Source organism: Macrobrachium rosenbergii, chromosome 48 (genome assembly GCF_040412425.1).
Source record: "Macrobrachium rosenbergii isolate ZJJX-2024 chromosome 48, ASM4041242v1, whole genome shotgun sequence".
Lineage (NCBI taxonomy): Eukaryota > Metazoa > Arthropoda > Malacostraca > Decapoda > Palaemonidae > Macrobrachium > Macrobrachium rosenbergii.
This window is the reverse complement of record NC_089788.1, coordinates 73933595-74005683: the sequence shown is the minus strand read 5'-3', so window position 1 is coordinate 74005683 and position 72089 is coordinate 73933595. Positions and strand designations below refer to the sequence as shown.

At 36.4% G+C, this 72089-nt stretch overlaps 1 protein-coding gene and 2 long non-coding RNA genes across 7 annotated transcripts in view; 2 read left to right on the top strand and 1 right to left on the bottom strand.

The window, feature by feature from the left end:
- LOC136831560 (pro-resilin-like) overlaps positions 1–12997 on the top strand; it is a 367651-nt gene extending 354654 nt beyond the window's left edge. For 3 of the 4 annotated variants that reach the window (XM_067092149.1, XM_067092151.1, XM_067092150.1), the window contains exons 2-3: positions 12009–12083; positions 12574–12997. In XM_067092149.1, coding sequence (XP_066948250.1) covers positions 12009–12083; positions 12574–12912 — 414 coding nt within the window. In that variant the 3' untranslated portion in view covers positions 12913–12997. Of the gene's footprint in view, positions 1–11284; positions 11339–12008; positions 12084–12573 lie in introns of those variants that run through there. The other variant, XM_067092148.1, reaches the window with a different exon arrangement.
- Positions 12998–21270: 8273 nt separating this feature from the next.
- On the top strand, positions 21271–52839 carry LOC136831557 (uncharacterized). 2 transcript variants are annotated; one of them, XR_010850926.1, is made up of 5 exons: positions 21271–21339; positions 36196–36372; positions 41526–41633; positions 42082–42189; positions 42957–52839. It is a non-coding gene; the product is annotated as an uncharacterized lncRNA (long non-coding RNA). The 2 variants fall into 2 exon arrangements; XR_010850925.1 differs by lacking the exon at positions 21271–21339 and adding an exon at positions 32610–32860.
- A 4637-nt stretch (positions 52840–57476) lies between these two features.
- LOC136831556 (uncharacterized) lies at positions 57477–65749 on the bottom strand. Its single transcript, XR_010850924.1, has 5 exons — positions 65597–65749; positions 62205–62292; positions 60991–61190; positions 60319–60390; positions 57477–58898 (listed from the first exon to the last, which is right to left on the bottom strand). It is a non-coding gene; the product is annotated as an uncharacterized lncRNA (long non-coding RNA).
- Positions 65750–72089: the final 6340 nt, after the last annotated feature.

The window sequence follows — 72089 nt, the reverse complement described above, 5'->3', positions numbered from 1 at the left end:
ATATTATATATATATATATATATATATATATATATATATATATATATATATATATATATATATATATATATATTTCCTGGAGTTTTTATACGGATGTATCTTCGTTGTTCAAAATGATTTATTACATTCAGCATTTTATTAAATCAAATATCTCTTTAAAAGGTCAGCTGAGTTGCCGAGTCAAAATCTCTCAATACACTAAGTTGCGTCACGAGAATATTATGCAAGTTTCTCTCATAATAAAATATCTCACGAACTTTTGACTTTTCCGCAAGAATTTGAGAGTAATATGAAAATTCGACGTCAAACGAATAACAAAAATAATTTTTAAAATACTGGAAATTCGTCGTGTTCCAGGAGACAATATGTAGACTATGAATATTTATAAAAACAAGTGAAAAATGCACCGAAGTTCTTCGGCGCAATTGAGTTTTCTGTACATCGTATAATCAAGGCCACTGAAAATATATCTATCTTTCGGTGGTCTCGGCATAATGCTGCATGAGCCGCGGCCCATGAAACTTTAACCAAGGCCCGGTGGTGGCCTGGCCTATATCGTTGCCAGACGCACGATGATGGCTAAATTTAACCTTAAATAAAATAAAAACTATTGAGCCTAGAGGGTTGCAATTTGGTATGTTTGATGATTGGAGGGTGGATGATCAACATTCCAATTTGCAGCCCTCTAGCCTCAGTGGTATTTAAGATCTGAGGGCGACCAGAAAAATTGCGGACGGGCAGACGAAAAACGTCACAATTATTTCTTTTCAGAAAACTAAAAACGAATGACAAGAAATTCTGAAGTATCAAAAAATATTTTTCCCAGGCTGGTTCATATGCTAAAGTGACTCTTTCAGTTACTTTTACCAGATTCTTCCATTACATAATTCGCTCCTGGGAAATCATGATCGCCTTATGGCGCGCAAATAAAAAATGAAAACCTAAAAGAATGATCTCTTTCCACGTTCCTTTAGATTACCGACATCACGCGCGTATCGATACGCATCAGAACTGATGCTTCGGAACCCTTTAATGCTGTTATCAGTTACGTTCTCACCTCGAATTCTCATCTTTCTCTCTCGTCATTCTCTCTCATTTTTCTCTCTTGCATGACTTACCTGCGCAGATCTTTCGTGCGCAGGTCGTTGTTATTTTCTTTTTTATTACCATTCCCACTGGCGCAGAGACGCTTTACAATCTCCCCCCCGGTCATCAAAAAAGTCTAAATTCAAAGGGGGTTTTTTTTGGTTGTAAAGGAACGGAAGGAGATACAAGTTTCTAATTTCATTCCCGAATTACTCATTTTAGTTAAAGTGAAAAAGGCGTCAAGATGGAATAAAGTGTCTTGCATTTTGATGTATGCTGCAATAAACTTCGGTGGAACTGAGGTATTTTAATGTTAAAATCGCATTGAATTTCATTCGACTTACGCGGAGCAGGACATCATAGAATTAGAATGCAACGCAATGTGAGATAGATAGATGGTCAGACAGATAGATAGATAATTAAGGTCAGACAGATAGAGAGATAAGAGAGAGAGAGAGAGAGAGAGAGAGAGAAGAGAGAGAGAGAGAGAGAGAAAGAGAGAGAGAGAGAGAGAGAGAGAGAGAGAGAGAGAGAGAGAGAGAGAGAGAGAGAGAGAGAGAGAAAGAGAGAAAGAGAGAGAGAGAGAGAGAGATAAACAGAGAGACAACGAGAGAGAAAGAGAAAGAGAGAGAGAGAGAGAGAGAGAGAGAGAGAGAGAGAGAGACTGCAAACCACGTATGTTGCAAACCAACCTTGTCCGTTCAAGTCGATAATTGGAAACAATTATTCAGGGCAGGAACTGTCTTAGTAAAAAACAAAAAAAAAAAACTAAAGCGAAGGAAACGCATCCATCACAAACCAATTTCTGAGAGTAGCGAACGAGCCCGGGGTCAAGGATAAAAACAGAAATAAAAAATTGCCAAAAAAAAAAAAAAACAAGATAAAGAGAGTTGACGAATTCGATCGAAAAATGATATCAAGACTCAAAAAAAAGATTCATGTTGTAAAAAGTTGTTTTTCTTTCGTATTGAGAGCAGCGTCGGGTTTATCTTAGAATTGTTTAAGATAATGGTTTAAGTTAAAGGTTTAAGATATATACGAGTCGTCCCGATGGCGCTCGGCTTCGACCAGAAAGCGTCACTTATAGAATAATATACATTTTTTGTATTATTTTTTAACTTAGTCTTCCCTAACGTCAACGTCTTTGGCCCTACTGTGGTCAAGAATTCCTAGGGCGTTGCAGAGGAAGTTTAAATCCTTAGACTTTAAATCCTACTCTATAACACGTAATGAAGGCTTCAAATCCTACTCTATAACACACAGTGAGGCCTCAAATCCTTGTCTATTGCACGTAATGAAAGGTTCATATCCTATTCTATTACACGTGATGAAAGCTTCAAATCCTTCTCTATAACACGTATTGAAGGCTTCAGATCCTACGCTATAATATTTAATGAAGGCTTCAAATCCTACTCTGTAACACGTAATGAAGGCTTTAACTACTCTGTTACACTTACTGAAGGCTTCAAATCCTACTCTATAACACGTATTGAAGGCTTCAACCACTCTATTACACTTACTGAAGGCTTCAAATCCTACTCTATAACACGTGATGAAAGCTTCAACCACTCTATTACACTTATTGAAGGCTTCAGATCCTACTCTATAACACGTGATGAAGGCTTCAACTACTCTATTCCAATTATTGAAAGCTTCAAATCCTACTCTATAACACGTGATGAAGGCTTCAACTACTCTATTCCAATTACCGAATGCTTCAAATCCTACTCTATAACACATGATGAAGGCTTCAACCACTCTATTACACTTATTGAAGGCTTCAAATCCTACTCTCTAACACGTGATGAAGGCTTCAACTACTCTATTCCAATTATTGACTGCTTCAGATCCTACTTTATAACACGCGTTGAAGGCATCCATTATCGTTTTCACAATGGCGCCCACGTTCGTAGGGTCTGACTTGACAAAAGATTGGGGTCAGGCAGCCGGGTGACTGAGGAGCATGAGCTGACACTATCCAGCCACTGACAAATGCTCTTTGCTGACAAAGGGACTATCTTGGACTGACAGAACATCACATTTGAAGATTTCATCAGAACTGATTCTTTCCCCAAGTGGTCCATCCCAATTGACTCCAGAGTTGAAAACACAGTGTCCAATCACCTTGCTTGCATGTGCCTTTTGCTTGCACTTTTGGTAGGGTTAGAACAGTGGCCAATCACCTTGCCTGCATATGCCTTTTGCTTGAATTTTTGGTAGGGTTAGAAAACCGGAGATAGTGTGTGATCAAAGTTACGGCTCAGTAGAAATTGCCCAGATCAGCCTGGGAAAAAAGTTAGAATTTACTGAAGTTTGTCTGAATTTACTGAGTTTCCACTCTGATCAGCCGCTGTTCTGACATAGCAGTGAGATTGCAGACCACCAGCAGTGCGAATAGCAATTTATACCCAAAAATCTGTGACTCAGAACCACAACAGGTTTCTGTACAGCCGCTACAGCGTATAATCAAGGCCACCGAAAATAGATCTATCTTTCGGTGTTCTCGGTATCATGAACCGCGGCCCATAAAACTTTAGCCAAGGCCCGGTGGTGGGCTATCCTATCTCGTTGCCAGAAGCATGATTATGGCTAACTTTAACCTTAAATAAAATAAAAACTACTGAGACTAGAGGGCTGCAGATTGGTATGTTTAATGATTGGAGGGTGAATGATCAACATACCAATTTGCAGCTCTCTAGCCTCAGACAGAAAAAAGTGCGGACAGAATAAAGTGCAGACGGACAGATAAAGCCGGCACAATAGTTTCCTTTTACAGAAAACTAAAAACGAAGCAATTGTTCCCAAGGAACGCTGAGAGCTTTTTCAAAAAATCTTTTCGCGTAGCTTCCTCTGCTGAGTAACGACAATAGTGTTACCTCTGTGGAGGGGGGTGGTGCGTCCAGCCCAGGAAATATCATGGTGTACTACCAAGGGGCTTGCTGCTGCGCAAGAAATATTATTGCATCAATCTGGGAGTATCACGCAATGTGGAATCTCTGCGTTCTTCTTCTCTGGATGTAGTCAGAGGAATTGAGGTGATCTAAGCGTATCTCCATTCAAATAAAAGAAGCACGTTCATAAGAATATAATATAATGATTATACGAATAATTCATTATTTTTTCCCATATAGATAAACAGAAATATGTTGATGATAATGAGATATAATGATCATGCGAATAATCATTATTTTTCCCAAATAGACAAACAGAAAAGGTAAATTAAAGTCATTTTTTGACACTATTAGCTCCTGTAAGAGAAAGACTATTGGAACTATTTATGCCCACTTTATCTGTGTAGTTCCTCGAAATGGTTCGTTGACAAGTGAACCTTTTAAAAGATTAATATTTTTCCTAGAACTAAACGTGAAAGTATAATTACTCGAAACATATGGAGGGTCGACGAGTGACCTAAAAATTCATCTTAATAACCTTTGAATATTATAAATGATCTTCAAGTTAATTCATATTCTCTCACGTTGTAGATTGTAAAAAAAATACATATTTAGATTTATTTTAATCTTACTAAACTTTGAATATTATAAATTATCTTCAGCCTAATTCATAATTTCTCATGTTGTATATCGTAAGTAAAAATACATATTTAGATTTATTTTAATCTTAATAACCTTTGAATATTATAAATTATCTTCAACTTAATTTTTAATGTCTCATGTTGTAGACTGTAAGAAAAATAAGAATATTATAAATGATCTTAAAGTATTTTCATAATCTCTCACATTGTAGATTGTAAAAAAAAAATACATATATACATATTAAATTTATTTTAATCTTAATAACCTTTGAATATTATAAATTATCTTCAACCTAATTCATAATGTCACATGTTGTAGATCGTAAGAAAAAGACATATTTAGATTTATTTTAATCTTAATAACCTTTGAATATTATAAATTATCTTCAACTTAAGTTTTAATGTCTCATGTTGTAGACTGTAAGAAAAATAAGAATATTATAAATGATCTTAAAGTATTTTCATAATCTCTCACATTGTAGATTGTAAAAAAAATACATATATACATATTAAATTTATTTTAATCTTAATAACCTTTGAATATTATAAATTATCTTCAACCTAATTCATAATGTCACATGTTGTAGATCGTAAGAAAAAATACATATTTAGATTTATTTGAATCTTAATAACCTTTGAATATTATAAATTATCTTCAACTTAATTCATAATGTCTCATGTTGTAGACTGTAAGAAAAATACATATTTAGACTTATTTCTACCTGAACATATTCCCTGCTTCGAACACAAAATTCTCTTACAAAGAGACAGAGAGAGAGAGAGAGAGAGAGAGAGAGAGCTCAAGAAATTTCCTAACCAAACGACCACATCCAAGATCTTGTCCTTGCTAGCCTAGAAGGGTAATTTGAAACGAAAGAAAAAAAAACAAGGAAGAAGAAGAAGAAGAAGAAGAAGAAGAAGAAGAAGAAGAAGAAGAAGAAGAAGAAGAAGATATGAGGTAGGCAACGAAGAAAACAAACAGCCATGACCCTTCGTAGACTGAGCAGACTGACGGAGGGCGTGGCTCTGCCCGATAAACATGACCTTACAAACACCACCGGAGTAAAAACTTGAGTAGGTAAGATTCAGCTGGGTATAAATCGCACTTTCCTCTGTCCGATGAAACTCAGATAGTTTTATTATTATTATTATTATTATTATTATTATTATTATTATTATTATTATTATTATTATTATTATTATAAAATTAGAGCATAAACTGAGTTACGTAAGCCCATATATTTATTTGGTTTTATCATCGAAATTATTGAAGAAATTGTTTTAATTGATATATATATATGTATGTGTATATATATATATATATATATATATATATATATATATATATATATATATATATATATATATCGAAATGAATCGGTGCATATGTAAGAGATACCTGAATAGACGTGAAAAATAAATATTTTTATGGCATATATAAAGGAACTAGAAAATTCATAAAGAAGAATGCATATATATATAAATGTATGTATGCATACATACACACACACATATATACTATATATATATATATATATATATATATATATATATATATATATATATATATATATATATATATATATTAAGATAATAATCATAATTCAAACAAGGAGAAAAGAATCGAACGTCAAAATGTCAAGAATAAAAGAGAAACATTATTACTGCCCACAGGCAGACCCATGTCATTACCACACTTTCATTTAAGGGTTAAAGTCCCCAACTATTGTGTTGTTTCTCTTTTGTATCAGTGTCACGTAGAACTATAAATTCAGGACTGAATACCTTTTTTTACTCCTAATTTCAAGCTCCCTTTTTCAGTCACCAATAATTCTCGTAAACTGTTCAAATTTTGTTAATATTAAGAGGAAACACGTAAGAAATGCAACGAAGTTTATTCGAGTTTTCTGTACAGCGTATAATCAAGGCCACCGAACATAGATCTATCTTTCGGTGGTCTCCGTATAATGCTGTATGAGCCGCGGCCCATGAAATTTTAACCACGGCCCGGTTGTGGCCTGCCCTATATCGTTGACAGACGCACGATTATGGCTAACTTTAATCTTAAATAAAATTAAAACTACTGAGGCTAGAGGGCTGCAATTTGGTATGTTTGATGATTGAAGGGTGGATGATCAACATCCAATGTGCAGCCCTCTAGCCTCAGTAGTTTTTAAGATCTGAGGGCGGACAGAAAAAGTGAGGACAGAAGAAAGTGCGGACAGAAAAAGTAAGAAAAGGCAGAAAAGTAAGGGCAGAAAAAGTGCGGACAGGAAAAAGTGTGGACGGAAAGACAAACAAACAAAGCACAAATAGTTTTCTTTTACAGAAAACTAAAACCATCTTCCTACAGTCTTCCTCTGATAATAAGTGTATGAGAAGATATTCAATCTGACAGAAAATATATCTGAGATTATGTGTTTTATTTAAAAAAAAAAAAAAACTCCCTGTTCAGTAGATTACTATGGAACAATCAGATGTTCTTCCTTCAATAATCATATTTTCTTTGCTAAGTATTTAATTACATCTGTTTTTCTTATCTAATTTCTGATCTTTTCTTTCTGTATATCATACTATCTTCTGTAACTTCTTTCAAATAAACATCATATCCTTTGGAAGCTTAAATTTTAAGTCAATGGTCCCTGTGGGCTCGTTCTCTATGAATATGCGTTTATCTTCTGAGTAATAATAATAATAATAATAATAATAATAATAATAATAATAATAATAATAATAATAATTTAATTTTCATATTCAATTAGTCCTAAATCCGCCTTAAATTAGGACGAAGATGGTTTGACGAAATCACTAAATCAAACAAAAATAAAATTGAGAATTGACTTCTTCATTTAGACCCATTGTCCACCTAACCAAAGAAGGGATACATATCTACGTGACTGACCAATCACCGCTGGAGAATTTAGAAATCGAAGAAAATAAAAACTGGTTGTAAGTGGTTGACACCAGGGTACAAGACTCCGCCCACTTCTCTTTTGAGTCCCATCTGAGTCACAGGTACGGTCTTCAAGGCGTGGAAGCTTACCCGTTCGCTGTAGACGTTTGCTAGATTCTGAAAATAAATTCTCGATTTGTGTGGAAATTCTCTTCACAGGCGCCTTATTTCTGATGCAGACAGTTTAAATATGACTGGCAGTAACTGTTCCTTTGTTTTGTATGTTTTATATTTCCAGGATAAACTTAATAATGTCCCCAGGGCAGGAATTAAAAAATTGACTGAATTTTTGCTGGTCCTAAGTATGGCTGCCTTGACGTCTGCTGAAAACAGAACGAGATATTACTACGCTTCCCAAGAGTAAGTATTGAAGTGTCGCTCTTCACAGCATATTTTGGTGACTCCAGTTTTAGTAGCCATAAATCAATCAGTCAATCACAGCATATTTTGAACGAAGACAACACCAAATAGAGTTTAGACTTAATCAACCTTTAAGTCCAAGGATATGCAAGAAAGTCCTTATTTCCACAGGCCTCAACAGCTCCCAGAAGGACGCTTCCAGAGGATGTTCTTCCACGTCGATGGTGATGATGTTTAAGACTTGTATATTGATTAAGAATCGACTAACAATTATATCTTTAGTTCATACACTCATTTATTTTATCTGTTGAAGTCAGATGTTCTCCCTGGACTGAAATATACCCATCATCAGCTGGAAGAAGTAGGATCCTGGTGTCCGAATTCATTGCTGGTAGGACTCGAAGGACAGAAGGACTTTGGCTGAAACGTATAAAACTGAAATATCATAATCATCTCACGTACAAATATAGAATTAACTTACAATGAAAATGTAACTCGTCAAACACCCAGTATCTTATGGACTTTTTCCAGTGGATACCTCGAAAACTGATACAGACACACACACACACATCTACATATCCGGGTAATTAACGTTATTCGTTCTGATACACAGGAAGCGATTTCTCATCTCGGCCGGTCATCAGGATATCTTCATTTCTTTCTTCATTTGGGTCTAGGCTTAGTAGAGACAAGCGTCTCCGAAGTGCGGAGAAATCGAGAAGAAGGCAGTGTGGTGATCAGTAAATTATTACAGACGTATCTGGCTATAAGTGACCAGTAGATTCTAAATATATATACGTATATATATTTGTGTGTCTGTCAACGTCCTTGTCTGCGAGTTCTGTCAATCTTCACTACTGTCTGACGGCATAAGCAGCCAAAAGTTCAGATCTTCACACGCATACCTGTATCATAGCAATTCTCCAGCAACTAAATCAACTCTCTCGTGTTTAATAAACATAGATTCTATAATTTCCTTCACTTCCTTTTTCCTTCATTCCAAAATACCAGTCATAACATCTTCGTTCCTTCTTATAAGAATTTACAACACACCTGCTTCAAGCACATCTTCGCCCCCGTGTTGTAAGAAACTTACAACACTGATCATTTGCGCAAGTTAGTTTCGTTTTCCTCGACTTTTTTCCTTTTTTTTTTATTTTTACTCTTTTACGTAACTGATTTTCCTCATCCGTCTCCGTTATCTAAATATTGTGCAAAGTATCGGCTGTTGCTTCAGTTCCTGGCTTCGTAAGACCTCGAGGTAGCTTTTTTGCAGGTGTTCATCAGCTGTGCATGCATGCAATCTATAGAAAGAGAGAGAGAGAGAGAGAGAGAGAGAGAGAGAGAGAGAGAGAGAGAGAGAGAGAGAGAGAGAGAGATTACTTTAAGACATTTGTGTTTTCTAATATAGACATTTGGACTTCAAATTTGTGAGGGAGAGAGAGAAAAAGAAAGAGAGATAGAGAGATTTAGTTTATTTCAAAATATTTCAGTCTTATAATTCGCCTCTGTTTTTGAACATTTGGACCTCAAGTTTTAGAGAGAGAGAGAGAGAGATAACTTTAAGACATTTGTGTTTTTATCAATGACATTTCGAATCTAAATTTGTGAGGGAGAGAGAGATTCCTTCAAAACATTTGTACCTTTTGAGAGAGAGAGAGAGAGAGAGAGAGAGAGAGAGAGAGAGAGAGAGAGAGAGAGAGAGAGAGAGAGAGAGTTTACTTTAAGACATTTGTGTTTTCTATTATGTACGTTTGGACTCCAAATTTGTGAGGAAGAGAGAGAGAGAGAGAGAGAGAGAGAGAGAGAGAGAGAGAGAGAAAAAGAGAGAGAGAGAGAGATTTAGTTTGCTACAAAATATTTCAGTCTTATTAGTCGCCTCTGTTGTGAACATCTGGACCTTTTGAGAGAGAGAGAGAGAGAGAGAGAGAGAGAGAGAGAGAGAGAGAGAGAGAGAGAGAGTTTACTTTAAGACATTTAATATGGACATTTGGACTCAAATTTGTGAGGGAAAAAGAGAGAGAGAGAGAGAGAGAGAGAGAGAGAGATTTAGTTTACTTCAAAATATTTCAGTCTTATAATTCGCCTCTGTTGTGAACATTTGGACCTTCGAGTTTGAGAGAGAGAGAGAGAGAGAGAGAGAGAGAGAGAGAGAGAGAGAGAGGTTTACTTTAAGATATTTCCATCGTGAATCCTTACAACTTTAGTTAGGAGCATTTGACTCCGAGTCTAAACGATCTGTACATTCACTGGAATACTTTCGAATATTTGTATTTTCTTACCTTTCCTAAGCGCATGCGCAGACTCCGTCACTTCAGACTTATACTCGATAGTTTTCGCAAACAATAAAAGTTTCGTCAGTCCATCCCGAGTGATTTCGCAGGCGCCAGGGGTCTTCTGTACTGACCGAACGTAACGTACATGGAATGATCTCTCTCTCTCTCTCTCTCTCTCTCTCTCTCTCTCTCTCTCTCAGAATTAAAATCTCTTTTGTTACTATTCCAGTCACAAGCAAGATAATCAGGAGAGTGGATTAAATAAAATAAATAAATGTAAAAGTTTTCGAAAACTAATGTTAACAGACACTGATGAAAAGTGAATATGGTAGAAATCAATTAAATGCAGTTCAGTCTTTTGATAATACCATCACTTTCTAATGAACTTTAAAGACAGAACAGCTGAAGATAGATAAAATATTTAAATAAAAGAAAATATAACTAGATGGAATAGTTTGTTGTCCAGTCTTACTATATTTTCTTTTAATCAGATGGAATAACAAATTATCTGAGTGACAATATAATAATACATTCTTGATTTATACCGAATATGGAAGATAAGTCTTAGGTCACATTAAAAGCTTTTTTTGTGTGTGTGTGTTCCGATTTATATTCCTTACCAGAACCATCTATCCGACGTCTGACATAAACAAACAAATCATACCGAACATGGCAGCTCCTTCCTCGGTTACACTAAACGTTTTATTTTTTTAGGATCTCTATTTCCTACCAGCGCATTCTATCCGACATTTAACAAAAACAAACAAAAGACGTCAACAAAAAACAAAGAAAATCAGACTAGCAGCATCTACAGCTATTGATTCATTGCCGACCTTACCTTACCTTACCCAACGCAACCCTTCTCCTATGGAGGGAGAGCAGCTGTTCTTCTAAGACCCGCCCTTCTTAATGACCAACCGGAGGCTATCCTGATTTCGTAGGAGGGCCAGAGCGTCTTCCCCAAAAGAAATTCGGAGGTAGAAAAAAGAAGGGAGAAAAAAAAAAGGTTGATCTTGATGTTTGGGGGCGAAAGTTGCGTGATTCCGAGCCGTATAAAAGGGTGCCCAGCTATGGGTTTCATTAGTTAGTTCTCTGAGAGCAGCCCCTTAAACACTCAACATGAACGCCAAGGTTTGTAAATCGCTCAGTTATTGTTTGTGGCTGAGGTTCTTCGGCTGGTTGGTCTAAAATCTAAATGCTGTAAAGATTCTTACTGAGTACCTTTACATTAAACTTCTTTGACATGAGTTCTAAAGCATCGCAGTTTAAGAAAGTGAAGTTAAGGATAAAGATTACTTTACATGGAACAACAGAAACTTTATAAAGTAAAACAAATAATTCTATGTCTTTATTTATGTAAATCACATCTACATAGCTCTTTTTTTTATAATCTGGTATTGGCCAATTTTTCAATTCAGCGAGAAGCTAAATTATGCTTTTATTTCAATATACTATATAATTCTATATCTTTATAGTTTTACATGTTCTATATCCCAGTACCTCTGTCTTACTGTATTCACACATTTTATAGATTTTGTCTATCCCCACATTTCTTCATTTATCTATATTTGACATCCCTCAATCTGTATCTCTCCCTCACATGTATCCTATATTATCATATATGTCTATTATCTCTATTATTTCTATTTCTATTTCTATTTCTTCTGTATCCCTACATTTCTTCGTTTATTTATATCTGGCTTCTCTCAATCTGTGTCTCTCCTTCACTTGTTTTCTGTGCTATCATATATGTCTATTTCTATTATTTCTATTTACATTTCTATTTCTATTTCTATTTCAGGTCCTCCTTTTCCTCGGTCTCGTGGCTCTGGCCGCTGCTGACAAGCGCCCATCCTTCTCCTACGGCGTCCCAGACGTGAGTCCCTGTGTCTGTTAATCGAGATTTATTCTTAAATAATGAATATAAGGATTGGTATCACCCATATTCAGAATCCTTCATTCTCAAGTATATTATTATTATTATTTCATTTACTATTTTTCTTCCTCAATGATGAATCTTAGGATTGGTATCACCCATATTCAGAATCCTTCATCCTTAAGTATATTACTATTATTCTATTTACTATTTTTCTTCCTAAATGATGAATCTTAGGATTGGTATCACCCATATTCAGAATCCTTCATCCCTAAGTATATTATTATTATATTCTGGTTACTATTTTTCTTCCGATATAATGAATCTTAGGACTGGTATTACCCATATTCAGAATCCTTCATCCTTAAGTATATTATTGTTATTTCAGTTACTATTCTGCTTCCTAAATAATGAATATTAGGATTGGCATCACCCATATCCAGAATCCTTCATCCTCAAGAATATAACGATTCTATTTTCTCTATTTCAGTCATCCTCAGAGTCCGAGGAATCCTTCGAATCCGGCGAGGTCAAGTACAACTTCAACTGGGCCGTCGACCACGATCCTTCCAGCAACGAATTCGGACACCAGGAGGCCCGCGACGGAGACGACACCCAGGGATCCTACTACGTCCAGCTCCCCGACGGGCGCCTGCAGAAGGTGGCCTTCCACGTCGACGGAGATGACGGTTATATCGCCGAAGTCACCTACGAAGGAGAGGCTCAGTTCCCCGATTCCTCGGAGTCCGTTGAATCCGTCGAGGTCCCCAGATACGCCCCCCCTCCAAGGAGGTCCTACTTCGCTCCCGACTCCAACGAATCCAAGTAGACAAGTGGAGATGTTGAATCGATCGCTCTTTCGACACTGTGTTCTTTTCGAATATATTTAATTAAATTATTTATTTGCAAGATGATCACTGAGTTTTCTTTTTAACCCAGTATTTCAGTGAGGCTCTTAATGTACCCATGAAATCGTGACATGGATCTATAACTATAAAATTTTCACTAGAAAAATTTAAAAGGAATTTCTAAGGCACGGAATGGAAACACTACTTAATATTGCGAGTAATTTCTTTTTTATTTTTTGGCCAAATATAAAAACGTACACGTATCACACCCACTCAACCACATGATAAAAGTGTATTCATGTATTTATAAGTATAATTTGCTACCTGTACAAAGGAAAAATACCACAATTGGCTTTCAAACACCATTAAACGTATGAATGACTGGAAGTAACAATGTTATAAGACATCTCTCGAAATCCGTATAAAATCAATTTTTTTTATCATTAAAAGTTCATGTATGTTTCTCATCATAACATAAAATCAAGAAAATCATTTTAATGTAATATAGTTATTCACTGATTTAATATATGACTGGCTGCAAGTCTTGTAACGAACAGAAGGTAACAGTGAGTAGCATTTAAATCCAAGTGCTCAGTGACCTTTGGAAATACAGATGCTGTATATTTTTGTAACTCCATTTCCTCGCAGAGATAAAACAAAGTAATCATTGAATTCAAACCAGAATTTAATTTTTATTTTATTGAGGAAAATGCGAGTCAATTGTGACTTTCCTTCTTGTTTTAATTAATGTATCAGTTATTCATAATAACATCAGGAAAGGAATTATGTCTTGGTCATTCGAAAACCATAGAATATCCACTTAATACAAGCTTATGGACTGAATATGTAATAGGTTAAAAATTAATAGCATGAATTTTAGACCTAATCAATAATTAATCTGAGCAGGAGATGTTAATGTTAACATGCAGAAATTCTTTATAAAGAGTCTAAACTCCATGGAAATATTTAAAGCTGTTTCACGATTAAAAACAAATGAAAAGTAAAGACGTTTTTCTGGCCAGTCTTATGGCTCTGAAAAATATATTTGGGATGCTTTTAAACAGCAATATAAAATGCATATAGATAGTCATTTTGTTTAATGGTAAGTGAATAAGTCGAAACTCCATTTCAAGAGTCTAATATAGAAAATTTGACGAAGAAACTCGAGCAGGAAGGAAGATCTAGCGGCCAATTTGAGAACTATAAAAACGCCAGTTTCTGTGATCCCTTCGAACAGAATCCCTTTTGGCATAAGAGAAATCATTCGAGCTGAAACGAGTACTTTCTAGTTTTCTGTAAAAGAAAACTGTCGTGCCGACTTTGTCTGTCCGTCCGCCCTCAGATCTTAAAAACTACTGAGACTAGAGGGCTGCAAATTGGTATGTTAATCATCCATCCTCTAATCATCGAACATACCAAATTGCAGCCATCTAGCCTCAGTAGTTTTTATTTTATTTAAAGTTAAAGTTACCTATAATCGTGCATCTGGCAACGATATAGGACAGGCCGCCAACAGCCCGTGGTTGAAGTTTCATGGGCCGGGGCTCATACAGCATTATACCGAGACCACCAAAAGATAGATCTATTTTCGGTGGCCTTGATTATACGCTGTACAGAAAAATCGATTGCTCCGAAGAAACTTCGACGCATCTTTTACTTCTTTTATAGTCAGACCTTATAATCTCCAGGCTAATGCTGATACTACGTACTGACCACTAAGCAAGTAAGTCTGACATTTTCATTCAAATTTACGACCGAAATCATTCAGAGAGATCAAGGCCGCGGTCTACCGTATATAAACGGGCGTCCAGGGTTGCCGGTATACGCTGGAAACATATGGGCGTGTCTTCATACCCGAAGACCTTGGCTTTCATTGGCGGGTTCACCTCAGAAATGACCTCAGAGAAAGTGACATGGTCAGGTCGAACTGAACTAGAGCACTTTGCTGGTGTATATAGACGTTTTAAAGATTCACGGGCGTCCACGCAAATGTTATATGATTATGCGTATTGTGCGAAATTCTGGATATACCGTTGTATGTCAGAACATGATTCTAGGTTCACGAGGGTGGATGGGGTTACCAGAGAGAATCATGGAAGAAAGAGAGAGAACGGAGTAAAAATGAAGGAATAAGCGGTAAAAGAGACAGAGAATACGTAGAAAACCCATGGGATATAAGAAAACCTGAAGAAAGTCACGCAAAAACAAAAAACACAAGACTGGAATCAGTCGAGAACGGAAGAAATGAAAAGAGAGTAAAACTCCGAGATAAAACTTCAGAAGTAGAACGAATCGAATTGAAGTCTGCCTGGGGCAACGGCGGAGAATAAGCACTAATTTCCTTTTAATGTGAGGTCAGGTAGGCAGCGCTTAGATACAATCGCACCTTCCAAAGATCTCAGGTAATAAGTGGCATTAAATGTCAGCTGTTCGTATCACTGTTATTTCTGTGCTCGGTAATGTGATACTGCTTGGTTAGCGCGGATGATGTTTATGATGTTATTTTTAACAATTAGACAGCAAGATGATTTTTTAAAATATCGATTTTTTTCTTTAGATGTTGCAGAGTATTACCTTTCTTCTCTTCTTGTCCAAAACATTTTTATTCTGACTTTCTGAAAAGATGTTGCGAAAAATAAATCGATTTATTTCAAGTGGTTTCAAACTTGATATATTTGAAAAATTTATAGTAGTCTGACCATCTCAGATACGGTCGCGAAAAAGTTATTTATTTCAAGATATTCACAGCCAAATATAAATAAAAAAATATTTTTTCCAATGGGAATATTACTGACAAATAAAGTCTTCACAGACGTGCAGACCTGTGAAGGATAATTCTGTGCAAATTAGTTGCGGTCACAGCAAAAAGGTGTTAACAGACTTTCCTTCAAAGACATTTATGAAAGGCACAGAGAGAGAGAGGGAGAGAGAGAGAGAGAGAGAGAGAGAGAGAGAGAGAGAGAGAGAGAGAGAGAGAGAATATTTAGACTCTACTGGTCACTTATTACTATATATATATATATATATATATATATATATATATATATATATATATATATATATATATATATATATATATATATATATATATATATATATATATATACTTAGTAATAACCACACTGTCCTCTTAACTTCTCTGCTTTCTTATCACTTCTTGGATACGCTTGTCATACAAAGCCTATGATCCTAACGAATTTCTTCATTTCACACTTCACTTGGATCTTAAGCTTTGTAGTGACAAGCGTATCCAAAAAGTGTGAAAAAATCGAGGAGTTAAGATATCACTGTGGTCATTACAAAAGCAATTACTGTTTTAACCAGATATGAGTGAGTATTAATCTTGCTCAGTTATCTAGCATGTCTTGTGCATTTGCTGTCTGTTGAAAATTCATTTTGAGTATAATCTCATTTTTTGTTTTTTGTAAAAGAATCTATTTCGACGGCTTTGTCTGTCCGTCCACGCTTTATTCTGTCCTCATTTATTTCTGTCCGCCCTCAGATCTTAAAAACTACTGAGGCTAGAGGGCTGCAAATTGGTATGTTGATCATCCACCCTCCAATCACCAAACATACCAAATTGCAGCCCTCTAGCCTTAGTAATTTTTTTATTTTATTTAAGGTTAAATTTAACCATGATCGTGCTTCTGGCAAGGATATAGGATAGGCCACCTACGGGCCTTGGTTAAAGTTTCATGGGCCGCGGCTCATTCAGCACTATACCGAGACCACCGATTGATAATATGCTGTAGCGGCTGTAAAGAAAACCCGATTGCGCCGAAGAAACATTTTTTACTTTTTACAAATGTAACGAATTTTTGGATAATATTTAAAGCATTGACAGACAGACGGACAGAGAGAGAGAGAGAGAGAGAGAGAGAGAGAGAGAGAGAGAGAGAGAGAGAGAGAGAGAGACTGTCTACCAGATAAAAGGAATCTGACTGCAGATGAGAAGATTAAACAGGTTCAAGGATGACCTCTGCCTCGATTAAATCTTTGACGACGGTACTCCTCCTCGAGGCTCGGTAAACATACTAGGTGCGACATTGCAGGACAATATAATCCTACTCAAGATCCCTGTATCAAGGACTTGGCCTCTGTGTGAAGGATTCAGCTCCTACATCGTATCAACGCCCAAATGGGCGGCGTCTCTTCACCAACGGGATACCTCAGAGGCAAGGAAACCAGACGTAATTATTATCATCTTAAGGATTTCAACAAAAAGGAAATTTCAGCCGATTCTAGATTCTGTTTCCCGTTTTAAATCAAGTTTAAAATGCATAAATAATTCTATAAATAATCTTGTGAACGTCACTCGTAAAGATCTTACCTTGAATTTTAAAAATAACCACATTATAATTATCCATCTATAGTACAAGCTGCGTTTGTCATATCATATTTTTTAACATTATAGTTTACGAATATTTATTCATATTTGATCCTATACATCAAAGGCAAAACGCTCTGCATGCCAATCTCTCATTCGCTAGTTCAGAAACTAGTGCCAAGCCTAGTTTTAGATTCAAACTACCTCGTCGTTGTTATCCTCAAGTACCCAACTGGTCACCGGCAACCGGCAGGTGGTAAATTCGTTACTCAAAACTGGATTATTCCAGTTATATTGTCTGAAAATAGGACCAGTAGGGCCATCTATCGACACCCCGAAGAAACTATGGACGAGTCTGTTGTTCAAGCAGGGAACTATTGTGCTCTCCTTCGAAAACCAATAGGAAAAAATTGCATTAAGTTAATTTAATGGCTTAAATAAGATCGTATTAAGAATACCTAGATATCAGTGTTTAAATAATGCGAATTTGGAAGGAAACTACAAGGTTTAATAGGAATTGGCGACAGTGTCTCTGGTAATACGTAAAATGCTACGGGGACTTCATCTAAAAAGCATCCAGGATTACCAACAAGCTTTTCATGAAAGAATTACCTCAGGAAAATATGCGAACTGTTCTGTTGCTACGTAAGAGGCAGAGAAAATAATTACTTATACTGTTAACTTTAATCTTGATGAAAAAAGCATACGGTAACCTTTTACCTTCATTCAGACCATTTTTAAAGTTTGTAAAGGTTTGTATTCACGGCTGCAAGGACCAACGAGTGTGACTACTTAGATTCTTTTGAGTTTTCTTCTGTGCAAATGCTTGCAGAAAATAAACAGCCTGTGCTTGCTGTCAGTTCACTAGAGGCTGTAATTCACAAAAACTGATATTTGAACATATGATCATCTTTAATTGTTGGAGACTGTGGCCAAAACATGGATGTGTTTGGTAAATTGATAACCTAAAAGAACTGCGAATGAGAACCAGTGAATTACAAAGCCTACGGTTTTTGTAACTTTCCGGAAGGAATTGAACGTCGAATTTTCTTTCAAAGCTTTAATGAAATCATTGTATAGATTCATATCAATGCCTGATGGAATGAAAAACTAAGGAGCGTTAGTCAGTACGTAAAATGAAAACAGTGTTGCCAAAATGTAAGCCAGAATTAACAAGAGCATCTATACAAAACTTTTTCATTCCGAGGAAATTTTACATGTTTTTCGTTCGGAATGAAGGAAAATTACATGCCTTTGTAATCATAATACTTTATTGCATTTCACTTGTAAAAGAACCTTGGTGCTATTTTAGTTTTTCCATTAACTCAACGATTTCAAGATTGGCTGTTCTGACTGACAAAATCCCGCTGGGTTTAAACTTGGCGTTTCTTTTAAGTTTTGAATTTCTTGTGATTTTATCAAACTCAGCTTATGCTGTGAAAGAAATATTTTTTCCAATATATTATCTGAAGCTTTGTTTCCTCGTAGCAGTGCCTCCATATCTATAAGGCTTCGACCAAAATGAAATTTAAAAGAATTGCAATGTTTACATTCAGTGGACATTGGAAAGTTTGGGATGCCAACATTTGACTGAGATAAACAAGAGGAGCTTCAGCCAGTTTGGCCCATCCTGTAGTGTTTATCGAAAAATGCTAGACATTATAAATAAAGTCCTTTTTCTTAATTGATTTAGTTGTAAATAATCAATTATTTCATCTTTATTAACATGTTACAGCTTCGTCTCATGTTGGCCATTCTGCACCTACCTTGGACGAGAGACGAAGCATCTATCTTACCAGCACGATCTCATGAGTTTCCTGAAGAATTTTTAGTTTTTCCCATGTCCCCATGATAAGGCATCAATCTTTAGGAATGAAAATCAAACGTAATCTACCTTTATTTTTTAGTATATTGACAGGAACTCATAATTATGTCCTGCTAGAACCAAAAATAAAATAGATTCTTTTTTAACATGCTGTTGGACTCGAGTACACTTTTGTAAAAGGAGTTCTAGTTACGAGAACAGACGATATCTTTAAATCACGTTTTCATGCGCTGTATTTGAAGGCTTGTGTAATTGGCACTTATAAATTATTAAGGTAGTTCTACAAGAGAGCTCCGCAGATATCGTTTATTAATAATATATATTATTTTTACTGGGCAATATAGAAAAGTGTGGATATTATGCAGAGAAATTTATTGAGATCATATGAGAAATTTACCGTCTTTTGTTATACATTTGCGTTCATCCCTGAGGGGTTGGTACTAAACATTGGAGCCCCGTGGAGCTTGTTTATAGTTACCCATACTAATATTTCATTCCTACCTCACACAGATCTGTTGGATTCGTAAATCTCTAAAGAAAATTCTGCAAGGAAAGCAGTTTTTATGATCCACTGTTTCCTTGCAATTAGAGAATCGTTGGAAACACGAAACAATAATTTTTCAGTTCAGTATGCAGTGACCTGCCAGCAACATTGTTATGTAACATAGCAGCTGAAATTAAAAACAGGAAATGAAGAAAGCTCTCTTGGTCATTATGAAAAAAAAACCTCCAGTCGTGTTTATCGACTGCGTTATTTTTATATTGCTCTGAGACGAGTAAAATGTAAATAAATTGCGAAAAACTATTATTATTCTGGCTATTCAGCATTTACCCTCTTTTCAAGTCAGTGTTTGTCTTTAGGTTACTAAACGTAATGGCCTTGGTCCTCTACGTTGCTAATCAGTGGCAAAGCGACTTGATTCACATTTAAGTCGAGAAATTAGTGTGTTTTCCATCCTTAATACATGATAATGTGCCAGAAACGACCCACAACGCAAGAAACAGTGATTTTAACGCCAAGGTAGGAACGAATCTGACACCAAACACGAGGACATTGACAAGTGTTTAGGGGCCTTCCAATTTCTGTTCCTGTTTGTCTTCATTAACTAAACTCTTCGGGTAATTCATGATTGTTCTCACCTTGTGAAACTCGTACAAAATGTGCTACATTGTACTCTTCAGAAAATCTGCAGTGAAGTCGAGGTGTTGCCCTGAGATTATAAACCCACTTGAGATTCGTGTATACGTGCTAAATTGCCTCCTGGAAAATCTGAAGCAAAGTCGAGGTTTTGCTTTGAGACTCTAAGCCCTGGATTTAATCATTTACTACATAAAAAAAATATGATCAACGTAACCAACTAAGCAACATCAAGCCAGGCCATTACTTGAATATGGCACTAGCAAAATGCCAAGCACTACCAGTACTCTTAGATCTGTGCCAAAAACCACTGGCACTTTTCAAAGACAGCATTTTCAGGGTTGCACCCTTACAACTGCGCCTTTTTACCCTTTGAAGGAGATTGCTTCAGAAGGTTTTTTAACCTTCATGTTCTCAGCTAGGCTTTAACAAACGTACTCGAAGATTATTAAATTTTCGTTCAAATCTATCATTGCCAGTGCTGAATATTTGTGTAATGTTTATCCTTTGATATGATCTAAGGTCACTGCATTGTCGATGTGATTTTTTTTTTAATGTTTTGCCCTGTCAGCTGACCACAACGAAGTTTGTATGTTTGTTGGTTGGTTTACTTATCTGTCTCATCGCAATCTCCCTATGTTTGGTCAATTCTTTCGGCAGAACCTTGCTTTATAGGATAATTATAACTTTGTAAGCTAGGTACGTATGAAATTTGGGCATTCTGGATAATAAAATCATCTATTATTATTATTATTATTATTATTATTATTATTATTATTATTATTATTATTATTATTATTATTATTATTATTATTATTATTATTAAGAAGTCTCTTCAGGTCATTATAAAACCCTGTCATGACGAAGGTCAAAAGAAAAATCAGGGGTATCCTTTTGCCCTAAGGGTCAGATCTGGTTGGAGAGATGGGTAGGAAGTTAATCTTTCCACCCCACCCCTTGCCCCACTCCTCCCCTTCCCCAGAGGGACTCACACAGCCTCTCTGTCCCCTTCAGGCCTTGTCACTGTTTACAGTTTAGTCTGATTCTGGAGTGACTCGTGTACAGAGGGATAAATAATATCTTCCGGCCCGTCAGACAGGGAGATGAAGGCGCAGAAGGTAGGTCACTAACACACTACGTAAAATTGATTGATTGACTGTACACAGCAATAATAGTTAGATGCACTGGGGTACGAAGGAGAGAGTGAAGGTGACTTTTCCAGTTTTCAGGCAACCAGGTTTAGCAAGACGTGTTTAGATAAACGGATTAGTGTGGAGATTTTTTTTATATGGTTCAGATTTGTGAGGTGTAGAAAGAAGCGCTGTGGGAAAGAATGTATTTTGTGCGACTACTCATCTCTGATAGTTTGCATGAGAGAGAGAGAGAGAGAGAGAGAGAGAGAGAGAGAGAGAGAGAGAGAGAGAGAGAGAGAGAGAATGGTCCACCCATCTATGCTACCTTTGTCATGCATTATTTGAAACCTCTTTAAATTCTTCTTGAATCGTCCTTCTCCCTTACTTTATCACAAGTGCCTTTGTCCTTTCATTTAATTAATTAATAATAATAATAATGAAACCATTTATTTCAGTTCAGTCCCATATACAGAGATAAACAACGAACAAACAATACAATAAACAAAATTAAGATACAGGGGGTAAGAAGTTATAAAAATAACCGACTGCGACCAAACAGTTGCTCAGTAGTGGAACACTAATAATGATAATCATGATAGTAACAATACTTCATCCTCAAGTCTCTCAGTCGACTTGTTGTTGTTTCTGAACAGAAAACAGAAAGGGAAAGAAAAAAAGAGCCTCTGGCCATGACTATTGACAAACACTCCAACCCTTAGGACGTAGGATCCATCGACCCGTTTCTCAGATTAGCGTTCCATTCCAGAAATATTCGGACTTGTTTTCTCTCTCTCTCTCTCTCTCTCTCTCTCTCTCTCTCTCTCTCTCTCTCTCTCTCTCTCTCTGTGGGTCAATACACCGTTCTCTGCTTTTCGCTTTGCTTTCTGCTTTTGGCATTTCATATACTTATGTTCATCTTACTAATGAATATCTTTTTTGTTGTATTTTTTCAGCTCCCCTTTCGCGTATGATCGGGAAATGACGAAAGGACGAAAATAATTCATTGTAAAATGTAATTACTTCTGCTACAGTACGTGATAGTGAGAAATAGATAATAATAATAATTTATTAGAATTATTAGTATTATTGTAAAATGCTATTAACCCACAGAATCTCCTGTGGGCATTATAAATTATCTCGAGCATAGCACAATAATTTTGGCTGTTACAAAAGTTGAGACGGTGCTATTTGTATCACCTGGATTACCTGAAGGATAATGACAAGTACTTCAAGATTTAGGTGATCATAAAAATGTCATTTGAAAATATGGCTTTATGTGGTAGATTTTACTCCAGAGTGGCAGATTTTAAACATCATTTATTCCCATTCAGATGAAATCATTGTATGACAAACTTGAGTACAAAATGATCCCTGACTTTTTCTTGGCCAGAGAAGGAACTATAGAGCGTGTTCTTCAGTTGTATCTCTATAGTTTCTCAGTACTCTGAGTAAAAGAGCAAGTCTTGAGTTAACTATGAGCTCAAATGTCTAATTGCATAGACCAATTGAAACAATAATGACTTCTCATATTAACTTTTGAAGAAATGTTTTGCTTTCTGGGCAACTGAACTGTTTCATATTTGCCAGTGCTCCCTTTTCCAAGCAAACAAAAAATTCAGACTCTTGTCTTTAAAAATCACTTGGAATTAGATAGATCCACTGAATTAATTATCTTTTGAACTCTTTTTAAACTAGGAAGGTGCTACATGTATGTTATTAAGCAACATATTTAGACTTTGGCCACTTCACAATAAAAGTTGAGATTTAAGTTGACTATGGACTCAGACGTCTAATTAAGTAGACCAGTTAGCATTAATCAGTTACGTCCTCAAGTCGTCATTGATCGAAATTGTTCATTCTTAAACCTTCAAATGGTAATAAGTGCATCATCACCATTCACTGAAATATTAAATTCTACTTGGACTACAAAGTCAAAACAGTTTTTTGGGGTGGGGAGGATTTTACACAGCACCCAACCCCACTTCCACTTTCCATTCAATGCACCACCTTTAAAACTTCAGAACAACAGTTTTGAGGTCAGCAATACCATCTCCACGTCCCAATGCTTTTGGGCTCTATAGTCTGATTAAATGTCACCTGGCTCCCAGACTATTTAAGCAAAGACTCTCGAACAAATTTCGTGTGGATGAAGTCTGCAACATTATCAGTCATCAGCCAATCAATGTCATTCTTTATATTTTATGTTTTTATCTTTAGGTTACTGAATACAATTAGTTTATCCATTCTTTTTGCTGGTCAGTAGAAAGAGGCTATTCTCACATTTAAGCTTCCATGGTGGTTAAAAAATCTAAAAAAATTTTTATTCATTCTTACTAATACATAACAAAATATGAGAAATCCCACACACTGCTTGAAAAAAGTAATTTCTTACGTCAAGGTGATAGTCTCACAGTAAATGCAAAACAGTTGATTGACGGTGTGAGTTGTGTTTAAGTGCGTTTCAATTACCATTCGTGCTCGTCTCAATAACAAAATAATTTTCGTAGTATATGGCTTTATTGGTAACGTGTGAGACTCGTAAATTTGTGCTTCGTTCCAGAAATGTGTAATGTTTAGATTGAAAAAATTAGAACAATATTTAATAAAATAATTGTCTGCTTACGGTAATCTCGTCGATAAGCACCAACCCTTGAATTTTGATACTGTTAAACCCGTAATAAATAATATCTAATTCAATAATTAAGAATTTATAGCGGTTTATGGTGATAAAAACCTACCCAAAAATGGTCAGATTCGCCGTAAGAAACATCCATCTTAAATTATAGAGTTACTGCTAAAGATTGTATGATACCGTTTTCTTTAAATCATCAAATTTATTATTAAAGAAAACGGCTCCAATTCCTGCTGGGCTAAACAGCACTATCCCGTCGGACCTTGAATCAATGTCTTCAGTTACTATGACGAAGTGTTAGTGATAGAATGTTGACGGTCTCAACCTTATGCAGGGACAGAAGGCAAGTTATTCTTACCTGTGCTTTTTGGCATTCATTTTTTTTATGTAGAATCCAATGTTGTATTAAATACTATATGTATCTATTGTATGTACTAAACACCTACAGAAAAATTTTCTTTTAAGATTCATCCAAACCGTTAGCTTAAGTGTGGGTGTAACTTTGTCATGGTGCTGTTTGATTGTAACGCTGGATAACAAATATGTATATTGATTCTCTCAACCACATGATAGTGAAGATAAAGGGGTGAAATCATTTTAATGTATCTACAAAGTGGGTCAGCTGGTGTGTGTGCGTGAGTAACATGACATTGAATTTGCTCTGTAATTCATTTTGACGTGGCAATTAATTTTCTCTCTCTCTCTCTCTCTCTCTCTCTCTCTCTCTCTCTCTCTCTCTCTCTCTCTCTCTCTCTCTCTCTCTCTCTCTCTCTCTCTCAAATCATTATTATTATTATTATTATTATTATTATTATTATTATTATTATTATTATTATTATTATTATTAAGACGTCTCTTCAGGTCTTTATAAGACCTTGTCATGGCAAAGGTTGAAAGAAAAATCAAGGTATCCATTTGCCCTAAGGGGCGGTTAATCTTTCCTCCTTCCCACCCCACCCCATCCGCCACCCCTAAAGATAGGGACTGCATCCCCTGTCCCATTCATTCTTCTGTTGTATCTAGATTTTGGTGATTTAAGCAGATTAAATCTTAGGTCAACTATGTACTCAAATTTCCCATTGCATAGACTGATCAACAACAAAACAATAACTTTTTAATCAACATTTGAATTGTTATTTTGCTTCTTAAATTGCTGAAATGTTCCATTTCTGTGTAGTTTTCTAAATACACACAAACAATAGACTCTTGTCTTCGAAAATCATTTAAAATTGCAAAGATCTACTTAATCAATTGCCTTTTAAACTTTCCTTAAAAATTAATGAACCTCTTGCATGTTTTGAAGCAACATATTTAGACTTTAGCCATTTCTTATTAAAAGCTAATTTTAATTTGACCGTGGACTTAAAAGTCTGAGAAAGTAGACTTATTAGCATTTTTAATTATTCGTTGATCGTAATTTTTTTTAGCTCTAAACCATCAAATACTGATAAGTGCACCATCAATATTCATTGAAATATTAAATTCTACGTGGACTACAAAATCACAGCAAAACAATTTGGGTTGGGGAGGGGTTATAACCCAAGCCCCCACCCCAACCCTTTCACATCTAATTCACCACCTTGAAAACTTCAGAATGACAGTTGAGATCAGTAATAGACATTCAACCATCCCAACATCCTAAACCTTTTGTACTCTACAGTTTGAATAAATGTCACCTGCCTCACAGACAGCTATTGCAAAGGCTCTTGAACAATATGAGTGTGGATGAGTCATCAGCCAATCGCTGTCAGTCTTACATCTCACGTCTTTCTCGTCAGGTTACAATGATTCCTTTTGGATATTGAGAAGTGTTTAGGGGCGTTCCAATTTCCATTCCTGTTTGTCTTCATTAACTAAACTCTTTGATAACTTGTGATTGTTTTCATCTTGTGAGACTCGTACATATGTGCTAAATTGTTCTCTGGAAAATGTAGAGCAAAGTGTTTGCTTTGAGATTCTAAGCCCTGCATTTAACCATTTACTACATGCAAACATATGATTAACGTAATCAATTAAGCAGCGTCCAACCTAGCCATTACTTGGGTGTGGCACTACCAAGCAATGCCAAGCACTGTGCCAGAAACCACTGATGGTTTTCAAAGACAGCAATTTCAGGGGTGTACCCTTACAACTGCGCTGTTTTACCCTTTGAAGGAGACTGCTGCAGAAGGTTTTAGCCTTCAGGTTCTCAGCTAAGCCCTTGGAATGACGTTGCTAGCCCCACGGCCCCTTACCCCTCCTCAAATATTCTGATACCTCTTGTAAGCCTCCCATTCAGCTACCAACTAGACTCAGTGTAGTAGCTTAACTCTTTTGATCATGTTTGTGTACGTTTCTGCATATGAATTGTATATTAATTAAAAAAACAGCTTTGGTTCATTTAAAGCTCTCATCTCTTCTTTATCGTCTGTAAATCGTCTGCTTGGTTCAAGTTACCAAAATGTCTTTGGCAGAAATCCTCAAAGATTATTTATTTTTAAGTAAAATACGGTGTTATTGGCAATAAAATTACTAGATATAGTACTATTTAACTAACCATATTTCATTTATTCAAATTTATATTTTTTATTAAATTTTTGGGAGAGTAAAGACAAAAGTACTTTCGAGAAAATGACACCTAACAAGAAAGAGCAGACGAACTTTTTAGAGGGAAACAGACCTAAAATAAAAGTATGGAAATGAGGTAAAACGATTGAAATGGTATAAAAGTACCTTTTTCACTGAAATATCGATACCGTATGTATATTAGCTTTAACCCACCTTACCTTGAACGTTTTAAGCTAAACATTCTCTTAAATCAAAAGAGTTGAAGTTATGTAGTTTTCAAAGTTGCCAGTTTATTATTTTTATAATAAATCTCTAAGCAGTTTTCGTAACTTCTACCAGCTGGTTTTTATGGCTAATAAATTATTATTTATCTCGTGATCAATATTGCACATTGAACAGAGATATATTACTCATATATCATTAAAATCATAGACAATATATGAATTAAATGCAATGTCTTGCCCTTTTATGTTTATCATTATTTTACATGGAGGTCATAAATTATATGATTCACTTATATGCTTAAAAGATTAATGAAATATTTCTAAAGATATTACACCCTTCCTTCAATCTAAAGCTGCTTCATTTTTTATGTGATGGTTTTATTATTACTTTTTATTCTTTAGGTCCGTTTCCCCTCTCGGAATATGTCTCGATCTTGCTTTACAAGACGACTTTGACCAAAGCTCAGTAGAATGTCTAATTTCTTTTAGTTAAATCTAATTTTTTCAGAGTTTATGACTTATTAATATTTATTCTGACCCAATCTATTGTTATTGTGATGTATATTTAACGAATTTTTAAACGTTATGTTGTGTTTTACTTTATCTTTCTGTCGGTTTCTCAAATGAGCATGACTTTATGTTTTACCAGATAGCCTTAGCAAAACATCTTTAACATTCCGAATTTTTTAATAGATTATGTCTTTAATAATGCTTATTGGTACAAGAAATAGTAATGATATCTTTAATTATTATATCTTATTAAGTTAATTAACAAAAAATAATTATATATTTTATCATTCAAAAGTTTAGACAATAGCTATTTTTTGGTTTCAGCCTGAAATACAATAGTTGCTAATAAATATTTTTAATTTAGATTTATTTCAACCATTTTCGCAAAAAGAACGAATTACCTTTTGACTGCAAACGAATGAGAGTTTAATTCATAATTCTTCAATTATGTTTCTACAATAAAATCTGGTACACCTTATGTGAAATCGAAGCTACATCTTCAGTGTAAACAAAAAAGTTGTCAGTTACTCCCTTTCTGTTTTATTTATTTTTAGTTATTATAATTGCCAACAGATGTCTATAGCGTCAGTGTCCAGAATTTTTTAAAGGATAACAAGCCTAAAGGTAAATACCTAATCATGAAAATACAAAGTAGATTGGATAAATAATAGACCTATGTTATAGCTATAAATTTTTATTTTGATAATATATAAACTTAATAGTTTTAAAAAGTGAAACCTCCAAATGTAAAGAGTTTTCCATTTAGTGTTGTTTCCCCTCTAGAAATTCGTCTGTTTCAACAAACGCACTCTGAGAAGATTTTGAAGTTTTTTTTTTATGTCAAATCTAACATTGTTAGTGCTGAATATTGGTGTAATGTTTATTCTGATACGATCAACGGTCAAGGCATTTTCTGTTTAATGATTTTTGTTGTACTATGTTGACCTGTCAGCTGACCACAACGATGTTGTATGTTCGTTGGTTGGTGTACTTTTCTTTCTCATTGCATTCTCCCTATATATACAGTACAGTCAATTCTGTTAAGTAGAACCTTGCTTTATAGGATAATTATATCATTGTAAACTAGGTACATATGAAATTTGGCCATTCTGGATAAGAAAATCAGCTATTATTATTATTATTATTATTATTATTATTATTATTATTATTATTATTATTATTATTATTATTATTATTAAGAACATCTCTTCAGGTCTTTATAAAGCCCTTTTATGACAACGTTCGAAAGAGAGAACAATACTATGCTCTTAAGCAACAAATTTAGTCTTCAGCCACTCATTTAAAAATCAAGATTAATTTGGCCATGGACTCAAATGTCTGTTTAAGAAGATTTATTTGCATTTATTAAATACGTTCTTAAGTAGTTGTTGACCCAAATGTTTCATTCTTAAACCATTAAATGGTGATAAGTGTGTGAGAGTAATTTCTTACGAAAAGACATATATATCTCTCTCTAAATGCATAGCAATAGACAGGTGTGTGCTGTGTTTAGGCACGTTTCAATTACCATTCATATTATTCTTTAACAAAAGTATTCTTGTAATACGTAGCTTTGTTGGCAACTTGTCAGAACTGTAAATATGCGCCTCCTTTCAGATATGTGTAATATTCAGTTACAAAAAAAAAACAGCAGTATTTGATACAATAACTGTCTAATTACAGCAATCTCTACCAATAGGTACCAACAATATGAATTATGACACGTTTTATGCTGTACTGATAATATATAAGTAAGAAATTAGCAGTTTATAACGGTAACTGGTGATGAACACCTGCCCAAAAATGGTAATTTGCGCCGTAAGAAACATCAGTCTAAAATGTTAGAGTTACTGTTAAATAATTCGAAGTAACGTTTTCTTTAAATCATAAAATTTATGATTAAAGAAAACGTATTCTAATTCTTGCGAGGCCAACCTCATGCGCTCGAGTCAACGACTTCTCAGTTACTAAGTCGAAGTGTTAGTGAATTGACGTACTCGGTCTCGTCCTCAAACTGGGACAGAAGGCAAGTTATTCTCTTGCATTTTTTTGGCGTTCAAGTTTTTTGTTTTTTACGTAAAATTCCTTCTTGCATTGAGTATTGTATTTATCAACGTAATTAAGATTTACATTTTTTTTAAAGATTCGTCTAAACCGTTAGATTCAGTGTGGTGTGTCATTTTTCCATAATTCCGTTTTGATAAGTAATACAGAATAACAATTTTTATGTTGATTATATTATTCTCTCTCTCTCTCTCTCTCTCTCTCTCTCTCTCTCTCTCTCTCTCTCTCTCTCTCTCTCTCTCTCTCTCTCTCTCAGCTCAGGAATTCAAATTTAAACGTTCAAGGGCAAAACGAGTATACGAAAATTGTCTGTATACTAAAAGGTTCATGCTGCAGTAGTGTTGAAGATCACAAGGCCTAAGTTCAATCCCACGGGTGAGGAATAGGTGTATTATTTTTGGCCTTGTTTCCAAATATATATATATATATATATATATATATATATATATATATATATATATATATATATATATATATATATATATATATGTGTGTGTGTGTGTGTGTGTGTGTAAATATATACATATATACTAAAGGAGAAACACTTAAAACGTGACCAAACTTTCTGAATTAAACAGAAATAACAATACAATGACATATGCATTCAGTGGGAAAATAAAATTATTATTATTATGTATAAATAATGCAATATCTTATTTAAAGATAATAATCTGTAATTTTGCTCTGGTGGTCAAAATCTAGGAAATCAGTAGACAATGAACCAGTTATCATTATAACAAAACATTAAATTGAGCCAAGGTAGCATTATAATTCACATCATTTCGGTTATTACTTACAAATACGTGGAAATGATCAGTGTAGTCAGTAAAGTAATGCTGAAACTGGTCAGTACTTGGATGGAAACCTACCAAGAAATGTCAAGCAATGCCGGTATTTATTGGTACTTCCCAAGACAGCACTGTCCAGGTTGTACCCTTACTTCTATTCCTTTTTCCATCTGAAGGGGTGGCTCCAGAAAGTGTTATCCTTCCTGTGGGGATAAAGTTACTTGTCCTAAGCCCACCTCCAACTCCTCCCCCATAGGCCTTGAGAAACTTGAGGGGTATCCTGGGCTCTGATTGGGAGAATGAATTTAATAATAATGCAGTTGAATTACACGGCACTTTCCTGCTTAGAATCCCGGGCATTACACATAATGATTATTAACTCAGGGCTCACTGTGAATGGTATTGATACCGAGGGTAGAAAAAAAAATCATTTTACGATTGAAACAAAAAGAGGACACCCTACACACACACACGCACTTAGCCAAAGTAGTGTTTTAATTCATCTTTCGAGTATTGCTCATACATACATATGGTCATTCAAGCAGTGAGTATGGTCAGTACTTGGATGGGTAACTACCAAGTAAGGTCCGAATCTGTCTCGGACAGTTGGCACTTCCTAAGGCAGCAATGAAGGTGCCAGCTTCCCGGTTCTGAGGGCAAGGTTATCACCCCAACTCTATCCTAACCGTTGTTTGTGTATTTGTTGGCTCTTATTGGTAAAATCCAATCAACGCACTGACCAAGCCCAGTTTTTCTTGACTTTGCTTTATCATGTGTATGAACGTACGTATGCATACTTTAAGACACTGTTGCCGTTCACTTCAATGTTTTATTTAATGGCATCTCGTGTTCTGTCTAAGCGATTTTGTATCGTAAAATTTTAAATTTCCTCGGCCAATTCGTCTGCTTTGTTGTGTTACCAAAACGCTTTTAGCAAAACCCCTTTAGATTACTAGTTTTTTTCGTAAAATATTACGTTGTTAAGAAAATAATTATTGATATAAGAACATTTTATAATTATAAACATTTATTTAAGCAAATATGTTTAATATGGTAATCTATGAAATATAGACAATAGTGTTTTTCTGAATATGATCAGCTGATGAGAAAGCGTTCAAATAAAATAATTGCTAGAAGCTGCCACTCAAAATTTTACCTAGTAGTTCTAAAAGTGATTTCCATAAGTTCCACTCACTATACTTAAGTTAATTAGTCAATGTATATTTAATGATTTGTATTGTAGGTTAAACAAAGAAATATTGCACATATGCTGTTAAAATATTAGCTTTGCTGCGTTACAACGAGTTGCCAGATAGTATACTTATCGAAACTTATCGAAATGTACTGAAAGACTTCAGTTATTTAGTCCCAGGTCACTTTTATGCATGTAAAGTAAAGTAAGAACTATTTATAAATATTTATTCCAAGGTAACTATTTTCAAGTAACGATTTCAGTATTGTTGAATCTCCTCTGTAGTTTTGTTTACTATTTGGAAATATGTCTGCCTCTTCTTTTACAGTACGACTTCATAAGAGTTGCCCGTAGAAAAGTTCCCTTTATTTCCAACTGTGTTTTAAAGGCTAAGCTTTAGAGCTAATTATTATTTATAAATATTTCTGTTCCATATAATGCCAGTAAATTGTCTGTCCAACGCTTTTTGAGAAATGTGCTTTAGTGTTTTACTTTTAGCAATGCGTCAGTTTCTTACATTCGTCGGATTGCTTATTTTACCAAACAGTGATAGCAAAAAACCTTAAAGACGTCTTATGTTTAGGTAAATTTTACAAAGATTAAATATCATCAGTAATAATATATAATAAAATTATATTTAATTTTATATTTTACTGAATTTTATAGCTGAATAGTATATTTATATATAAAATTTAAAAATTTAGACAATAGTTAGATCTTGCGTAAGCCTTATAAACTTGAGTTGCAAGCTAATGTTTTTAATTATATTTATTTCATCCATTTTTTTAGCATAAAATAACTGTGTTTTGACGTATCGCAAATTTAGTATTATTTTATGATATATAAGTTATATAATTTTTTAATATTTTATACATCTTTGATGAAATCGCCATATCTTCAACGTAAACAAAAAAAGTTCCCAGTTACTATTTTTTAACTTCTTTTATTTCGTAGTTACTTTAATGCCAATAGATGTCGATAGCGGCGGTGCTCTTCCCCCCCCACCCCCACCTCTAACAAAAAAAAAATAAAGGAAAATGGGAGATCGTAGTAAGATTGGATGACTTATATTTAAGATATGAATATGAATTATCGTATAATCTAACTTGGTTAGTGCTGGAAACTTATGGATATTTATCGATTAATAAAATTTCACTGTATTGTCTATTTGGCCATTTCTGTTATGCTTTGCTGACTTCCAACTGTCCACAATGACAGGGATTTTAGTTAATATATCCGGCTAGGGGATTAATTATGCTAGGGAAGCCGTAGCATATAATTAAAATAGATGTGTAAAAAAATTTTATTCAACTGGATCTCTTAATGTTATATATAAAATGTACTAGAAGTGGTTTGAAATAATGTTCAAAATAGGTGGAACATTATGGGAACGTTGGTCGGGCCATGGTGTCTGAGTGCCTCCTGTTCCCCACTACAGCAATAAGCTTTCATTACGGTCGTATTTTAATGGTGCTGATTAAACGGACGGTCTTCTTCCTTAATACTGACGTCTTCACCAATGCTGAAATAAGACACGGCCACTAAAACCGTAAGTTATGTGTAGAAGGTTGACGCTTTATTTTAAGATTTAGACTGAGTCTTTGTGTCAAGTCCTGTCATATTTTAAGGCTAAATGCTTGACCTTTAACGATGTGGCTAAGTGAAAAATTATTTTAAAATGGTGTTTTGGTGGTTAGGCTATGTTGAAAGGTTAATCTTGTAAAATGGTCGCTGTGTTTAGTAGCGTACCAGTCTCTTTGGGGGGTGAACATGGTAATTCTAAGCAACAGTTCTGCATGGACTGTTACCTTAGAAATTGGGTTTTCCTATACTTTTAGTGTTGTTGGTGAAGGAGGTGGTGTTGTTTATTGTCGGTCAATTATTATTAACCTCATATCAACCCAACATGGTTGGGGACCCTTTGGGAACGCAGGGTTTTGGGTGTGTAAAATAGTTGGTTCCGCACATGCACAATTCATAGCGAGCCTTATGTTTAATAAGGGATTGGCCGAGGAAACCTGTTATCAAAGGAACTATCATATACTAACCTAATGTACCCTAACCTAGCAGCCCGTGTTACGTAGCCCCCCCCCCCATCCCCCCATGAAGGAAACTCTACTTTTTACCAAACGCTCCCTTGTAACAATGCTCATGCATGGTAGCATTCCAGGTTGGCCAGTAATGCAACTTCTTAATTACAGTTGACCAACAAAAAAAAAATGGTAAATTCTGGATAAGCAACCAAAATACTAAAGGAAAAATCAATTTCCAAAGCAATATTCCATGCAGAGCTATTGTTCAGTTCTACCAAAGTCCTATTTTCATAAACATTTGCGAAGGTTAAAGAAGAAATTTTTGTTTTGAGACATGAAAAATATAAATTATAAAGCAGAAGGCTGGAGTCTAAATAACAGGCAGAGCTAAATGCCCCAATCAGCAACTGGAGGAAACTGGGCTGCCTTAGTGTTCTTCAGTTTTACTAGTGCTGTAGGCTATGTGCAGTACATTAATTTTATGTATGAATTAGCCTAGGTCCTAGGATGTTAAAATTTATCATTTCTAGTAGAATATTTTGTAGCCTAATGTCATGGTACTTACCAAATATGTATATAGTACTTTTTACGACAACTTGTATTTTATGCATTTTAGATTATTATTGATATTGTACACCATACTTTTAATATTCTGTATTTTCCATCCTCAGATATAGTTAGTACTGGAATGTAGAGAAAACTGGTTTTTTTAGGATGACGGTAGGCTTAACCGTAAATATGAATTGTATAAAATGTGGGTCGTGTTTATAGGCCAAATTAGTATTAATCACATTTTAACCTGACTAGTTTAGGTGGAGCTTTCCTCTCTGAACTCCAATGACTTCTCCTGACCTAGAGTGCCTTAGCCTAAGTCTTTAAGTAAGATTTAAAGGGCTGCGTCGTAACCTTACGTTCTCTAACTGAAAATAAACCAGACGTCCAGGTCCTTACCTGGTATGGGACATCATCTGCCTTTGACCTGCCTATTCTAACCTAGCCTTGCATGCTGCTTCTAACTGGCAAAGAAGTGACCCAATCTCCCCCATAGCATCGTGCATAATATACAACATAAGATTGGTAGGCACCTTGTCTTAATCCCAGTAATTAAGATTGGTAGGTACCCTGTCTTAATCCCAGTAATTAAGAGCTGTACGTACCTTGTCTTAATCCCAGTAATTAAGATTGGTAGGTACCCTGCCTTAATCCCAGTAATTAGGATTGGTAGGCACTTTGTCTTAATCCCAGTAATTAGGATTGGTAGGTACCTTGTCTTAATCCCAGTAATTAAGATTGATAGGTATCTTTATCGTAATCCCAGTAATTAAGATTGGTAGGTACCTTGTCTTAATCCCAGTAATTAAGGTTGGTAGGTACCTTGCCTGAATCCCAGTAATTCAGTTTTGAGTTAGGAAAGGTATTTATCCTTACAGCTGGTTTACTGTTGAATTTACATATAAGGTTAAATCATTGCCATTGCAATTGGTGCTTTCTACACATAATGCAGCCATTGTTAAACTGAGTACAAGTATATTGGGTGTTGAGAACTGGGGGGAGTCAGAAAAAAGTCGAACTTAAGCTTTAGAATTTACAGTTATGCTTAGTTGTAAATGGCAGGTAATTATTTTGTTACAACACAAAAAGTTGATATTAAAGCTCATGAATAGGATAAGTGCCCACAAGAAATCATGCAAGCCATCTTATTTTTTATGGGTAAATACAAAACTCATTCACTTGCTGTTTTCATTACCTACAGGGAAATTTGCTAAAATAACTTGTTTGAAAATTTCTGATTTTAAATTTAGTGATGGTAATGAACTAAAGGACCACAGTGTTACTAAATTGCTGGATTGGTTAGTGGATTTGTACTTTTATATATTACATGCTAGATGATGAATACTTAGCAAGACAACTTTTTTTTTTTTCCTTTTCTTCAGTTATACACTGATGCTTAAAACTATTGTATTAATGTTCAGAACATTTTTTGTCGCATTGAAGTCTCTTGGTCTGTCGGATGTTTGAGAAAATATTGGAAAGGATTGTATGCTTTTGAACAATGAATTTAGTTTGATACATATTTGCCCTGAAATATTCTCCACAGTAATTATACACCTGGATGAAAAAGTTAACAGCTGAAGGGAAATTGTTTGGGATAAAATGCTCTTATATTACTAGTGCTGTTGGTGAAAAATGCAGATGCACATGAATGCCAGAAGGTTTGTGACTAAAAAATCATTAAAGTACTGTACTTGTTAAAGAGTTAAGATATTTTATAGTCAGTATTTGATGGGCTAAATATTACTTCAGACCAAGGCTTGAATTGTAATACCAAAAAGGTTATTGGTGTCAGAAACTGAAGTTGGGGCTGCTGAGAAACTAAAAGTTTTCCTTTGATATATGTCATTTTTATTTTCAAGGTTTGGTAATAGTGATAACTTTTTTTTAAATGGTTACGTAGCAGTGCAACTTTGCTTTTTATGAAAACAATCAAATCTCTAGGATTTCAAAAAATTACTTATCAGGATCATTGAAAACAGTTGATTTCCCAGATTTTATAAATGCAAAGGCTTGAGATAACCTTCTTCGTGCCTAGTGTTCCAAACTGATATATGGAATTTTCACACACCCACATCAGATAAAAGAAAAAAAGGCACCTTGTAGCTCACAATGAGATTTATAGTACAGTACCAGAAATCCCAGACTAATTGGCCCTTGTTGCAGGTGGGCTATACCCAAACCTGAATCTAGTTGCTCATATTCATATAATCACTACAGTATCTTTATTGTCACCTAAGACTACTAGCTGCTAAAGTAGCTGAGGTTTTCCTAATAATTTCCATTCTTTTTTTTCCAGTCATGGTTGATCTTCAGCTGTCATTTGAGGAACACAGTGTTTCTCATCGAAAGGGATTGGCAACTTAAAATTTTGAGGGTGGAGTGAGACTACTTGACCCTTCTTGAACCCCAATTTCAGGCAACTGGTCAAGAGCCCTTCCCAAGACCAATAGAAGAATCCTCTCCACAGTTTCAGGTATACAGGTCAGGTATTCTGTGTTCTATTTCTTGAGAAATTCTGAGACTTTTCTTCAGTTCAGCCATGAGAACCTATCTTGAGTCACCTATACAATAATAATGAAAATCGTGTAATGACACTAATTTTATTTTTCAGGTATACGTAAAGTATCTCGTATTTATGTGATGTAAATTAATTTCTGGGTCTTTAAATATATTCAGTAAAATTAGTAGCAAGCTTGGAAAGGTTCAGAAAAAAGCTCTATGAAATTTATATACAGTATCTTGATTTTGGCCGGTGAACCTATAGGTTTTGTCCGTTGAAAGATCATTTTAGCATTTTGGCCCTGATTCATTACACATGGTGAAAATAGGAATTTAGGATTAATACCCTCCATACACTTGTGATAGCTTGAGTGTTAAGTGTATACAAGATCATGAACCCAAAATTGTACGAAGATTTAGATATTTTTAAAGAATTGGTTTGCTGAATTAGGTTACTAGAAAGTTGATTGCTAACACAAGGTGTTTTAGAAAGGTAGATGTTATAGAAATATGGTACGTATTTTTATGAGTGATTTTGTAATGAAAGTTTGGTTCTGGATCAAGGATTTAACTCGACAACTAAAGGTTTCATTAAATTGAAGAGATGTGATATCAAATTGCCATATTTAGACCAAATCTTTGCCTATTTCTGAACAGTATCATGCAACTGGTACATTAATTCCTGTACCACTGCCCAAAATACTACGTGATCTGTAAAAATTAAAAACTTAGTGTGCTATGTACTTAATGAATATGAGATGAAGTTTCTTGAAGAAAATGTAAAAAGATAAGAACTTAGTGGAGGGAGCCAAAAGTAGAGTTGAGTAGTTTGATTTTACAGGACTTAAAAAAAGTTCTAATTTTAGCCTGATTCGAGAAAAAATTAAAGTAACTATTGTAAGAAAATAGGGAATGAAAGTTGGTAAAGTACTGTACTAGCTAGTATATTACCGAGAGGAACTAAGAGAGCTTTGTTTATTGAGATACGCAAGTTTTATATTTTGCCTGTTTGTACTTGTGGTGGGGGTTGCTGAATGAACAGTAGTGTTCCCATGTATTTAAAAGCCAATTATACTCTTGCCACGACGAATAGATCTCTCTGGCGAGGCTTTTAAAGATCTGCCCTGTTGCCAGTTTTACGAAAACAGGCTACTGACACGTGTGTGATAGACCTTTAAATGTCTTCGAGACAAACCCTGAGGCTATACTTATAAGATTTTTGGGGCTTTTGATTTCCAGGTACTTTAATCTCCTTCCTACTCCGCCCTGCTCTCTCTCTCTCTTTCTAAATCTTACGGCTTTTTTTTTTTTTTTTACATATGATCACCTTATCTATTTTGTCAGTACTTGTAGATAGATGTACATTTATCATTATTACACAATTAGATACTTAAAAGTATTTAATTAATGCTATAGAAATAGGTGATATATTTCTTGTTCATTTTTCGAAATACGAATTAAAATAAACTTCTTTGTCGCCTATATATTATCTATAACGAGGAGTAACGATCATCTTAAGTTTTAAAAGACTACTTTTTCAATCAAACTTTTTTCAATCAAAAAGTCTTTTTGTTTTTCAGAGAGGTTTCCCCTGTAGGCCTAATCCTCTCTTTTATATATAATTTATTCAGAAAACTAGTCATCAGAGCTATCAGCTATGTTGATGACAAAACTATCAACCAACTTGTCTACAGCCACATCTTGCCGGGCATCCTCTTTTTGAATTTTCTCTAAGTGCTCGCTGCATTCTTCCAGTTTTCCGCCGTGACATTGTTCGATGCTTCCTGCACTAAAATTTTAAGGTCTGCCAGTTTGAACGTATTCTTTTTCGCCATATAAGACTTCATTTGAGCCCAGTGTAATTTTGATTGACCCAAGTTTCGTCGAGATACACGAATTTCTGCCCTGACTCCTTGCGACGCTTCATCTCTCTCAAAAATCTTGACGGAGCTACAGTTACATCTTGCCTTTCCAAGAGAAAGAGAGAGAGAGACAGAGATCTGTCTGTATACGAATGTTTATTTTCTCTTGCCAAACTTATTGTTATGCTTTATTTCATATTTCCTTGCTTACCAATTTATTCTTTACCTACGATGTTAAGAAATCAAGGTATATGTAGAAACGAGAAATGCCTCCAGACATAATAATACCGTGATGACCGTGACCACCAAAGTGCTCCCTAGAGAAAATCTAAGCTGCTTTACCCGTGGATTTAAACGCACGTGGATCCGTGTGTGAGGTATTGGCAACACCACCAAAATGAGATGCCATATTGATAGAAACTCTGATTCCGTTTCTTCTAATTGCTTAAAAAACATTATCAATCGTGAACCTATGTAATAGACTTGGAATTCTGCGTAACGAAAAAGGTTTTATTTGATATCTGTAATGGGAGAAATGATTTTATCTCTCTGTTGTTATTATACATTTGGCATATATGCCTTACCTGCGAAAGACCCAGACAACCATGCCAGAGAGATCTATACATTTTGGAAAAGGGTAGGGTATATTGAGAAGCTTTTATATTTGGACTTGTGGTGTCAAAACAGTATTGATGAAAAATTTTGAAAAAAGTCAATCTTCAGTGAACCTCACATCGAATACATCTTTACCATGGCAACTCATTCCCGAAGTTTTATAGTGATATATTGATTCTAACTATTTTTCTACATTATTTTGCTATAAAATGTCATTATTTCGACCATCACACTTTTATGTACATAGTATTAAGGTATATATCATATAATATAAATGTAGAAGGAATTATAGAGGCATATATATTAAAAAATAAAATAAATGCTTAGCAACTCTTATACAGTGAGCGGAGTCGCTCCGAGTCGGTGGTAGTCAACCGTCAAGGCAGCTGGGCCTCAAGACGTCAAGTCCGAACAACGAGAATTAGTAACGTGTGGGCTTTGCTATTGAAGGTCTTGAATTGTCGCCTGTCACAGCGTTACTTATATACTAAAGTGTCTGTGCGATGCCTAGAAAAAAGGCTATTTGAAAAGGAGCGCTGAAAATGTGGCGAAAGCAAGAGAAGCGAGGAGAAAATATAGAGAGAGACGAACAGCGGCAGCCAATTTTCCACCATCAGCTGATTATCCCACACTGTCCACGCGAGGAGCCTCCCAACAATCCACCAGCCATCCCCCATCAACACCCTCCTCCACCATTGCTCCAACACAAACCCCCACCAGTGCTGTGCTAAGAAAATTAGATATTCCGAAAGAAAACAAAGAACCTATCGATACCGAAATTCTTTCCATGAGAAGAAATCATCTAGAAGAAATTGCTAGTAATGTCGCCTGTCCCGAGTGTTTTCAAAGAAGTATCCATTCAGTTATTGTGAAGAGACGTGGAGACACAATAATAAAAATGTATTGTTTGAAATGCAGGTACATTGTTTTTGATAATAATGCTCCTGGAAATTTTCCATCAGAGAAGAAAAAAGGTATATATTCATGTTATAACTACAGTTCTCGTATATATAATGACGCTTTTGGGGGACAGGTATTCATTGTTAAGGAGGCTTTGTAGTTGTTTGTGTTTGAGGGTCATAAGTGCTTGTGCTTATATACGGTATGCAGATCATGTGAAGGATATGGCAGTGGAAAAGGCCCAGAAAGTACTAGCAAAAATCATAAAAGCAACTGTAGATTTTTACAAAACTAATCGTTACTTCAAGACCTTGTTCCACCTAGAGCCCGTTCTGACAGGGTCTTGGGTATAAGATGCTAATGGTCCATAGTTCAGTATATTGTAAACCAAATATTTTTAAAGTACGTGATGTAAGTAACTCATCTCTGATCCTTTCATAAAATTGTACGCATTTTGCGAGTGAAATCTTTAAATTCTGCAAAGCTAAGAGGCACCAAAAAAGATGTGTTGAACATGAAGATGGTTTATGGAAAAGGTTTTAACTTCTGTTGATTAGAAATACCTGTACTTGTTCAGATGGAAACAAAACAACAAATTTAGGGGATAGTTTTACCAGAACTCATTGGTCGCTAATAAAACATAAGCTACACGTGAATATTTTTTCAAGACCCAGAATGGTGCAGTTTCAGGTTTGTTCTGTGGTCTGGTAAGAAATGATGGTCATGAATTGAAAGAATGATGAAATTTAAGTTAGGGACTGTCAGTGCCAGTAGGGTACCCAATACTGTATTCTTGAAGAGAAGCTATTAATTGTCATAGGAAGATAAGCAATGTATCTGTTTGTTTCAGTAATTTGCTGTTACGTATACAATTTTCTATCTTCAGTATGTAACAGGCTTTGTGGAATAATGAATCTTAATAACAAAACAGATTGAGCCAACTGTTGGCTAATGGCAGAAAACTCCACATTGCAATCATTTTTTCCGTCTTCAAATTAATTGCTCTCATCTGACCCATAGGTATTTGTTGAGTAACCCACACGACCCAGTCCTAGATTGTGGAGTATCACTTAGTCAGAAGTATCGATGACGTCCAAGATTCAACCAGTAACATCAATTCTATTAAGTATCTGAAAGAAATTGTCAAAATCCTCAATTTTTAGTTTATCCAGTAATTAAATTTTTAAGCATTGCATTATAGTGTATTGAATAAGGTTAATACAGTCATTAAGAACAAACCTTTTTGGGCCAGCCCAATGAGACTTAAAAATGTTAATTCAATGGTCTGGTTAAACTATTTATGATCAGTGTATTAGAGCATTTTAGGATTCATTACTTTTATAAGAAAATTTTGGCATTTCTCTGTATTTTCCTCAATATTATTGGTCACTTGTAGTGCATTATACTGTATACCAGTGTTTCGCAAACAGTGCGCCATGGAAGGTAGCCAGGTGAGCCTCAAAATAACAAAAGATTTGATTTATATATGTATATATTTTAAAGCTTTGATTTTCATATGATTCAGAGACATCAAGTACATGGTTTCTAAATCTTAGTCAAGTCTTTGCCACTTGACATTTTGAACTGGAAAGTAAATTCCTTAATGGCTTTATCTTCCAGAAGCAATGGATAATCCTTCCCCTTTTCCTTTCTTTGGGGATTTAAATCGGTCATTACTGACTGAGCAATACGATTGGATTTGCAACCTTCTTTGACATTTCAACTGATAACAATGGCTTTTCGTTAACAGAAGAGGAGGACTTGGCCTCCATATCTACTGATCATGGCTTAAAGATCAAGAATGAGGTGCCCACCGATCAGTCCTGGATTTCAATCAAAGAAGAAGATCCTTCAATGGGTAAGAAAGCTTTGACTGTTTTACTGCAGTTGTCCACATCATATTTCTGTGAACAAGGGTTTTCTCTACTAACATTAAATGTAAAAATAGATCAGATATTAAATGTACTGTATTGATGAAGAGATGAGAGTATGTTTATCACATATAAGGCCAAAAATTCAGAAAATTGCGAAATCTCATCAAGGACGTTTCACATTAGGATACTTAAATGAAAAATATCATTAAAAATAAATGGTTAATTCAGGTACATCTTTATCATTTTCTTATTTTTAAATTTGAGCTGGAAAGTAAATTCCATAGTGGCTTTATCTACCAGAAGCAATGGATAATCCTTTCCCTTTTCCTTTCTCTGTGGATTTAAATCGGTCATTACTCACCAAGCGGTATGATTGGATTCACAACCCTTTCTCTGACATTTCAACCGATAACGCTGGCTTTTCGTTAACAGAAGAGGAGGGCATGGCCACCTTATCTACTGATCGTGGCTTAAAGATCAAGAATGAGGTGCCCACCGATCAGTTCTGGATTTCAGTCAAAGAAGAAGATCCTTCAGTAGGTAGGAAAGCTTTGACTGTTTTACTGCAGTTGTCCACAACGTATCTCTGTGAACAAGGATTTTCTCTGCTAGCACTAAATGTAGAAATCGATCAAATATTAAATACATTGATGAAGAGATGAGAGTATGTTTATCACATATGAGGGCAAAAATTCTGAAAATTGCGACATCTCATCAAGCATGTTTCACATTAAGGTACTTAAATGAAAAATATCTTAAAAAATAAATGGTTATATCAGGTACGTCTTTATCATTTTCTTATTTTCAAATTTCATGACTAATTTTTCCATATTAAAATCAAAAATACACCCCAAAAGTTTTGGCTTTTCGTAGGTGCGGCCTGAGGTGTTTGAGAAACAATGCTGTATACTGTAGTATGATTGGGTGTTTCACAAGAGCATTAAATTGTTCTTTTCTAAAAGCAATAGACCCTACTTATGGATTTGCAGAGAAATCAAGTTATATCCAGGCCCGAATATAACAGTTATAATAGTCAACTCAGAAATCAACATGAAAAAGCCCCTGCCAGTTAATGAAATTAATATTGAAAAGTATATATAATATTAACATTTACTGAAGCTATGACTGAATATTGTTAATTTAAAATATAGATAAAACACTATAAATGTTCTAAAGCACCTGTCCTTTCTTTGCCCTTGCTAGATGTTTTAAGTCCTAGTTATAGCTAATTGTATTCAAATACTCTGATGGAAGCTAAAGTATCTTAATGTTGCTAGGTGTCATTAACTTGTTTTTCATCTCTTCAGGAATTCATCCAGAACATGCAAGCATAAATTAGTGGCCAAGATGTGACGCGAATATATAGTACACCTTGTCTCTCACCATCAAATTTCACAAGTCTGATCTGGAAGAAGAGCATTGACTTCAAGAGTCAGTTTTGTATTTTATGAAAATTGCATATTTTTACCAAACACACTGTTTATTCGAAATTATTAATGATTGTTATTGAAAGAGGGGAAGCAGGAACAATCAAATTGTCATATGTTGGAAAGTCATCAAAATTTGATTTTTCCCCTTTTCTCTGTTAAAACTAGCATGCGTTAAGTTTAAAGCAGTTTGCCTATGCTTTATCAGGTTTATTTATGCTAAGTTGAATTGAGTTCAACAATGTTTTTTGTAATTTTAAAGCCAAAATGTACAGATTTCTAGCACAAGGTGCGTTCAGTATGTTTCAGGGTCTTTATTTTTTTTGGACATTCATTTTTGTCAGTTTAATTTTAATATTAGCTATCCTGTAGCTCAGTGTTTTGCAGGATATAGTATTTTTAACTCATATTTATCAGCTTGATATCAATCATCAGTAGCTTAGTTTATCACAAGGTACATTCTTCCAAATGAAATATCATATTGGTTTAATCAGTAGTTCAGTTTGTATTAGAGTGTATACACAGTTTTCCCATAAGTTTGATAATTTAGCATCAGTGCAGTGTTATCAGATAGTGCCATAAATTTATACTTAAAATTCTCATTAGTTATTGGGTAACTAAAGAAGTTTTAGGTTATATAGTTTTGGCATTGCTGATGGCGGTCATGGGTACACTTTGACTTATTGTACATCTGGTTTTTTAATATGATTCAGGATATTTTTTCTTGTGTTAACATTCATTATCACACATTAAATAACTCAGCATATTCTTGTCAGGTTAATTTGTTTATATGTGTGATATCCATTATTTAATTGTTCAGTGCACACTCATTGGATTACAAGGATTTCCACCCCATTTATCATGAGGTGGGATGTAGGCTAATCCAATTTTTAGTAGTTTTCATAAATTTTTATATAATTGCTAGCAAATTGTTCATTAGTTGGATTTTATGGAAATTTCTTGTCATGGTCAGTATAATTACAAATAGATTTGGATAACTTACAAGGCATTATCTACATAGGGTAGGTCATATTCTGGCAAAATTCCAAATTATTATCAATAATTTTCCCTCTCTATTTCATACAGAAGCTGAACTGGATTCCTATTTGGTGGTGACTTGGAGCTAAAGCTTCTCTTGCACTCTCACAGTATTAATCCATAGTTTGTTGCAGTTATTAAATTGTATCCAAGTTAATTTAGAGGGAATTTCTTAATAGTCTGGCATCATTGTGATATTACCTAAGCTCTGGTGCATATGATCAGTCTTCCATTGCATTAAGTTGAGGGTTAATCAAGGAGGGATTTCACGGACCAAAGTACAGTATTTGCATTTTAACTCACCAGGATAGGAAGCAATTCAGAATTTAATTTATAAGTTCTGATCAGTTTTGTAGACAAAACTTGCCATAATTGTCAAACAGTTGAAATTTTCTTACATTTTTACAAAGTTTACCATGACAATAATGCATCTTACCAAACATTAAAAATCAGTTGATTGAAAATTAATCATGTAAATACAGGAAAGTATGTTAACAAGAGTAGTATTGTCATGCTGTCTCTGCATATTTCAAGGGACAGCTGGCTATGAAGGTTGTAAATTGGTATTTTGGGGATGGGAATGAAGAAGCAATCTCATGAAGAAAGTGGTAAGTGAAAGGAATTTGGTGTAGGTACATAAACAATTTAATCCAGAGGACGGGCTGTTTTTAAGGGGGTGTATGTGTATGGGTTGTTTTCATCAAGGGATTGACTTTTCTCCGAGTTGACTGTTTGGTCTGTGAATTAATAAACAGTCAATATTCAGGATTTATTTTTGTTGATGTTACTTTTATAGGTATACCTTCTTGAAAGATCCATATCTTGAAGACTAGTCAGTATTTTTTTTAAGATACAGGGCTAGTATTATCCAGTGTTTTATTTTATTTTGAAGGTAAGAGTATGTGATATTTATCAGGCCTTTTCTTATAAAAAGGAAATTAACTTTTCAGTGGACAGTTTAGTTATTAAGAACTGCACAACTGTATTTAATTGACCATTGACCAGTTCACTGACATCTGTTACGTAGGGCTTTCATGAAGGGTTTGTTTTCCTTTGAGAGTCAAAAACATGTTTAAGGTTAGGTTAAACACATTGAACAGCTTAGTAAGAGGAGGCTGTAGGGAATTGGGGAAAGTATGGGGAAGATATGTAGTAGTTACTGAATTTTTCTTACAGTTGTACATAACCTAAGAGTGACTTGCCATGTAACCAAGTATCTGTATGAAGTGTAGGTAATTTTTGGGGAACCAGTGAGATTGCAAATTGTTATCAGATGTGAAATCATAACTGAAGAGTTTTGAAGGCTTAGGAACAAAATTTCACACGATGTGTGTGTGGTTATGTTTTAAGAATATATTTCAAATGCTTGAAGATTTGTAGACATAAAAGTTTGGGATGTTCATGTGTGTATATGAGTCATAGGTTTCATAAATTTCATAATTCTGCAAGTCACAGTGTCTTGACACAGAGATGATTTTTAGTAGGTTAATTTGTAAATCATTATGTATGTCTTACAGTGTCTTGTATAATTCCCATGGAGTTTCAGTAGTATGGTCAACATATTATGTTAAAGAGTATTGTAGTACTGAGTTGTAATTTAATTTTGTTGCATGAGAACTTGTGTATTTCAGCTTTTGCTCTGCTCTCAGGTCTCTTGAGCCTTCATTGAGCCAGAAAAGGTAAATAGGGCCTTTGTTAGTGAGTTCTTGGCACAAGAGACCTTAATACTTTTCTAATTAAAAATTAAGTGCTACCAAGTAATTAATCAAAATTTTGAATAATGACAATATCTAATTAGTTAAGGTACGTCGAATGTTGATTGTAGCATAGGTTTGTAAAACTCCATAGTCCTCACTAGATAAAGTCTGCCGAAATTCAAGGCACAAATAGCCCTTTACAGTGTTGTTAGAAGGTTTTGACAATAAGTTACATGGAACATTGAGATTCATTGCCAGAGTACAGTGTAGATACCATAGTATGGAGAAATTGCCAAAGAGATACAGTGTCAAGATGGGTTGGAGTTGTGATGAGAAGGGATGGGGAACAGTGATTAAAAAAAAAAATAGATAAGAAGGATGAGAACATCACACACTGGTTATTCATAGGTGTTCAGTTTGTGTTATGGTCATAGATGTTTGGATAGGTTGTCAGGGCATGATATTGTGGTGAAACTGAGCTCATTCATCCTTGCATCACCAAATTCAGTTGTGAATGTCAAGTTGTGTGCTATAATTTTGAGCAGTCATTGTTTTGTGCCATGATTTAATTTGTTTAATTGCCATTTTTGAGAAGGTAGGTGTCTTACTTTTGTGTAGTTTAAAATATTTTTGAAAAAGAAGGCTTCTTTCTTTTAGTCATGGGGACCAAATGAGAACTAGAGTTTTAAGAGTGTAAAATAAAAAATAATTATGAAAGGTAGATCAGCTAAAGTACAGAAGTTCTCACGTTAATGCCTGTATAGAAAACTAAATATTTTTGTAGTTAAAAACTAAAGATATCAAATAAAGAACTGCTTGGAGTCAGCATTACAGCGACTCGAGGAGGGGTTTGTTTTCAGCAAGAGGTACTCGGTCAGGCGCCTGTTTTTGAGACCAGTTCAGAGTTGATTCTAAGCTGAAAGCCAGTTGCTCAGATGGAGAAAGTCCCAACTTCCCTTGTGTTTTTCCAGGTGTATTTCTGTTTTCTGTTGCTGCTAAAGAACTAAGTCTATCAGATAAAACAAGTTATGCACTGAAAACCTAAGGTTGTTACCACTGAGAGGAGCCTTAGTTAACCGTTAACTTGCAAGTCCATGACTATTGTACTTTAGTAAATGCTTGCTTGACATGTGATTGGCTTTTGGTCTTGTGTGTTGAAGCCAACCCCTATAAGGTTTTACATCCAGAATTGGATATTGTATAGAGTAATGACCAAAAACAAAATCTTACAGTAGTTTATTTTCTCTGTGAATAACATGTTTGAGAATTACAGAAAATAAGTTTTATATTTAATTTAGTAGAACACTAAGGAAAAATTAGCAAAAGCTGTGGTTATGGAGTGGAAATTCAGAAGACACGTTAGCCATTGTGTAGTTGACTATATCACTACTGTATGGGCAAATGATTGTTTTTTATTTATATAGTTAGGTAGAAAAAGACTTGATATGTATGACCTCAGGTTCCTTTATTTTTCTTTAAGAAAAATTGTCACCAAAAGCTTTTTATCCAAAAGTATTAAACTTTCTTCTTTATTACTGTTTCTTAAATTACGTAATTTTCTTCATATATTGAAAATGTTTACTTATAGAGCATATTTATTAAAATTACAGCGCTAATTTACTCTTAGAATTTGACATTTGTGCTGATGTTTAATTTAATTGACTACCACATACCGCTGCTTTTATTTTTTAATGGGAGTTCACATGAAACTTTGTTTTACAAATTAATAAGTATATAACATTATATCCTGCCAGATGTCTTTTACATTATAAACCGAATATGTCAGCACTAAGAGGGTCAAAAGTTTTTCCTTAGGTTTAGTATATAACAATACCTTGAATGCATTTCGGACATTCGCTGTCATTTCAAAAGGGGGTACCAGCTTGGGGCTTAAATGTCTCTTCGCCTTAGGCTGTCATTATTCGTGTACCTGAAATAGCTAGGAGGGATAAATACCGCAATGGTCATCTTTGCAAGTATGTGTGAGAAAGCCTTCAAATTCATAACATTGCCAGTAATTGGACAAAAATGGGTGTCATTGTTGATATTGGAAGAAATATGACAAAAGCAAACCTGTTTGGTATGTTGGAAAGGTAATTATTTTACCAAATATACTTGTCAGAAAGGCATATTCGGAGTTTTACAATTATGTTTTTCTAATCATTTAATAGAGCAAGGAAATTGATCTTCCTGTTCAAGTTACCTTTCCAGTTCAGGATTGATCAATATTAAAGTACAGTTTAAATGAAATAGAAACTTTCATGCCACGACAAAGTTACAGAAATCCTGAATGCCATCAAAATACTTGCCTCAGTTCATGTTGATTACAGGTGTTAGAAGGTGTCTTATGTGTGTTTGTTGGTACCCGTAGTGGATATATTAAAATAGGTAACTGAAGTGTGTTAGCTCTCAAATCGAAAATGTGTTGTGGTGTGGTTAGTCAAGTTGGTCTTGTTTTGGTTAATTTTGTGAAAGGAATTATGTGGCTTGAGGTTGATTTATTTTTCTGCTGTGTAGACATAAAATTGGTGTAGGTTTTATTTTCATTGCTGTAAAGTTGTCCTGACAGGCCTTGCTGAGACCTTGTAATTGTAGAAATCACTGGAATGAATATGAATTTTACTGATATACTTGATCCTGGGTAACTCGATTTAAGGAAGGGACAGGTTGTAGGTTATGAGTTTTCCTGTGATGCATTTTTCAGTTTTCCTTCCATAAATTTTCAAATGAAATATATCAATGGATTTGTGTAGAGATTTTCTTAGTCTTGATCTTCTTCAGTGTCACACAAAAATTTACAATACTTAAATGTTACCTTTTAGGAAGCCATCTGAAGATAACTGATTTCAAGATTCAGGGTTTCATCTGTATGATTATGGGTTGGGTTTTAATAGAGGCTTTACTTAAGATACTCTGAAATTCAAAAGATTAAAGTCATATAAGAAATTAATGGCTGAAGACTGGTGTTTGTAGAGTACTGTAATAATAACAGTTTGCTCTTTGGGAGAGTTGATGAGAACAATGTGATAATGTGACGAGATTGTGATAATGGTGTTTTTAATTTGTAGCAGTGAATTCTGGTGTACAGGAATCTTGACAATGTCCAGTTTGTTTCTGAAACATAGATTGTTATAGAATTTTTTTTATTTAGTGTGTATTGCTTTGTCACAGAATGGGATCCATTAATTTTATTCCTAATGGTCTAAACCTTGGGCAAAGAAAAATGTTGGGTCATGATAGTAGAAAGATGGGATGCACAAAGAATAGTTCGTCATAGAGGTGTTTTGTTTTTGGAAAGTGGTCGATCCTGGTAATTTGGTATCCAGATGGTAGTCAGTTAGTGGGGGTTTGATTCAGCAAATATTGATGACTGGATTTTTTTGTTTATATATTAGTTAATGAAAGTGGAATGTGGTATTCATAAATGAACAGATGACAGTGCATTTGGTATTTAAAGAAAATTGACTGTAGAGTTCAGTCATAGTTTTTAATAGCAGGCAAACCAGTTTTCTTTACCTAATATTATGCATCTGTTTTCATAGAATTTTCTACAATATAGTCATTATAGTAGTTACGATTATTAAAAACGTGAACAAAAATTTGCCTTTTGCATTTATTCTCGAAGTGATTTAGAAGCCCTTCAAATTTGTACTGTAAATCAGTGTTTGTTCAACAGGTTTTCATGCTACAGATATTAAGCCATTATAAAAGTTGCATTATGTTGAATCACTGGATTAGATTGAATAATCTTGTTCCTGTTAGTGAATTGTTGCCGTTCTTAAGCTTTTCAACATTATTAGATGGCTAGGAACGTGGTCTTCATGCCTAAAAGAATACCATTTGTAAGTAACATTATCCATCTTTGAATTGGCCATGCTTATCAGACCCAGTACCCTATCAGTCATATTTTCAGTGAGTGTCCAAATTTAAAGGATAAATTTTTCAGGCCAGTCCTATGAGACTTAAGAATGTTAACTCAGTGATCTGGTTGAACTACAGTATTTCAACAATTTAACAGCACAGTTTAACATTGTCTTCTTCTGTTGTGTATAGTAATGTGGACACCATGATTGTTTTGTTAGTAGATGAAACACTTAATATCAGTGCATTGAACATTGAGTCAGTAACTGAAGATTACTGTGCAGGATATAGGTAGTGAGTGAAAGAGTTTGATGTTCACAAATATTAATTCTGAGTCAGTGGGGATTCAGAAAGTTATTTGTGGTAGTTTGTGATCTCTAACGGTTCATGAATCTGGGAGACTTTTTGTATTTCAGGATGTTGATGCAGAAGTTTGTGATTTAAAAAGGCATATTCTTCCTTGATTTTGGTCAAGAAAATCTGGTAAACTTCATACTTTTTGGGTCAGAAAGTTATCAGAATTAGATGGCTTTGGATAGTCTGTTCATATGTGGTGTAAGGGTAGGGAGTATTAGAGATTTAAGGGAGTGTTACATGAAGTATTGCATTAAGGAAGGTGTGTTTTCTTCTACATTTTCATTTAGAAATTTGTATTGGGTATTGAGACATTTAGAATGTCGTGTATCTGTTAGATACTTTATATTCAAGAAGTTTTTTTTATGTATTTTTGCATTCATACATATTGTTACGATCTTAAGTTCGGTTTTTTTTTTTTATTATATATATATATAAGGGAGTCTGTTGCTTTGTGATGCTTGTGTCCTGAGAAAAATGTTGGTGTGTGATGTTTTTGCCCACAGAAAGTCTGTCAGCTTTGGTGTTTTGATACTCAGCATTCAATAAGTGTTTGTGATTTTTTCCTAAATGCCAGTTTTTTTTTTATAGAAGTATGTTAGCTTGTGTGTGTTATTCTATAGAAAGTCTGTTCATGAGTTTCTGCCTTAGCCTATATTACTTTACAGCTGGCCAGGTCTTTTAGTACTTGAGTGAGGGAAGTCCTGTTGATATGCGAGTTGTGGGAAGTTTGTTCCAAGTTTTATGAAGAAAGTCCTTTAGTTTATGAGATATTTGCTCAGAAATTCTTGATAATACTTATTTCGGTGTATAAGTCTGCCTCTTTTTGGGCGTTCTGGCTTGAAAGTATTTCCCTAGACAGTATGCTTTTTGTATTTTATCTTGAAAATAGTGAGATTGGAAGAGGTCTATTTTTATACAAAGTCTGTTAATTCAATTTTGTTGTGATTTTTCCTGTGCTGCTGTTGGATTTTAAAGTCTGTTATGTAGTTTTTCACTTGCTTACTAGTCTGTTAGGTTTTTTTTTATATATATTTTTTTCCAGAAAGAAATTTTTGTATTGCCTGTGAAGTGTTAGGTTAGAAAAGTTTTGCATAAAGCTAAAGCAGTTTGGGTGGGGTGTAGTTTGGAAAACTTGTCAGTTTGGGTAAGCATTTTTTGCTTAATAGCATTGGCAGATTAGAGGATCAGTATACTCTTGGAAATTACTGACGTAAAGGGTTCAGCATGGTCAAAGATTATGGGAGTTCAATAACTGAAGGAATGTGTAATTAGTTACTGGAACAGGAATAAGATATGTACTTCCAATCTGAATAAGAAATTCTCAAAAAACTGTATTTGTAGTTTTTGCACCATGCAGAAAACTTTTCATGAAGTTTTATTCTTACAAGATAGGGCAAGATTAGAGTATCCTAAATGCTAACCCAAAAACAGGCTGTATGTTATGGGAAACTTGAGTTTTTCATCTGTTTGTTATAGTCTTGAGGTAGAATGTGTTTACTTTCTGGGAAGTGTTTATAAACCAGTACACATATTGTTTGGTTATGAATGTAGCAGTGGTAGTCTATTCTTATGGTCAATATGAAAAGGCATTTTTACAAAGCTAATATGAGTTTCTTATGGCCCTCTTTGAACGAACAGAAGAAATTATTTTGATCTGTAGGCCATTTCAAGCATTATGTAACTGCCAAGTTCTGATGAGCAATACAAACAGCAATTTTCATTATGTAAAACTGGCAAGTGCAAAATTTTGAGATGACACCCTAACTTCAAAATGCCCAAAGGAATGTTCATATCAGGTCTGGGAAGTTTATCCTCCAATTACCTGGCAGTGGGATGATTTTTGCAAGGCTTATCCCACAGAACGTAAAGCGGCCTGGTGGTCCACGTGTACGGCGAAGGCTGACGTTAGTCCAACCTGCTGCCCTGCTGGGGGAGGAAGAATGGGGCAGGAGGACAGTAGCCTTACACGTCTCTGACCATTTACCCGACTCAATCACTTACATTGCGTGGTGTCAGGCCATGAGACGAATTACTAGACATTTAAGTCACTTGTCTGCTTTTGGAGGGACTGTGCGCGTCTTGGTGTAACTCATTGTTATTGCTGTAACAGCGACTTAAGGATGACTTTTAATTGTAAATAAATTTAACGTATTTTGTTTATTGTACCTGTACTTGTTAAATTCATGCAAATCTTTGTTCAAAAAGACATCTGAGGAGAATATAGGTGAAACTTCATACTTTCAAACAAATGGCGATTTAAAAGCTTAGAGTAAACTTGTTAGAAATTCAGCTAAAGTGAGTTTCTCTAGCAGTGCTAATCTGAAGAGTTAGATCAGATAAAAAGTCAAATCAATAAATTATTTTTCTAGTATAACAAAAGATGAACTGTGTAAGCAAAATTGGTTGTTTTAGTCAGAGTTTTCCAACAAAAAGTAATGAAAATTTGAGGTCATCCATATGTTTGTTTTTCGTAATTGTTGTCATAGCAACTAATAATTGATATATTCCAATATTTTGTTGTCACATTATGTTAAGCTGCATTATTGTTGGCAAAACTAAAGTTGCCTATGTGTTCAAAACTGTATTAACACAGCAGGAGACTAGTTATGCCACCATTGTTGACAGCTGTCAAAATGTCCAGCAAAATCCTGGAAGATGCCCATGGAAAATCCTGGGATGCTGCTGGCTATACTGTATGAAAGGATTCAGTCAGTTGTCCTTATTAAGAAACCGAGTTTTGAATCTATATGTATATTTGCGAATAAAGGTTACGTAAGCTTGAACATACTCATGACGAACTTAGAAATCTATTGTAGTTTGTCATTAATTTCCGTTTTCTTTGGTGAAGTTTGACCATTTTCTTTTACGCTACGCTTGGGAAACTCGTATTTTCGAAACAGACATGAAAATAAGATCTAGAATGTAGCGTGAATTGTGTCGAGTATTAGTTTTCCACGCAAAGCAAAGAATAGCTTTGAGAAATGTTTTAAATCCATGGGTTTATCGTTTAGGTTTTACATAGAAAACTGCAAGAATAGGGTCCGTATGTACATTAAAAGGCCGCAGAATTAGCGTGGTATTAACTGATGTAGGCAAAGTGTTAGGTTGAAATGTATGACAAAACTCGATTTAGCTTTTGGGTCATTCATAGAAAACTGGGAGCCAAAGCCAGGGATATATGTTGAAAATCTGTAGATTTGTATACTAGAAAGGACAGAAAATGGTCGATGAATTACTATAATCGTAGATTCTCAAACAGGTTGAATGATTTTGTAGAGAAAATGGACTGGATTTTTTTGGTCATTATCTCGTGATATTTTTCTGGTTATAAAACCCAGTTGACACGACAGTTCCTAAAGACCGACTGTCATGCAAGAGTTTTTTTAGTACAAAAGGCAATGAAGGTGACCTAAGGTTCAGCTTTAGTTGTGCATAACATGTTTTCTTTGACTTTTCTTGAGCAATGATAGAAAATGGGAAAAACAAGGCAAAGCACAAAGTAAGTATAGACTTTACCATCTGGGCATTCGGCTTAATGACAGCTCTCAATAGGTCAATAACAGACATCAGGCCGAATACCTCTTGCTGAGAGGAAGCCTCTCCTTGGGTCATGTAATGCTGTCTCCAAGGGATATAAAAAAATCCTGTTCTGTGTAAACTTTGGTACCTTGAATTTTTTGGATTCAAATAAAGCATACTATTAATTGCTGGTTTTTATTTTAAATCAAAACATTACAAGCTCCGTTTATTACATTTCTAACAAACATTCTTCAAGCAAACCTAACTGGGATAAATCTTAATTACAAAATTAGAACCGCTTGAATTTTGGATTCATTGTACTTTGGTATTTCTTTCGTTTTCATTTTATCTTAAATCTTTGTTGGGCAGCTTCATTTGACAGAAAATTTTCCCTAGCATTCTACTGTTTTGCCCATCGTAAAAACCATTCAAATGGGATACTTCGGTGTTCATTTGTGGTCCCTTATTACACATTTTGACAATTTCAATACTTACTCAAGGTTCACCCTTAGATTTTTTTTTTTAATAAACATAAGCATCCAAGACTTCTGTATACTTTTCAAATACTCTTGAACTTACTTAGCGATTTCTCTTTCAATTTAGGTTTCCTTTCTACAATTCAAAAAAAAGATTCCATGAAAAAAGCGCTCAAATTTTTCAAAGTTTAAGAACAGATACCTTACCAATCACACAAAATGCCACTTCAGCAAGCTATGGCAATCGATCAACTTTAAACTGGATTTCCAAATCCCCTGCACAGGAAGGGAAGAGATGATTTTACAAACAAACTCATGTCATACCTTGCAAGTGACCTGCGATTATTTTTAACCGACTGGGATAGATGTCGCTTATTACCACTTGGATGTTTAGAAAGGCCTTTATAAAAATGAGTGGTATTCAGTCGTGGTTTGTTGCATTCACTTACCACATATAGCTATTCAGAGGGGTTGACTGGGCAGGAAACTTGAAAGTAGTAATTGGTCCATGGATGGGATTAGGGCACTTATATATTCTAAAAGCTTTCTTTAGGATGGTTATATAACTATTGCAACAGTCACCCAAAACAAATCGAGATCCTACGGACAACTGACCTAAACAGCTAGAAATAGAGTAAACAAAACCATCTGAAGTGGTCCACATCCAATGTTCGCAATCAACAGCAAAAGGAGTGCATCAATATTTCAGCCCCCTTACAAGTTTTAAAACCAGTGTAGCCTACTCCATGGATCATGATCAAGGTGCAAGTAGAGTCCAAAAGCTGTTGGCTTTCAAGGACAAGTTCCTACAGACCTTCCTTGAAGCTCTGTGGATTAGCCCAGCTAATTACATGGCACTATGATAAACCTTTTTAGTAATGACGACGATGATTGCACAGGTACAATAAAAAATACAAACTGGGGCCAACTCTTAAAAAAAAAAAAGAGGTGGAATGAAGCCTAGCTCTGGAAAAACTGGGTCCAACCCTAAAAGGTGGAATGAAGCCTAGCTCTTTATGCAGCAGCACTGGTTATACAAAGCCAATTTACTAAAGTGAAAATATTGCAATTATCAAGCCTTGGCTTTCTTGGAGGATGGAAAATATTAAATATGAACAAATCTGATCAAAACAGCTCTACATCAGCACAGGTTCCTCAGGCTTCTTGGGTCTAAATGGGTGTCAAGAAATACCATGGAGGTCCAATAGTTGGACAGGCATACCAATAGGGCAATTGTCCAAATCCATACAGGAACCAATGTGCTGTAATACCTATTAATTTTGCAGGCTCCTGAACAGCAAAATTTCAAATGCACGGGTTACAGAATCAGCTAGCTTTATTTGTCTACATGACAAAGTTCATTGCATGGCTAGCTGTTTTGTGCCCAAGGACCTGCTGAATTACAGGAATAACAAGATCCTAAATGCAAGAAAAACTCAAAATTCTTGACATTGTTCAACTAGGGTGCTCCTCTCCTTCCACAGCAATGGAAGCAACTATGAAACAAAAATTACCAAATAATTAAAGTTATCCAATACTGTGAGTGCAGCCAAATTCAAAGAAAACTTGAAAACAAGAGTAGGGAAGCATATTACCAAGAGCAACTTCACAACTGGATGTTTACCTTTTTGAACATTTGCATATTCAAGATACATCATACACAACATCCCACTGTTAAAAATAAACAAAATAAACACCCGTGTCAATGCAGTGAATGATGCAAACAAACAGAAAAATTAAACAGTTTTAAAATTATTACACGAATTCATTAATAAGTAAAAGTGCCTTTCACTTCAGGTACGATAATTTAGAAATAGAGGAATTGCCAACATGTCAAGACAGGCAAAATGGTATTAAAAAAATGTTATTTGAGCACATGGGTTAAGAGTCAAGAGAGAGAGAGAGAGAGAGAGAGAGAGAGAGAGAGAGAGAGAGAGAGAGAGAGAGAGAGAGAGAGAGAGAGAGAGAGAGAGAGAGAGAGAGAGAGACCAATTTTTACCAATGCCCTTTTGCTGTTCAAAGATGACAAACTGATTTCTTGGTCAAAAGCCAAAGGTATAAGCACTGATATTTGTCCCCAAGAACTTGAATAAAGGTTTTATTTCTTTACCTCAACTGACCTCTTTCCAGCAACATTTCGTAGAGTTCACGGAACAGATCATGAACAGGATGGTGGTGCTCTGACGAGCTGAGAATGAAATGTATGTTGTGACTACTGGATTGCTGATAAAACCAAAACCCTTCCATTAAGCTCTACCTGGTGGAATTGTTTGTACTCCAAGAACCTGAACAATATTGAGCTTAAATTTATGCTAGGTACTCTTATCTATGAGAACTATCCATGGCTATATGATCCCTAAGACATGAATTTATTCACTTGTAATCCACTATACTGACAGACAAGAGGGACTAATTTTTGTTCCTAATCATGGTTTGGACATCAAGTACTGAATTAATACTCAAAACAGATTCAAATTTAAAGTGCCCACACAACAAATGAACACAAAAAATTTCTACCAAAAACTTGATAAACTTTTACACCACCAATACGAAACTAGAGAAATGAAGGCAATGACCCAGATTTATTAGAAACTGAAGCTGCTACTATATATATGACGAGCCCATTAACCTGTCTCTACACTCACCAGTCAAGAGGCAACAATATACCATCAGCTCCCAATTCACAACAAACTTAACTTCAACCATTTTCATCACATGGATAGCTACCCTCAAAAGAGGACAGGACCTTCAAAACAAAATAACCATCTATGTCGTGCATTCTATATTTTATAATATTTAGAGTACATTTGATTTATGAAGAGATTTCCTATGAGATGACTAACACAAAAATTGTTCTGTTCACATTACCATGCTCACAAAGGATGAGAGAATGCTAATGTATAATACTCTCGGTCTACATAGGTTCAACATCACCAAAAATTCTTGCTTTTGCAAATTCTCATTCTTATTAGAGCCTAAAAGCTTCATATACAAGAAACTATTGATGCACACCACAGTAGAGACCTGGATCACAAGGTCCTGAAAAACTAATGGGGATTGCAAAAAACACATCCTTCTACCAAAACCTGGCAGGATGACTAATATCAAAAGCAAAATGCAGATTTTTCAATTAAAAATAAAACAATACTGTAAAAAAATTACTCAGAAAAAATACTTAAAGCCAGGTTGGCTCTTCAAAGGCAAACTGCTGTATGCATACTGCAAAAATATAAAGCCAAAATAAGCATTTTGCAACATCCAAATTATATAAAACACACACAACAACACCTAGTTTTAAAAAATTAGTAAAAACACCTATAAAGGAAGACATTTTTAAACAAATTTTGAATATAGTCTCTTGAACAGCAAAACAAGGGCATCAGTAAAAATCTAAATCTAAAAATGATAAACCTGAAAAATATATTAGAAAGGAAAACTGATGCATTTGACACACACTAACAAGCAAATTAAAAAACAAATACACATTTTATTTTCAAAAGCCATCAAATAACATGAAAAACAACAACATGACAATATAACCAAAAAGTTCTTTATATATTTCTACAGCAAGTGAAGATACCTCTGTATCTTCAGTTGCTTTTGCACTCTCATAGAACATACAAACCAAATAGCTCCTGAAACTCGCAAAAAGATATGGTTACTGAGAAGTATACGAAGAAATGCAGTATTGCAAACTCTCTTTCTACATTAAAATGAAAAACACCGTTACAAACTACCAGTTCTTAATCAAAACAATCTGACAATCTCGTATCAACTTCAGTCAGGAAATAACTTCCTAATGTCACTATATCTCAACTATCACAAACTAATGACATATTACATAGTAACTAACTGATTGCTAAATCATGACTCCACTCTTGCCTACTAAAAAGCTGAATAGTAAATCCAATGTCAACAAATTATCTGAATTCAACATTATCATGAACAAACATTTTCTGCATACCAAAAATTATCATGAACCAATTCTCTTCTAGTTCTCAAGTCTCCTATCATAACCCAATATTTTTAAGAGGCCAAACCTACACCATCATTAACAAACACTATGATTCACACTGTCAAAAAATAATACCGACTTCAAACAAAAATGCCATCATGGTCTATTGAAAATACCAAAAGCCCAACTATCAATAATCTCTGCATGTTAAAATTTACCTGTCATGAATGCAGAACATTTTCATTGCAACCTCTTTATTAACTCCTCCAAAATCCAAACTCCAGTCATTAAGAATAATCTACATACTACTGTACCATATTTCAATCTTAAACCTCTTATTAAAACAAGACTTACATTAACTTTTACTTCAAATTCCAAAACCTCTGGACCAAGGATTAATTATAACCCAATCACCATCATGGCCTATATCAAACTACTGTAGTACCTTTAACAGATTTTCTGAATAAAACTGTCCAAGTATTAAAAACTTCAACCTTTCTAAAGCTCCTGAAGATCAAGATTTTGATACCACTACACAAAATCAAATGTTTTCTTAAACATTCGCCAGTTACCTTAAACTGGTTTTCCAAATAAAACTGTCATGCGATAATTATAAACTTCAACCTCCCTAAAGCTCCCAATGATCAAGACTTAAGATACCCCTACATGAAATTAAATGATTTCTTGAAAATTCATAATCTACATCATAGTCTCTGCCTTAAATCAAGTTAACCAGGATCTCTAGCCACTAATACATAAATCAAGTTAGCAAAGTTCTCTAGACATGAATGCATAAGTCAAATTAATGGTCTGTAGCTTGAAGCGAGTCCAGTACTTTTGATGCAGTGATATGTTGGCAGGACAAGGATCTTGGTCATATTTCTTGAATGATATACTTTTACTCGCCAAGCAAAAATACCTGGAATGCAAAGAATACTTTTATTAAACTGCAGGAATATACTCACAACATTTACAGATGAATCTTTAGCTTTAAAACTTTATTTTTTACTTGAGGATACAGTCAAGTCTTTACTATCTAAATATTTCCTTCTGATATGCATAAATCATACTTACGATATAACAGTTCAGGCGCCCTGTGCAATTCACAACAAATCAAGCTTTCTATAAAATTTTTAATTCAATCGGTTCTAAACAGCACAGTACTTGTCATCATCTGCTGTTCCCCCTTGGTAACTTATTAAATTCACAGTTTTCACTTAAATCACAGATCCAGAAATACATAAAGCCTCTTAATAGAAGTCACACTTAAAATCTGAGCTGTTATCAGGACAATGAGTCAATAAGACTAGTGTTCATTAAATTTACAAAGCTATCCAGGCTACTCCATCTCAAAACACTCTTTGCTTCAGAAAAAAAAAATGCGTACTGTACACAATTCCTGGATAACTGGACAACACTCACCCCACAGACACCACCACCCTTGCTCACACAACCGTTTCTATTGATATAATTGGCTCTTCACGTGCGTATTGGACAGACTTCAGGGGGTTTGCAAAATTGTGAGCTACCTGGCCGCGTAACATGTTCAACATGTTAATAATTTTTCAATTTCCAAGTTGGCTGTTTGACATTTCCAGAGGATTAAAAATCACATAAGTACTATAGCTGTACTTTAAATTTGTTGATTGCTTAAATGTCAACCAATGTTAACATCTTATTACCATTCTTAAAAATACTTACACTCTACCAGTTTTTGATCAGTACAATGTACTTTAAACACCACCAAACCTCAACAATAACCGAGGACAACAAAAAAATAAACAATAACCAAGTACAGCAGAAAAAACTATCAAGAAATACCACCATTATCAACTAGCTGTATGACCTTCAAAAAATTATTAAGGACACATCAAAATCTTCCATACAAATTGTAATAAACTTTCACCTCTATTCGAGGCCATGAAACTTTACTGAACAATTAATATTTTTCTTAGTTTGTTTTCCACGAAACATGTTTATGCTTCCCTAACCGCTAATCTGTTTTCACCTAGTACCTATAATTCTGCAAAATAACAATGGTTTTCTAAATTGATATATCAATATAATTTACATTTATCACTTATTAAATAATGCAGAACCAAGCTGCATCCAGATTTCCTCTTTGGGAAGTGTTCCCTATGGAATAATTTCACTACCACAACAAAGCCAAATTAAAACTATGCCAGTTATACTTAGCTCCATGAATTTTACTGTACTTATCTTTACTTCCCTTTCTGGTTCTCCAATTCCATTGAGCAGGCTTCATCCACAGTAATAAATATGTAAGGTATCTATACTCTTCAGCATAAAAATACTTCAGTTAAAGGAACAAACATCACCTGTGGGCTTGATAAATAAGGCTGAACAGAGTGAACGACAGACTTTGAACTGCACTCCCATCCTAGAGTGTCCTAGTAAGAAAAAAAAAGTGATTTTTAGGTTATCTTAAAAAATAAAGTATTTTATATGCCTATCATATACAACTGCCTCCTTGTTCATGCAAGATCTACACAACTCAGAACATAGAAACCAGGATATCAGGTACCACAAGAACGTGGAAATTTTTGACGATAGAAGTTATCATAAATACACAGGAGACCCCTTTGCTTTTGACAGCTGAAGAGGTCCACCACTTGGTTACACATGCAATCCTAGATTGTACGCTATTATTTAACATGTATACAATACGTATTGTGTACAAACTTTCTTATAAATTAACGGCTTGCATTTTACAAGGGATGACACAGCAAAAACTCTAATTCAGCTGTTTGTCTGACAAGAGAAAATGCTAGTCACAGAGACAACAGTAGTCAACAGCTCACAAAGAAAGTCTCGGGTTAAACCAAGTCCAATGTTTATATCTAATGCTCTCACAAGACATGATGGAATAATTTCATATGGCAACATTAAGAAAAGAAATTTCAGCTTGAATAAAACAGTATTAACAGCATTTAGTTGACCTGATTATTAACATTACCACATAAAACAATATTAACTTTCCCTCAACATACCTTATCAGTATCTGACTACAAGAGATAACTGAGGAGACCTCATCTGAAAAATCAGCTTCTCTCATTCCGATTCACTTCATAGCAAATAATGGTTCCGCCCTCCATGACAACAGATAATCTTGACGTTGGCAATTGCAGCCACACGATATGAACAGCCTAAGCGAAGAGGTCCTCCTAAACTTTGTGCTACCTTCATCAGCCTGCAACAAAGAGGGGTAATCAAGACTTAATGGAAATGCCTTGTGATCAATGATCAAAAACATTAAAACATTTATATGGCAAGTCACAGACACTATAAACCACATGTCCCTGAATGCTAAAACAATTCTCTAACAGCCTCACAGTTCTGACCACTTCCTATAACATTTTCATTCATTTCATGTGTAATCCCACTTCAAGTGGTCAGAAATGAAATGAATTCCGTCTCCTACACTGAAAACTTTGTACAAATTCCTATCTGGCCTATATCTAAATATACATCTTTATTTACAAGACTTTCTGAGACATGCAACTATTCTGTGTCCTGGTACTTCTCTATCTACTACTCCTTTGACCAACACGTCAATCTTTACCATACATAATACTGAATAAGGCAGACCTTATATGGTAAATACATTCAGCCTCTCAATGGATATTCTGTGCAAAATAATAGCTTACCTACCTAGCAATGTTTCACAACTGTCAGAAAACTAAAACAATGGAAGTCCTACATACAAAGCTAACTTAGGGACTCAATGTCAATACCTACTTCCAAAACAGCAGTGTACCACGAGTTATAGCCACTACCAGATGCCTGGATAACATTTTGAACTGACTGTAATCATCCTTAAAGACAAGATTAACTGGGGGTAACTAAAATTACAAAGATGGATACTCAACTTCTAAGACAACACTAACTTGCACATATAATGGAGTATACTTTAACTTCAACTATTCAAAATGTGTATCAGTTGTCAGAACAAAATGTGTAATGGGAACAGAGCCCTTTCATAAATTAAAAAATGTCTTCCGACATCTATACCATACCTGACATCCTACAACATTTTACTCTACACTTTCATAAAAGCAAAAAAATTTTTATACTACACTTTCAAATATGTAAAAAAATTAAGTTTAAACACAAACCAACTAATCATAAATGGTCTTAAACAGTGTAAAATGGATCCCAGTTGCACAGACTTGAAGAAGTGAAAGAAAGACAGATTCCTACTTACATGACCACCCCACAATCCACTGTCTGCCACATGCCTTATTCCTCGTTTTTCAGTGCCATCCATCATCTTTAAGAATGAAGGGGAAATTCTGAGGGAAATTAAGATTATAATGAATGGATTTGCATCACACCTTATTTCAATTTAAAAATAGAATCTATTATACAGAACCCACAGGTCATAATTAGTTTGATTTATGACAATAGACTTAGATACAGTCAGTATAATTCTTGAAGGCGGCAGACAAGAGGAACCAATGTTGACCTTGGAAGTCCAATTAGATTTCACAAGCAACAGAAGACACATCCCTGGAATATATGTGCACCAAGTACCACAAGCACAAAAGCAGGTACAGTGGTTCAGAGAAAACACTCCTGTAAAACTGTACGGAGAAGGAAAATGCTGATCCTGACTCCTGTAAAACTGTACAGAGGAGGCGAGTGTTGATCCTGAGTTGGGCATAAGCCTCCTGAGAAAAATCTAGCTATGTGCAACATGGAAGCCATGCAAACCAACACAAAATAGTAATCTTGGGAGTGCAAGATTCCAATGATTCAAGAAAGAGGGTGGATTAAAGAGAGAGGGGGGGAGCCATAAAGACCTGTCCAACAATGATGTGCTCAAAACCAGGTAGCTGCTGTGAATCTGAACCTGAACTTTCAAGGCTACTTCAAGAAAAACATGTCTCCTGATATGGTACCACAGCAGAGAAGAGGAGGGCTTTTCAAGGCACAAGGGTTCTGATCCTGAACTGAACAAGAAACATCTACCTACTAGAAACAAGTTAGGGATGATTAGGCCGCATTATTTTCAGCCATGAACCTTTAAGGCCATCACAACTTTAGGCCATATCAAGTTTAGGCCGTAAGACATGGCAGAAGCTCCTTGGGACGTCTTGTTTAGTACTAGCTCCTTGGGGATCAAAGTATTATACACCACCATTTCAGCCGTTTGCCAGTTTGGATGTTAAGGACCCCTAGCAACCAGGAAGAGTGAGGTGCAACTTGAGAGCCTCCACAAGACAGACAAGTCAAACTTCAGGAGAAAACCATGACAATTAGACCCCTTGAATGAAAGACTTCCATTGAACAATTGACAGTCTTCCTGCTTGTTAACTGTTCAGCATAATCCTTTGTTCCTTAGCAGCAGTCATTTTTAAAAGGTATATATATATGGTATACTAATCCTCGGTCCTGGTCGTTTCGGCCGTAAGTCACTTAGGCCGTAACATCCAAAACAATGCAAGACGTTATGTTTATGGTATTTACCGTTATGTTTATGGTATTTACCATTATTATTTCATGTTTTACGTACATCCCCAAAGGGCTGGCACTAAAAATGGCGCCCATTTTGCACATAAACGTGCTTACGGCCTAAATGACTTATGGCCAAAACGACCCGAACTCCTAATCCTTGCCATAATTTTGGATATGTTAAAAGCTTATGTTAACATATTTTAGCTAGGCTTGTGAATCAGTGCCCAATGTTTAATGCTTTTGTGAGTTAGAAATAAAAGGTATTTCTCCCATAATATCAATCATTACAGGATATATATAATTTTGCTTTTGTTAATTTTAAAGTACATGCATATATGCTAAGTTATACCTTTTCACAGTTCATAAATTTATCCCATGAACAACATGTCTAGTCCCACCCCCATGAGAATGAATGTTAAAATAAAAATATGACATAGTAAATATCTCGATAATAGCAAACTTGTTAGATTTTTGTATGATTATCTTATTAAGCATATTAAGAGGCCCTGAGAGCACAGCACGAAAGCTCGAATATTAAGTGATATTTACGTAAAGTGATACAATACTTTGTTACATTAAAACTTACCATCACTCACTTTCATAAGCAGATAAATCATACCCCAAACTTTTGATGTTCGTCAATTTTTATAAGAGTATTTCTTCCATATATAATGTTCAATAATAGCACATAATAATTCAACTTTCATTTTCATGTGCATGCATAGGCTATCTTATAAATAACCTAATACAGTATTTCATATGTTAAAACTTGTATGTTCAATCATTATTTTGCGTAAACCTAAGCAACCTCTTTCAACTTTTGTCCTCCCCACCAGTTGATCTTGACAAGTTCACATGCTTCTGCAGTGTAAGTCTGTCTGTCTGTTCCTGTCTCCTCCTACCCACTAGTACTTTCAGGGATTGCCCACATTTAACTGGTTATTACTATCAACAGGCTCAAATTCAAATATATTCGGTGACAGAAACTTTAATTGTAGTTATACACCCTATTTAACCAGCATAATGTCACTGATAAAGAATGCAAAACAATGTGGTTTTCTAGTAAAAAGGAAATAAAATAAGTCTATAAGAGTTGTTTACGGGAATTCATTATAAAAAACGCAACTTATAAAAAAAACGAAAGGTTTTTAAGGAATTCATTATAAAAAACACTTTTCTCAAAATGCTTACATTATATATGTGCTGCCATAACAAGTAGATATATTTTTAATTTATCTCGCTCTTCATAAACAAGGGAGACATGTTCAAGGAATGGATTGGCTAAGAAAATCAATTATAAAATGTTCAACCATACTAACCTAACGTGCCCTAACCTAACCCTAACCTAGTAGGCCATGTTACTTAGCAGGGGATCCACCCAGGGGACGCCCTGTAAAGGAAACCATCTTTTACCAAAAATTCCTCTATACCACAACATGCACGATAGCATTCCAGGATGGCCAGCATATAAAAGAATCAGTTCTGAGGTTAACTACAGTCGACCTCCAAAAAATAGCAGTAAAATCTTGATAATCAACTAAAATATTATAGGAAAAGTCAATTTTACAGGAAACACCCAACACGGAGCTAATGCTTAGTCCTACCAAACCGAAGCAAACACTGGTTAAACTAAGGTACTGTATACTTAACCACACTTACAGCCCGCTGTTCAGAACTGTCTACAGTTGTTTACTTAAATACATCTATAATATGCATTAGTTGTCACTGACGGAAAAACCTTGCATTTATAAATCAATATGAAACTTGCACATTGTATATGCTATCATATTTTATCTAGATCGGTTTTAATTATGTCATGGAAACTGTTCAAGAGTTTTTAATTGCATTTTTCCGACTATGTAAATTTTCGTTATACAGTTAATTACTGTTAATAACGGGGTTACTGAAAGTGACCTTCCGTGTGTGGAGGCGTCACTAGAGTAACTAAAATAAACACTGTAAATCGTGATGAGAAAAGTTTCATGAATGACTGCGAAAAACTACAAAAGAAATATGAAACAGAAGCGATGTTGTCTAACCACAGCATCAAAAAGGCAGCGGGTTAGCAGTTACCGGCCCAAAAGCAATTTGCTCAGTGGAAAAAAAATCAAAAATATTATAAACACAGCGCACACTCACATTCAAAATGAAATGTAACTGTAGCGTACATGCAATCCTGTCAATGGCACATCGATAAACGAAATAAAAATGCTGGCAAGTTTCAGGAACACACGGTTGCAACCGTCGGGTACTTACAACTATCCAAGACTTAATAGTGACTGACTGACAGCAGAGACACAGAACACCCAAGGACCAGGGAGTCGGTTAAACATACGTGCTGGGAGCGTTCTCTTTGGGTTCTTCACAGCTTAAGACTGATTTATGATTAACAGAATTGTTTTAAAAACTTATAATAATATGTGCCAATGCCATATAAAGAGCGGAAGGTTATCCAAACTTTAGTGAAGATGAAAATAACAAAACGATCACTGTGCGTAGATGTTGCACATAGCTAAAGACAGTACAGTATATGAAAAGCCTGTCATCAAAGCAAATATATATGTATTGGCTCTGCTGTCATTTGCGTTTCATGAAACCTATGATTTATTTGATCTATTAAAGTCATTTACATACAACAGAGTTGATATAAACTTGAATCTCTCTTGATAGCCGAATGTTCAAGTCAACTGTCTTTCCATATAGCCTACCGTAAGGCAAGATGCAAATTTTTGCAGATACCCTTATCAATGATTCACATTGGATGTAGGTGATTCCCAAGATATTGTGAATTCCGTGTCAAGTGGTATTTGCGGTTTGAGTATATGAATAAGTTATGTGTGTATAAGTGACAAAACTCGATAAATAAATATGTGTTGAGGAATGAGGAGTCATTATGAGACTGTAAAATGAACGAAGTGAATTTGAAAAGACAGTAGTGAGAAGAGTATATTATTAATTAATGGAAGTCGTGTTGACGAGTTCGTAAAATTCCATGGTTGGGTCACAGGACTAGCGAGGAGAGTTTGTGGATCAAGGTGGCTAAAGAAGGGGAATAAGAGAGTATGAGGAACAAAGCAGTATGTGAAAGAATGAGGAAGAAAGCGTATGGATTAGGTGTCTATTATGAAAGTTATGAGAAAAGTTTGAAACTGGGAAACTGTAAGAATTATACCTGGATCCGACGCTCACAGATGAAACATACCGACAGGGCCAGTGGAGAGACCCTGCAGAAACTTGTGAAAGTTTTAAAGTTTTTGCAAGAGGGAAAAGTTTAGAGTAAATATGAGCAAGAGTGAAGTTATGATGGTGAATGGGAACCAGGGACATGGAGGAATAGACGTTATTGTGGATGGTGGAAGAATGGAAGTGGCTGAATCATACAGATATTTTATGATGGTAGATGAGAAAAGAGGTGCACTGGCTCCAAGGTCTCCAGTGGCCATCTCTGCGATCCTCCAAGTCGTCTTGAAGCCTTCAGAGACAGCATGTGAGCAAAGGAGAAGAGTATGGTTAAAATGGAGTGGATGGCGAAGCATATCGACTAAAAGAGATTTTCCAGGGGGTAAAGTACATCAGGAGAATGGCAGATAACTTCAGTCTACAATTGTTTACCGAAGAAAACATAGACTACTTCGCGGAGCAGTATGGAACAGAGGTTCCTGCTTTCTGCTATTATGGATTTATTCAGCAGCTCTACAGTTGTATTGTCACTTTTGGACGCAAGGTCTTCATTCGAAATAAGGAAGGAAATATTCAAGAATAGGCTAGAGGAAGACAGTGGCGTGAAGGAACTGAAGACTTTATATACGAAATTTTAAAAGGTAGAGAACTTCAGGTGCTTTCTAAGCTGATTGAGAGATTTTGGATGCCCAAAATTACCACTTGGAGCAGTTCTTCGCTCGAAATCAGAAAGAAAAGGAATAAAGAAAAGAGACGACATCGGCGTGGAGGCAAACTGGAGAATGTTGACGAAGAAAAAAGTAGAGAACCTGAGGCGTTGGAAGCTGCTTGAAAGATTTTGGATTCACAGAGTTACTTTTTAGAGAAGCAAGTTAAAGTCGAAGGGATGATCAATATCGTCAGTAAGAGGGAATCCCATAAGATTATAGAAGACGACTCGTTAAAGAAAAGAAACTGCTTATGTGTCAGAAAAAGAACCCTAAGTAATGGTTAATGCGATGTTAAAATGATCTAAAACCATCGGGATTTTCCTTCAGAACATTTTGGAATCCTTCAGTCTCCGGCTCCTGGAAGGACGAGAGAAATGCCATTTGCGCATGCGCCGAACTCCAAATTCTCCAGGAACAATCTCCGAGATGCTTCAAATCGTCTTGATGCCTTCAGAGAGAGCAAGTGTCATATCTGAAAAGCTGGGTAAGAGAAAGCGAAGAGTATGGTAAAGGTACACGGATAGCAACTCAGATCGTTTGAAAAGGAGAAGATAAAGAATCTAAAATAGAACTTCCTGAGGAAAACTGTGTCCAGACAATGGAAATGGGAATTCAGAAAAGGATGAGCAAACAAGAAGGCCCTCCTCAGGATGGCGTCCAAAAGCTGCCTATGCAAGCCCTCCTCTTAGGACAATGATGAGACCCAAAAGCTCTTAAGGATCGCCAGTATCTTCAGGGCAGCCTTGAAGGGAAGGGTCCGACCCAGAGGCTGCTCCCTCGGAGGAAGGCAGGTATCCTGCCAGGCTGGGGAAGCAGGCCTGGAGAGGGCCAAAGAACTTCAAGGATGAGGCCCAGAAGCCCCCAAGGTTCGCCAGTATCTTGAGGGCAGCCTTGAAGGGAAGGGTCCGACCCAGAGGCTGCTTCCTCGGAGGAAGGCAGGTATCCTGCCAGGCTGGGGAGGTGGGCCTGGAGAGGGCCAAAAAACTTCAAGGATGAGGCCCAAAAGCCCCCAAGGTTCACCAGTATCTTGAGGGCAGCCCTGAAGGGAAGGGTCCGACCCAGAGGCTGCTTCCTCGGAGGAAGGCAGGTATCCTGCCAGGCTGGGAAGCGGGCCTGGAGAGGGCCCAAAGAACTTCAAGGATGAGGCCCAAAGCCCCAAGGTTCGCCAGTCCTTGAGGGCAGCCTTGAAGGGAAGGGTCCGACCCAGAGGCTGCTTCCTCGGAGGAAGGCAGGTATCCTGCCAGGCTGGGAGGTGGGCCTGGAGAGGGCCAAAGAACTTCAAGGATGAGGCCCAGAAGCCCCCAAGGTTCGCCAGTATCTTGAGGGCAGCCTTGAAGGGAAGGGTCCGACCCAGAGGCTGCTTCCTCGGAGGAAGGCAGGTATCCTGCCAGGCTGGGGAGGCGGGCCTGGAGAGGGCCAAAGAACTTCAAGGATGAGGCCCAGAAGCCCCCAAGGTTCGCCAGTATCTTGAGGGCAGCCTTGAAGGGAAGGGTCCGACCCAGAGGCTGCTTCCTCGGAGGAAGGCAGGTATCCTGCCAGGCTGGGGAAGCGGGCCTGGAGAGGCCAAAGAACTTCAAGGATGAGGCCCAGAAGCCCCCAAGGTTCGCCAGTCTCTTGAGGGCAGCCTTGAAGGGAAGGGTCCGACCCAGAGGCTGCTTCCTCGGAGGAAGGCAGGTATCCTGCCAGGCTGGGGAAGCGGGCCTGGAGAGGGCCAAAGAACTTCAAGGATGAGGCCCAGAAGCCCCCAAGGTTCGCCAGTATCTTGAGGGCAGCCTTGAAGGGAAGGGTCCGACCCAGGGCTGCTTCCTCGGAGGAAGGCAGGTATCCTGCCAGGCTGGGGAAGCGGGCCTGGAGAGGGCCAAAGAACTTCAAGGATGAGGCCCAGAAGCCCCCAAGGTTCGCCAGTATCTTGAGGGCAGCCTTGAAGGGAAGGGTCCGACCCAGAGGCTGCTTCCTCGGAGGAAGGCAGGTATTCTGCCAGGCTGGGAAGCGGGCCTGGAGAGGGCCAAAGAACTTCAAGGATGAGGCCCAAGCCCCAAGGTTCGCCAGTCTCTTGAGGGCAGCCTTGAAGGGAAGGGTCCGACCCAGAGGCTGCTTCCTCGGAGGAAGGCAGGTATCCTGCCAGGCTGGGGAGGCGGGCCTGGAGAGGCCAAAGAACTTCAAGGATGAGGCCCAAAAGCCCCAAGGTTCGCCAGTCCCTTGAGGGCAGCCTTGAAGGGAAGGGTCCGACCCAGAGGCTGCTTCCTCGGAGGAAGGCAGGTATCCTGCCAGGCTGGGGAAGCGGGCCTGGAGAGGGCCAAAGAACTCTCAAGGATGAGGCCCAAAAGCCCCCAAGGCTCGCCAGTCCTTGAGGGCAGCCTTGAAGGGAAGGGTCCGACCCAGAGGCTGCTTCCTCGGAGGAAGGCAGGTATCCTGCCAGGCTGGGGAGGTGGGCCTGGAGAGGGCCAAAAAACTTCAAGGATGAGGCCCAAAAGCCCCAAGGCTTCGCCAGTCTCTTGAGGGCAGCCTTGAAGGGAAGGGTCCGACCCAGAGGCTGCTTCCTCGGAGGAAGGCAGGTATCCTGCCAGGCTGGGGAAGTGGGCCTGGAGAGGGCCAAAGAACTTCAAGGATGAGGCCCAAAGCCCCAAGGTTCGCCTGTATCTTGAGGGCACCCTTGAAGGGAAGGGTCCGACCCAGAGGCTGCTTCCTCGGAGGAAGGCAGGAAGGCAGGTATCCTGCCAGGCTGGGGAGGCGGGCCTGGAGAGGGCCAAAGAACTTCAAGGATGAGGCCCAGAAGCCCCCAAGGTTCGCCAGTCCTCTTGAGGGCAGCCTTGAAGGAAGGGTCCGACCCAGAGGCTGCTTCCTCGGAGGAAGGCAGGTATCCTGCCAGGCTGGGGAGGCGGGCCTGGAGAGGGCCAAAGAACTTCAAGGATGAGGCCCAGAAGCCCCCAAGGTTCGCCAGTATCTTGAGGGCAGCCTTGAAGGGAAGGGGGATGACCCAGAGGCTGCTTCCTCGGAGGAAGGCAGGTATCCTGCCAGGCTGGGGAGGCAGGCCTGGAGAGGGCCAAAGAACTTCAAGGATGAGGCCCAGAAGCCCCAAGGTTCGCCAGTATCTTGAGGGCAGCCTTGAAGGGAAGGGTCCGACCAGAGGCTGCTTCCTCGGAGGAAGGCAGGTATCCTGCCAGGCTGGGGAAGTGGGCCTGGAGAGGGCCAAAGAACTTCAAGGATGAGGCCCAGAAGCCCCAAGGTTCGCCAGTATCTTGAGGGCAGCCTTGAAGGGAAGGGTCCGACCCAGAGGCTGCTTCCTCGGAGGAAGGCAGGTATCCTGCCAGGCTGGGGAAGTGGGCCTGGAGAGGGCCAAAGAACTTCAAGGATGAGGCCCAAAGCCCCAAGGCTCGCCAGTCTCTTGAGGGCAGCCTTGAAGGAAGGGTCCGACCCAGAGGCTGCTTCCTCGGAGGAAGGCAGGTATCCTGCCAGGCTGGGGAAGGGGCCTGGAGAGGGCCAAAGAACTTCAAGGATGAGGCCCAAAAGCCCCAAGGTTCGCCAGTATCTTGAGGGCAGCCTTGAAGGGAAGGGTCCGACCCAAAGGCTGCTTCCTCGGAGGAAGGCAGGTATTCTGCCAGGCTGGGGAGGCGGGCCTGGAGAGGGCCAAAGAACTTCAAGGATGAGGCCCAGAAGCCCCCAAGGTTCGCCAGTATCTTGAGGGCAGCCTTGAAGGGAAGGGTCCGACCCAGAGGCTGCTTCCTCGGAGGAAGGCAGGTATCCTGCCAGGCTGGGGAGGCGGGCCTGGAGAGGGCCAAAGAACTTCAAGGATGAGGCCCAAAAGCCCCCAAGGCTCGCCAGTATCTTGAGGACAGCCTTGAAGGGAAGGGTCCGACCAGAGGCTGCTTCCTCGGAGGAAGGCAGGTATTCTGCCAGGCTGGGAGGCGGGCCTGGAGAGGGCCAAAGAACTTCAAGGATGAGGCCCAAAGCCCCAAAGGCTCGCCAGTATCTTGAGGACACCCTTGAAGGAAGGGTCTCACCCAAAGGCTGCTTCCTCCGAGGAAGGCAGGTATCCTGCCAGGCTGGGGAAGCGGGCCTGGAGAGGGCCCAAGCACCTCAAGGGTGGGGCCCATAAGCCCCAAAGCTCGCCAGTCTCTTGAGGGCAGCCTTGAAGGGAATGGTCTGACCCAGAGGCTGCTTCCTCGGGGAAGGCAGGCATCCTGCCAGGCTGGGGATGCTGGCCTGGTGAGAGCCAAAGCTCTTAGTGAAGCCAGTTCTTTGAGAGCACCCTTGAAGGGGAGTGTCCTCTCCAGAAGAAGAAGGCAGGATTCCTTGGAAGATCTAATAAGAAAATCATTGCATCTTGATTTCCCATTAATAGAATGCTCTTTATTACTCTAGTTCTGTTTTCCAGATGATTAAAATATTTTATTTTATATTTGTATTGTACTCTGCATCACTTAGTTTGTATGAAAATTCTCCATGCTTAGAATTCATTCAGGGGAAAGAGTATTTCGTATTATTGCCATCTTGAGAAATCATTTCTTCTCAGAGTTCCCTGATGAGGAGGGTAATTATCATCTTTCCTGGGATCTTGGAGAGGATATCTCGAAGTTCGTGGAGGAAGCTGGTTTTCTTGAAAATTTATAACGTATTATCAATTTATTTTTACCATTTTATCAATTTCTTGTAAATTTTTATTTGTATTCCCTTCGGACCATTATTTATTAATGGCGATGTTTATCATAGGTACTGCAACGTTGATTTGTATGAGGTTAATG